The sequence below is a fragment of the Aythya fuligula genome, chromosome 12 (genome assembly GCF_009819795.1).
Source record: "Aythya fuligula isolate bAytFul2 chromosome 12, bAytFul2.pri, whole genome shotgun sequence".
Classification (NCBI taxonomy): Eukaryota; Metazoa; Chordata; class Aves; order Anseriformes; family Anatidae; genus Aythya; species Aythya fuligula.
The window spans coordinates 18,216,712-18,287,449 of record NC_045570.1 but is presented as its reverse complement, the minus strand read 5'-3'; the positions used below and the strand labels follow the sequence as shown (position 1 = coordinate 18,287,449).

The 70,738-nt window shown below is 42.1% G+C and overlaps 3 protein-coding genes across 4 annotated transcripts; 1 reads left to right on the top strand and 2 right to left on the bottom strand.

The window, feature by feature from the left end:
- Nucleotides 1-10,751: 10,751 nt before the first annotated feature.
- LOC116494092 lies at nucleotides 10,752-20,014 on the bottom strand. Its single transcript, XM_032195795.1, has 12 exons — nucleotides 19,484-20,014; nucleotides 18,008-18,142; nucleotides 17,316-17,440; nucleotides 16,943-17,011; nucleotides 15,941-16,054; nucleotides 15,545-15,660; nucleotides 14,949-15,004; nucleotides 13,453-13,505; nucleotides 12,701-12,828; nucleotides 12,351-12,507; nucleotides 11,197-11,275; nucleotides 10,752-10,965 (listed from the first exon to the last, which is right to left on the bottom strand). Exons 1-12 carry the CDS (start codon nucleotides 20,012-20,014, stop codon nucleotides 10,918-10,920), a joined length of 1,611 nt encoding a protein of 536 aa, XP_032051686.1. The 3' UTR covers nucleotides 10,752-10,917.
- Nucleotides 20,015-24,637: 4,623 nt separating this feature from the next.
- On the top strand, nucleotides 24,638-44,447 carry ZDHHC7 (zinc finger DHHC-type palmitoyltransferase 7). Of its 2 annotated transcripts, none has more exons than XM_032195465.1 (8): nucleotides 24,638-24,761; nucleotides 30,237-30,322; nucleotides 32,152-32,474; nucleotides 35,310-35,434; nucleotides 40,082-40,178; nucleotides 40,652-40,733; nucleotides 41,007-41,137; nucleotides 42,207-44,447. In XM_032195465.1, the coding sequence occupies exons 3-8, from the start codon at nucleotides 32,169-32,171 to the stop codon at nucleotides 42,381-42,383; spliced, it is 918 nt and encodes a 305-aa protein (XP_032051356.1). In that variant the 5' UTR covers nucleotides 24,638-24,761; nucleotides 30,237-30,322; nucleotides 32,152-32,168; the 3' UTR covers nucleotides 42,384-44,447. The 2 variants fall into 2 exon arrangements, with proteins under 2 accessions (XP_032051356.1, XP_032051355.1); XM_032195464.1 differs by having other exon boundaries at nucleotides 24,638-24,781.
- Nucleotides 44,448-47,184: 2,737 nt separating this feature from the next.
- Nucleotides 47,185-70,142, bottom strand: LOC116493955 (hepatocyte nuclear factor 4-beta-like). Its single transcript, XM_032195642.1, has 10 exons — nucleotides 70,028-70,142; nucleotides 63,712-63,916; nucleotides 61,717-61,811; nucleotides 54,293-54,399; nucleotides 53,044-53,199; nucleotides 52,394-52,481; nucleotides 51,593-51,745; nucleotides 49,197-49,433; nucleotides 48,453-48,566; nucleotides 47,185-47,321 (listed from the first exon to the last, which is right to left on the bottom strand). Exons 1-10 carry the CDS (start codon nucleotides 70,140-70,142, stop codon nucleotides 47,185-47,187), a joined length of 1,407 nt encoding a protein of 468 aa, XP_032051533.1.
- Between the last annotated feature and the right edge of the window lie 596 nt (nucleotides 70,143-70,738).

Below are 70,738 nucleotides of genomic sequence, written 5' to 3'. Positions count from 1 at the left end.
GCAAACAAGTAGTATGGAGGAAACAAATGTGTTTGTCCACGAGAGGTCCCCAGAGCCCTGTATAATCACAGGATATTCCACAAATTCCTCTTCTGTGTTGAAACGAGACGGGTGTTTGAGATGGGTTTAGCTTTGCTCACCCATGCACCTTTGGAGGGAGAACAGCAAGAGGCAGAGATCCTCACAACCACAGACTCGGTGATGGTTTAATTATCAGTCCTCCTCCATGTATGTACCTGTAGCATAGCATGGAGCCAGGCATGGTCTGAACACACCACGGTCAGCCCACCACAGCCTGAGACTGTCACTGGGATGCAGAGGGAGCAGCAAAATATGGGGCCTCTGTTCATTGCACCAGGATTTTTCCAGGGTGGGTTGGATGCTCACACTCCCTTATCAGCTCATGGTGACCCCCCTGTGGGCCCCCTATGGAGCAAGCTGGTTTTGGCCTTCCTCAGCTGGGAGGAAGAGGACGGACGAGACATATGAAGAAGGGACGGGGAAATAACTCCAAAGGGGAAAAACAAATGATTTGTGACAGCAAGCAGTTGCATCTATGCTATCCAAGGGCAGAAAAATACGCATTAGCCCATGGTTCAGGAAAGCAGCTAAGGAAGAGAGCAAACATCACTCAGTATTCCCAGTTTCTGGGATGCATCACTTGATTACACATTTTTACAAGTTTTGGGGCAGTTTCTTTAGAGGCAATATTAGCTTTAAGATTTGTTTTGATGCTCTCTAGGACCAGAACAAAGCAGCACATCATAAAGCCAACCCTGAAGGAGCAGGTCACTGAAAGCTGCCCGAGGCATTCACAGCCAGCCAGGGGAAAAGTTATTTTTCCTTGTGAAATCATCTTAACTAGTATCAAGTAACTAGTCAATCAATGGTGGCACTGCAAGTTGGGGGAGGTGTCAAGTCCTTTTTTTAATCGTTTTTAACTGGAGACTTCTAATAGGCTGCAGGACGTTTGCAAAAAAAAAAAAAAAAAAAAAAAATGCTGTCTTAGCAAATAAGCTATTACTTTAGCAATTTCTCTGCTGAAATAATGGGAATTCCCTAGAAGCTGTTGACCTTTCAAGACTGTCAACATTTTTAAGAGTTTGCAAAACTTTATTATTGAAACATTAATACTGAATTCCTTACAAACATTTGTTTTTTACACATGTTGCAGAATAGTCACATATGGTACATTTTGATTTGCAACATTCAGAAATCAAATGGCATTAAGTTTTGTTTCTATAATCGCCAAATATTTCTGCTTTAATTAGTTACTGAGCAGGAGGCAGAGTTCCTAAATGTTTACCACACAAAAGTTATTATATGTAAATCCCCATCCAAGAAGAGTTTGTAGAACAAACATGTTCTGAAAGTATTTATACATGATAATGGGCACATTTTGAGGATCTATTCTCAAAACATCACAAGAAATGATTGTGTTTCTTTCTGTCTACCTAAACTTCAAGTTCCATATTGTTTGCCAGTCCCATCATGTACCTCCTGAGGCATATTATTTCTTCAGCCTCAGTAATTGCTCTTCTGAGTAAAAGGAAGGACAAAATCCAGTCTATGTATATGATTCCCACAAAATATATCTCTGTCCTGAAAAGCCCCCATTCTCAGCACCTATAGGTTCCTTCTAGCATCCTGTGAACAAAGAGTAAAACAGAAGAAACAAATTAAATAACTTATTTTTAAAAACAGAGCAAAACTATTTTTGCAGCTCTTCACTTTCTCTGTTAGTCACAGTGACTGCAATTCGCAGAGAGTAAGAATCAAGGGCCTTAAGGGGTACAGGAGCTGCAATATGCTGAATTAGCACTGGTTTTACCAAGTGCAGGTGATCTCTAAAAAAGCCACGTAATCATAGATGGAATATGGATATTGGTGACTGTGTCAAACTGAGTTTAGGCTATGGTTTGAAACTTGAACTGCCTGCAAAAGACCCAGAGAAAAGGTGGGGAGGAGCTCAGCTTTTGCTCACCACAGACCTCAGACCAAGACAAAGGCCTTTTGAAAGGCCCAGCAACCATTTTTGCCTTTGGCCAGCCTTTTTAATCATTAAATTTCATCAGACAATGCCACGAGGACAGCAGAACTCCACCCCACGAATCTCAAAGAGGAATAAAATAAACCTTTACCTCCTGTAACGCTTATTTCACCAAATCCCCGTCGGCTGTCGTAAAGCAGGGCATAAATCTCCATAGCTAATACCTTTGAATATTCTTCCCTGGAAATCTTTTCCCTCGCTTCCTTTACCGAAAATGGAAACAGATCCCTGAAAGATAAACACGGTGTGTGAGAGCGTGGGCTTGGGGCACCCGCAGGCCCCGGGGAGCAGTGTCGCGGGGCTCAGTGCTCAGCACCAACTTCCTCAGATCACGGCCCCGTGGAGCCTTCATGAGGGCAGAGGCCCCCCAAAGATCTGGACTTCGAACAATGAATGCCTTAAGTGTGGTTTTCAACCTTTTTTTTTTTTTTTTTTTTCCTGATTTGTGGACCATTAAAAGAGTTCCAGCAGGGATACAGGATACCCTTTAAAATATGGAGATTTCTGTGTAGCATATGTGAACTCTTCTTTCTTTCTCCCCTTTCATGGAGCCCCAGGGAGCTGCTGAAAATGCTGGCCCTGGGAGATCAAACAAGCTTGGTCTCTGTGAATCAGACAGGGGAAACAAATTCAAGAGACAAGACCCTACCGGAAACACCCTCCGGAGTTGTTCGAAAAGACAAATTGGAAGTGCAGGTCCCAGCACGCCGAAGGGGGAGAGACAGCAAAACCATCCTGAACTCATAGAAGGAGAAGGTCGCAACCTGAAGAAATGATTTTCTGTGGGACTGCATTGCCAGAGGTGACAACTGCTGACATGGAAGGCAATGAACACATCTGGGTGCTTTCCTGCTCCTGTACAAGTTTGTCCATCCACTTGTACAAAATTGTCCCAGGTCCTTGCTCCTCAGTCGGTGTGAGCTAATGAAGTGCCACAGACACCATGAGAAACTGCTGAACAATCACAGCAAACAGTGCTTAAACAAATGTAACATATACATGTGAGCAAGAAATTATTTAAATTAAAAAATATAAAATAAAAAATCAGAAAGAGTCTCCAAATAATGCTTTGGTATTCTTTTCATTGAGAAAAACCCACTTCCAGAACTTCCTACTTCCAGTCCCCTTAGTCAGCAGAGACTGGGCAAAGTACAGCTCTGGGTTTTGGTAAGCTCCTATTGGTAACTCCTGAGTATTTTTACAGCAAAATGAGTGTCCTAAGAGTTCAGCCCAGACTGGTCCTGGTGAAGGAAACTCAAACTGGAACAATGGAAGAACCAGATGTTTCAGTCTGATGAAGTCCATGAACCCAATTAGCATCCACTTGCCCTGTCACAGCAGAAATATTTGCTGTTTACTTGGCTTGTCCATGGAAAACCACCAAGTTTTGAAGGAAGAGATGATAAATGTATATGCAGAGCTGAAGTATTCCTGTGAACATCATCTCATGCCTGCTTGTGTGCAGAGCTGGGCTTCTTTTGCATTTTGCATCCTTTGCCACTATGTCCTGCTAGTGATGATCAAGAAACATTTATATCATTACTATTGAGCTGTAATCCTTCCAAAAATACTGTATAATTATCGGTGCTGCATTGCACATCACCCTTGCAGAGCAGCACATGGATAGCACTTCAATTATCCTACAGGGCATGTGATGAATATTTTCTCTCTGAGGCAAGTGTAACAACACGGAAATAATGTTTAAGGAACATTTTATCCACAGTTCATTAAGATGAGGGATAATTGAGCTAATCATCACTCAGTGCTTCTCCATTCTTTCCAGAATACCAAATCATCCAGGAGCAAGTTGCTGTACTAAATACCCAGAAAATGCCAACTGCAGCTTGAACTGATCCAATCATCACTATGAAACCCAAAGACAGTAGAGATTTGAAGAAAAAAAAACTTGCTATTACCATCAGGGGGTATTCAAAGTGGACATTTGAAATGGGGGATTATTCATAACCACTGGGATCTCCACAGTCCAAGGCGATAATTTCCCATCCAGGACATGCAATACAACCTCTGCAAAAATAGCTTGATTGTGACACATGTCCCACCCCAGAACATGTAAAGGCTGCTGTAGGTCTGGGCACAGCTCACCAGAGGCCATGAGGGCCCACAGGGAAGCTGCGACGAAAGGAAAGCAAACTCTCGGGTTAACTTCTAAAGAATGCTGCTATAGAATTGGCTAGACAGTTTCTTCTCTAGAGTTTTCCCATGGGTAAAACACAGACCATAGCTCTTCCTTCCCATGAAAGGCACTTTGATCTCCTTTCATGAAATGCTTTATGTATTTTGGGAGTTAGTGTAATTGGCTCTGATGGCTCAAGGCTCTTCCTCATCCCCAAAACTCCTTTGTGTCGGTATTTGTTCTGAAAGCCTCACGCAGCACATGGCTGCTCAAGTGCACACCAGATCAAGAGCAGTGTATTTATGGCTTTGGGAAAATCTCATTATAGATCATTTAAAATATTATGAAAAGTGTTTTCTGTGGCTGTCTTGTCTTCATGCGAGTCAAACCCCATGTAGTCACAAGGCTGCCTGACATGTACAATTAGCCAACCTCCGCATGAACACCAGAGTAACTTGTCATGGAAGTGACAAATGGACTCTGTGTGTAGTTGTCAGGCATTTTTCACCTGAGGATTTTCTTAGGTCTGGGCCTCTGTACCAGGAACTCCTGTACTTCATAAAAGGGACTGGGCTGTCCCCCATATCCAGAGACAGAGGCTCACCAGCAAGTTGTGAGACCCTTCACAGTCCCAGCTTCAGAAAAATGCCTTTTTCAGTTTCTGCCTAAAATTCTTCCCAGCCGGGCTTGCTGCAATTCCACCATGAACACGTGGCAGCAAATCACGCTGTTGGTCCTATTGACCAGATCACCCACAAACAGCTGCAGAAGGACCCAGTCATGTCTGATGGGACTTATCCTTAGGTATTTGGACTAAGCAATGCGTCACCCCTTCTGTCAGCCCAGCAAAAAGCAGTGAGGCGATACTGGGGCTCCCACGAGGAGAACACCATCAGGAGAGCAGAACATTTCTCATCAGCACTGAGATGCACAGATAAGTCTTACAACTGTATCGATGCCAAGCGACTCCAATTTTCTCACCTCTCTGTGCGTTACGACATTTATTCACAACTGTTGTTTTGGTGTGGAGAGTGTGGTAAACAAGGCTGTATCTGAAAAGTCACTCATTTTGTTAATCTAATAGAGGAAGGAAAACATTCCTGGCATTATGGTTTTATCAGCTTATAAACATGTGGTAGAAGCCTACATGCCTTAGAATAACAGCAGAAACAAGACTGGGAAAGGAAACATTGAGCTCTGGATGCTTTGGTAAAGACAACCAGCAGCACAGCACATCGTGTAACCTCAGAGCGTTTCCCACTCCTCATCTCTGCAAAACACGATTAAATATTCCTAAAATTTAGGGTCGCAAATTTTTTTTTTTTTTTTTTTTTTTGAATTGCTTATCAACTGATTATCCAGCCTTTACTTGGAGGAATTTCCCATGCTTCATCCCAAAGGAAGGGTTAGAAAGTTAATCAAAATGTATTAAGTTTGCATAATTTGGCCCATTTTGCAGACGGAAAAAAGGATCTTTTCCAAGGAAAATGTTTCGCAGAACCAGTAGCAAATATCTAATGCCTAATTTTTTTGAATGCAACAGATGTTGACTGAAGAGAACTGTTCACACACTTAAACGCATCCATGTTTAAAACAAAGAAACAAAAAAACACCTAAATGTTTTAACTTTTATTGACTGCAGAAAATAAAAATACATCATCATATCCTTGCTTGGTACCATGCCTTCAGCTGTGACATTGTTCACAGGTGCTCCTGCCCCAGCTGCTCAGCCCTGTGCTTTTTGGGTAGCTGGATATTTCATCCTCCTTGAGCTGAGCTGTAGAGTCCTATCTAGATGTGTTGTTTCTGGACCTTCAAGGTGCAAGCAGGATAAGACCGAATGCTTTCATCCTTCTCCCATCCCCTTCATCCTTCCATGCCACCTGACACATTAAATTTTGCTGGGTTTGGTGAACCAGGGCTTGCTCAAGTGACAGTCGCGTGAGGGTTGAAACCAAAGCAGAGTCTGGGCTGAGGTTTATTTGCTTATAAAAGTGATGTTCCCTCCTGTTTGAGACTGAGAGGTTTTGGAAATTATAGTTCTCTTCTTTATAGCACTCACTTCATCCCAGGTCTGGGAGAAACTCATCTGTATGGTGTTCATTGGTATTCAGGTCACTCATGCAGTAGCAGGGATTTTTTTATTTTTATTTTTTACTGTATAATTTAACATTTATAATTTTGTTAATTTCTTAAAAATCCTTAAATTATGGTTTGGGTTGCTGAGTTTAAATTGGTCTTTTCTTAAAAGACAGGATCAAGGCTCCGAGAAACAAAAAAGAATTTGAAAATCTCAATTTTTGGTAGTGAATGGCACCACCTTAAAACTACTGTAATTATCTTCTGCTGTCTTCTCCTTGTGTGGGTGTTTTTTCACCAGTGCTGGAGTTCCTGCTTTGGCAAAGATTGGCCAAGATCCCCTTTCAGCCCTTTTTTGAAGAGTCAAACTTTACAGGGATATGGGCGGTTATTTATACTTGCAATTGAAAACTTCTAATTAACAATTTATAAAGCCAGTTTTATGGAGTGAGCTCTCTGTGTGCCACAGAAGGTTCCTCCATAGTCATGAGACCACAAAGGCTATAAATTTACAATGTATTTTAGAAAAAAAATAAAAGACAAACAGATGACAATAAAGGAATAAAAAATAAGAGAGAAACTAAAAAAAGCTTTCAGGACTAAAAGCTGGATGGGAAAACTAAGGTCAGCTCTCAAGCAGAAGGAAAAAAGGAGGGCAAAAAGTCAGTCATTGTGAGGGAGCCCGGATATGCCGGAGATGCCTATGAATGTGGAAACCAAAGTCACTTGGTCACATGCAAAAGAAATCTCCACCTTTTTGAGCCTCTCCAGATGGTGAGTCGTTCTGCAGAAGCAAAATTTCACTCCAGCCCCCAGGGCTGGCACAGCATGGGCTGCAACCAGCCCTTCTCTTCTGTCAACATTCTCTTGTTCAAATCACATCCGATGAACGCCCATCTGCAAACCCAGTTCTAACACTTCTCCCAACTGGGTGGCCTTGCTCCAGAAGTCCCTCACCAGGCTCAGATGTCACAGGGGATGTGACAAGAACCTCAGCCATGAACCAGCCCCAGGTTTATCCTGCACGGGACCATTTCTGAGTTGCTCTGACCAAAGCGTTTGGGGTCAGGACTCAAGACGTGCTGTCCCACATGCAGCTACCGAGCAATATATAAGAGGACACTCCAGAAGAGCATATAGCACTCCTACTTTCCACTCAATATCTTTCCTGGAAAACACGATAAATATGTGAGCGAAGCTGCTGGGACATGTCAGATAAGCATCTCCACCCCCTGCTGCGGATTAAGGAAAAAAAAAAAAGCCATTCACTGCTCAGCATATTTGGAAAGTCTCTTGTACACAGAGCAGACACCTCCAGACGTCTCCATCGGTGACGTTATTTATAAGTGGACCAAACAGCTTGTTAGGCTAATTGCTCCTGGAGGGATTTAACTCTATTGAGAAGGCCTGAACAGGGCTCAACTGTTCCAGAGCATTAGCTGACACTCCTCCCTTTGATTTACATCACTCGTAAAATTTTATGGCCAGATTAGAATGAACTTCACTTGCACTGTGTTTTTAGGAAGGTTTTTGTGCTGTATAAAAGCAAAAATCAATGCTGTAACTAATTACAACCTCAACCAGGAAAGGAAAATCCCTCCAATGGAGGGGGGGACGACCCAACTCCCCCCCAGAACAGATGCCTTTGGAGGCCCTGCTTCGGACACCTGAGCTCTTAGTCTAAGCATGTTAGGAAAACAGCAATAATAAAAAAAGCCACAATTTAGGGAAGAGCAATTTTGGATGGAGAAAGACTAATGTGGCTTTTTATGGTAAACAAGAGGGAGCACAAGGGTTCCAGTAAATAGGAGAAGGGAGTGGGTGGTTATCAGTCACTTAGTCTGGAATGTCTTTGAGTCATTTGGCTGCTGAGCTCATTTTTATGGAGGGAAAAGTCTACTTTTGAAATAATTGGTTGCTTTGCGGAGATAATTTGGCCATAGTATGCATTTTTTTTGATAAATTATGGAACTCCCTGGGCTTCAGTTAATCAGTCACCTTGCTTCACCAACTGTAAAGCTAGGACATAAATCCAAACAAAAAAAAAAAAAAAAAAAGACTTTTTTTCTTCTTTCTTTTTACCAGTGAAATACAGCATTGCTGCAAATGGCTTTTATATCTATGCATACATGAAAGGCTGCAAAAAAGGAAGAAGAATAAATAAGCCTAGTAAAATATTTACCGTTCTAGACATCAGTAGCCAGGGCCAGATTGATGGGAAATGCTTAGTTTGGGGCTGACAGCCTCTAAATGACCTTGTTACAAGTGCCTCAGTCTTGAAATTTAACATGCACATAAGCTCCAGTGGGACGTGCAAGCGTTTTGTGCAAGGATTTTGCCGTGTCAGGCACTGGCCCATTGACAGCAGCAGGAATTACAGGTGCTTGGTTCTTCCCAGATGTGCAAAATGCAGATGCTGGAGAGCAGCTCATCCCGACGAGGCTCCAGCTGCCCCCCTTTGTGCTGGACGAGAGCAGATCGTATGCTACATTTCACTTCTGGCCAGGATTTTCCTTCATTTACTGCTTTTTGCTCAAAATTAATGCTTTTGGGCTGCAGAAGCATTTCCCAAGATGGATTTTTCCACCAAGAAAGGAGCCACAAGAGAAGGACCACTTCATACGGTCAAAGCGTGGGGCTTGGTAGATTTATTTTAAATTAAATAAGTTCTTCCATGTGTCCTGGACACAAGCTCACTATAAACTAATTTGAAATCCATGGAGAAAACCCCCAACAGTCAATTTTTCAGTCCTTCAAGCTGAAATACCTTACCAGTAGTTCATCACCTGGCAAATAAACCTGCCAGCTCAAAACTTTATTAATCATTTTCTGTACCCTGCTTGAACTTTTCTAAACTGAACTCAGGAGTACTCTAATTCTCCATCCACTGGTACCAAAAGAAACAAGTAAAAAGCATGGAAGGAGAAGAGTGAAGGCATCTTCATCCTCCTCTACCTCCTCTACTGCTGGAACAGAAACTTCAGGGATGATGTTTTGGGGGAGATAACTGCTGTGTCCCCCACAGTATTCCTAGGTGTAGTCCAATTACTGCCAGCTAGAAACAGCCAATGTCTTGCATGATGAGATAGAGTTTAAGTTTTTGACTTGGACGGGGATTTTTTTTACATCAATTCCTCCAATTCTCACTCCAGCGTAACAATTCACAATTTTTCTCATTATCTACATTCTCTAAGAGAAGCACACCTCCAAAGATTTTTAGATTTATTCTAAAAAGAAAAAAAAAAAATGCAAAAAGGAGAGATCATAAAAGTTCCACAGAAAAAGTAGCAAGTGTTCCTGAGATCATAGCAAAACAAAGCCACATACTTAGTAGGAACAAATTGTGATGTATAACATTGTTATTTTTCTAACCTTTCTAAAATTACCTATTTGACTGATTTCTTATGTGTAAAAAGAGGCATAAGGCCTTTGCTTCTGTCAAAGTACCATTGTCTCGAATAATTTAGAACCTCTCTGTTTCAGTGCAATGAAGCTTCCAGCTCACAGACAGATTTAAGACACCTTTAAATTTGTGCAAGACTCCCAAGAATGTGTTTCTTAATACCACTGTAACCAGAGATGTATTTATCAGAGAAGTCCGGCTAAGATCCAAAGCTCTGAATCAATGCCTGTCCCAAAAGAGGCACAGGCTGCTTCATACACACAGCCAATGCCTCGGGGGGCCAAGGAGGGGCTTCATGGCCAAACCTGTGTGGGGTGCAGCTCACGGACACCAGTTGCACCAGTATGGCACCACAACCTTGAGAAACTGCTAACTTGGAGGGCTGAATAAATGACAAAAGCCATATTTGCCTCCAACCCTTTGTTCAATAACACATCCCAAATTTTAAGTCATTGCTGTGGTATACATAGGCTCAATGATTTTACATTCCAGCACTGGATGCCTCTTCTGCTATAGCATTGCTGTAGTAATAAGTGCAAAAACTCTTTTGAAAAGGAGAAAGTCTTCTTAAAATCTATTTAATTCTCCTTCAGTGTTAACTGAAGCAGATAATAAAATATGTATGTAATGTATATGTATATTATACATATATATAATCTTCCACGTAACTATTTGTTTTGATGTATTATAAGTAAACTTAATTTTTAGTAAATAATGGCAAGATGTAACTGGGTAGAGAATGGACTGTAGGTTACTTTGGCCAGTGACTAACGTGGATGTTGTGATGAATACGGCATCTAAGCTCAAGTGAATGATGAGAAATTCAGCTTGTTATTGTAATTGAACTACCAGACCCTGGCTTCCCTTCAGACAAGGGAAAATGTGTTTGTATCACTTATTTCATTAGCCTATACATAAATGCTCTTCCTAGAGGACACCTCATTTAGATGCGTTTTCTCCTAGTTCTTCAACTTCTCATGCAGTTACAGACAAGACTGTCAAATCAGTGTAGTTTCCTGTAACAACTTATGCCCATGTTTTAATGACTATAACAGCCAGAGAGTTCAGAAAGATAGAGCTTTATTTCAAAAACGAATCTGAAGGGACAGAGGAACTGCTATGTGGGGGAGAGTTCCATGTAGCCCCATGTCCTGGTCTTCACGGTGTGGAGCAGACGGCAGTTCAGGAAAAATACCAAAAGACAGAGCGTAGAGCAATCCTTCCTTGTGCAAACTTTCTGCAGTCAGCTGTTCAGAAATTTCCTCTAAATTGCCTCCAGACCACCACGGTTAGCAACCACTAAGAGTAAAAAGTAAAAAGAGATACAAGTAAAAATGTATCTCATTTTTCTCCAAATCCTCTCACAAATTCTTTTCCTCCAAATCCTTTCACACCCTTGACCTCCTGTGATTTTGAGTCCCATACTCAACACTGTGCATTTTGCAGGAAATAGCATTTCTTGAAAGCTGCTGCCTGTTAATACCACTGGGACAAGCCTGCAAAAGCTCACAGCGGAGAGCTGTTGCTCACAGGGTGCTGGGAGGAAAGGTTGGGTCCGTTGGCTTTGGAACCAAGCTGCAAATTCGGAACCAGCTGGGCGGCTTCATCCCTGTAAGAAGAACAGAGATGCTGAGCTGGCATCCTCCTGTGGCAAGGTGGAAGAACCAGACCCCCTCTTTTTATTTTCTGACATGGTTTTGATTGGGAAGTAAATATGAGATGGGAACCTAGGCAGATTTTGTCAGAATTGTCAAATTTAGCCTGCCTGGGGTAGGTCTAGAAATCTCCAGGACAGTCTGGAATTACAGAGCATGCCTTGTTTGAGTTGTACCTGAGGCTTTCCATGCAGGGTCATCTCCTCCACAATGCAGAGTTTAACAGCCCATGAAGGGAGTAAAACAGGTATCTGGCAGCAGCTACAGGCCAAGTTTTTCAAGTTCAGTGTGCATTTTGGGGCTTAGTGACCTATTTCATATGCTTTAGAAGTGTCTGCTCTTCAGAAGGAGCTGAGCTCTCAATTTTCTGAAAGTCATCCGTGGCATCTGCTCTGACAGCCAATTATCAGTGTTTATTTTAAAAGGCAATCTAAATGTAAACAAGCAAACTTGTCTTTTTTATGAGAGAAAAGACTCAACAGGGAAAAGGCTCCAGTAAAAAATGGAGGTAATTGTGGCAGGAGAAACAGCAACTGACTGAAAAGCATGTATTTTGTCGATATAACCCTTTCGCCTAGAAGAGGCATTCCTGTATTGATTTTCTGAACATTTATCTGTGTTTTTCTCTAGTCTGACACATAGTTGTGTGAGCAAATTTCATTCCGTAAATGGTTAGCCTGCTGTTTTGGGTAGAGAACTCATTCTATTTAAAATGTGAAAGAGTGCCTAAAAAAGGTGCTCTCCAGAGTAAAACCTCCACTGACATATAAACCTATATGGAGACCTATATAAATACCTACATAAATCTGTATAACTAACAACTGAACAAATGCCTAAGGTTTGTTTGTTCTTTTTCAAATGACATGTATTCAAAGTAATAAACTTATTAAGCATTAAATGAACAACATTTCTTTACACAAAATAAAAAATCTGTGCATTTACACTTCAGCTATGTGTGGAGCTGTAGCCACATGGGTCAACAGAAGAGAATGGGAATTCTCTACCTCTTCTTGCCCACCATTATTTTACCTGTAATAAAATTCAGCCAAGCCCCAGCCTTGTGTTAACCCATTCAGCTGGAAATCTGCAATGCACTCATGGAAAACGCCACTTCCAGTCAGGCCATTATACACCACAGGGCAAGCTTGCTTATCCAGCCTCGCAGAAACATCAAAGTATTTGCCACCTTTGGTAAAAGTAAAAAAGGAAGAATGCCTCCAGTCTTCAATCATATTTAATCTATAAAAATTACAAGCTCTACTATTTTTACTTATGGTTCTCTTCTTATGCTTTTGTAAAGAGCAATAAAAAGCTCTCTGCTTTGTAAATTGCCTAACATCGTTGGCCAACGCATATTTTCAGAACTGTGTTTAGCTTACCAGCAGTAAAACTGACTCCGTATTCATCCCTGATAATACCATCATCAGCCATCTCAGCCAGCGAGGCGTTGGACCACTCAATCCCAGCCTTCTTCCCATCAGGGAAAAAAACATAACCTACAGTGAGGCTGAAGGGGAAAGAAATGGAGCAGAGCTAAAGTGCAACCACAGCTCAGATGGACCAGCATGCTGGCCTTCCAGAGGAGCTCAACATCAAGCATGGCCTCCACCCTGGCCAGCAGCAGGAATACATAGAAATGGTTATATTTGGGGATCTTGTGAACGCTGAGCAGGGGGTGCCATGCATGCAGGAAAGGAGATGAGGAGTGCAGGGCTGATTGTGAAGTGAGGACAGACAGGCTGGTCACTTGGTCCCACTTGGTCACAGAGCTGAAGGGCCAGGAATGCAGGGATTTAAGCTCCCCACCCTCCCCAGAAGCACAACATTAGGCTGAAAAATAGCTGGAAGTGCTCTATTTGTATTTCTAAATCATCTAGACAGTAAGACAGACAGCTGCATCAGCCAAACAATAATTGAGTGGAAAGGAAGCAATCAGAGGTAAAAGCTGTCCTTCTAACTAATTGCAAATGGAAAACTCGGCAGAGGGAGTGGAAAGCATGAAAAAAAGGGTGTGGATGGAAATCTGGCTATGCGGATTTAAAGCAAGAATGCATAAAGTTATCTTGCAGAGCAACTTCTGTCACCTTTGAGATGCATGTTTTCATCTGTGTAAACTTCCTTGGTTACTTACTTAGTCGTGGTAGCTGGCATATTTATAACTGTTAAATGCGCTGCAGTCCCATCCTGAAAGACAGCAATAAAGAAAAAGCAGCCCGATTTGTGTGGATCATATGCTGGCTTGACCAAGAAGACACTGGATACAACTCAGATTACGCAGGGTGCTATTACTTGATACTTTTAAATCTTCTCAGTACATCTTCCATGAAAATCTGGCTGCAAATGAAAGTCCAGGAATATAAACCAGACACATTATGGACAAATTAAGGACAGTAATGCAATTAAAAGTCCACAGAAAGCAGACATAAAAGGAGGGAAACAATACGTGCAGAGATCTCAGCTAGCTGTGTTCAAAACCGCTGGGCAGCCTCTCAAAATTGGCCCTGCTTTGACCAGACATCTCTTCTAACCTTACTATTCTATGCCTGAGAGCAGTATGCAGGGAAAAAAGTTAAAGAAGAAGAAGCTGGAATCTCATGGTTTTATTCATTTCTATTCCGTCCTTGAGTCTGAATCCCTCCATGCTCTGTTTGAGCTGCTTAAAGGCAAGTCTAAGTCTATGCTGCCATGTTATAAATGTACACATACTCCAAACTTCAATCCGTGATTAATTCCTTTTTAACAAACAGTCAGCTAGCTTTTAATTAAGAGGGGAAGAGCAGCAGCCATCTTAAGTCCTGAATAACTATAAAGAAAAAGGAGAGATTAATGACTGATTAAGCACACCACAGCACAAATCCAGAGTCTTATTACAAGGTAGACAGGCATACGGTCAATCACATCAGTGACTGGATTATGGGATACTGTATGTGGGATTTTCCAAGGTGTGTTTTTCTCTTGGCCAACATATACCCAGGAAAGAATTTTTCTTCTGCCTTTGGTCTTAACTCCTGTAATGCTGCCTCTAACAGTGAGTTTAGACTTCTTTACGCCTGCACTGGTGAAGGAAATGCCTTTTCAGAAGCATCTGCTCGGGTTGCATGCCAGCTTATATTGACAGGGTTCAGAATTTCCCCAGGCTGTGCTCCCAGCAACAACGCTCCAGCACAGCCACAACAGCAAAGCAGGGAATTAGAGCTGAGCACAGGCAGAAATATTTGCTGACTGTTGTCATAAAGGCTTAAGATGCCTACAAATATGTCAGGCTCAGCAATGCATCACCTCCACTGAGCCCTGGGTATCTGCAGCAGGAGAGAATCTGTCCTGTAAAGCTGCCTATTTATTTTTATTTATTTATTTATTTTTAAAGCCAAAACAAAGAGTTTCAAATTGCCAAAATAATTGTTGGTTCAAACCATGTAGCAAAATCTCAGTTTTTACACACATGGCTCTGCTTTTGAGAGGTGCTTGAAGCATTGATACGTGCTAATGACAGCACCGGTTAGCACTACTGATCGCACACCGTGGTTGATCCCAAAGCATTATGTCCAGATACTCAAATATGACTGATACATTCAGAGACACCTCCAATGCCATGGTTAAATAGCATATTGGCATGTTAATACCTACCTCAAAACGTGCCAAAATCATAACATAACGGTAAATCTCAGACCAGTTCCGGACACCTGCAATGAACAAAGTCACCCACCCTAAAGTTTGCCATTGCTGGAAAACATGAAGCAATATAACTGAATTAACATTAACTTTGGATAAAGAAGTCCTCCACTAGCTGATAACATGTTTAAGCATACACACATCCCCAAAATGGCAATGGAATTGTTCCTCTTTTTCCCTTAATTCAAGGTCACTAGAATTGAAAGGGGAGCAGAGTAATATGCCAAGTCAGACTGACAACAGGTTTATATATTGGACAAAACTAGGAAAATGTCACCAAAAATATTTTAGTATCTCGAAGCATGTCAGTGCCTTTGCAGAAGCTCAGGAGGCTTGAATGGACCAAATTCCCTCCATCGCAAATCTCTACGTTCATCTGACCCAGCTGACAAATGACATTTAGCCAGAAAAATGGACTTTCCTGTGAAATGTCTTTACTTATGGCCCTTTGTGAAACCAGCTATTTCTAAAGACAATCTTTTAGCCTGACTGTCCTAGCAGTAACAGCAGTAAAGGCTGCTGAGCAAGGGAATTGTTTCTGCTGCTGTTACCATAAGAGTGGCTCCGAATGCCTTTGAGGGAAAGTTCAGTTTTCTCATGATTTTCTATTTCAATTTCTCCAACAGACTGGCCCCACTGCTCATGTCGGAAATGTTGTTCCCTTTGTCTAGAAGAAAGAAAAGAGTGAATCGACACAGGCAAAATTAATAAAGCTGCTGGTAAGGAGGCCACAGTGCTGATCTGATGGATTAACATCCCAAAACAAAGGAGAGATTTCAAGAGCATCTGGCTCACAGCTACACCAGATTCTACACATTAGCAAACACTTTCACATTTCCCAGTTATAGTACAAAATGCTTGTTACGTGTAACAACACAGGCCAGACCTTCAAGAGGTCTGTAGAATAATTACTATTAACCCCAGAAGACCTTACTCTTGCCTCTCACTTTTTGACCCTTTGGAAGAACTCGATGGTCCATGGTTCCTGGGCAAAAGCACGGGCAAATGTGCTGGGGTGACTGTCGACACTGAAGTTGAAGACTTCTGTGAAGTTCTCCCAGCTAGGAAGAGAAGGGAAAACCAAAAGGCATCATTAGCTTGCAGGTCGCACAAGGCCAAGTTGGGCACTTGCTACTCTGACCACGGTGACCACTGAATGTTATTGTGTTAGGAAATTTCTGATTTTTGTCATTTTTGTCATGTTATTACTTTTCAAAGGAAACAGAGAATGGAAATGACGGCCTGTAGAAAAGCACAGCAAGGGTCCACAGATTAACAAGGAAGGGAAGCTGAAGGGGCAGAGCTTCAAGCAAAAGGATAAGGATGCTGCTTTGTCTCATGTGGTCTGTTCAGAGGTACAAATGCAGCACTCTGCCAGAAATGCTGTGCTACTTCGACAGCAAATCATTTTTAATCAGGCAACTAGAGTCCATAAACCAGGTAGAATTTGCATTGCTGGGAAGTGATGGCAGAACAAGAAAGCAGAGGCAAGGGTTTACTTTGTGCACATGCCCCTTTGAAAACAGTAACTATGTGGAAAAGAAAAACAAAACCACAAATAAATATTTCTGAAAAAAGAACGTGGTTTGGAGCTCTTAGTCTGTTTCCTAGTTGTGTGAGCAGAGCTCCTATGGAAATATATGCTAGAATCATTCCACGACTGTTAATTGTTCAGGCTTTATTTCTACTATTAATAGGAAAAATGCAGGAAACAATGCCAGCAGCAATGTATTTTGAGATTATAGCACTCTGTAGAAGCTCCAAAATCCTTTTAAAGCAGTTTCTCCAAATAAAAATACACCAGACATTGAAGTCTTTGGTGTGATAACTTCCTAAATAACAAATAGTGAGGTTACCACTTTGCAGTCAGTTTGGTTTCATTTCCTGAAGAACCAAACCTCTAACCACAAACCTCCTATACATCCCAAATCAAAGTGAAATGCTCTTACTGAAGAGAGAATTTAACTGGTACAAGTTCTCCTTCTTCTTCACTCCACTGCTGTCGGAAGGGACCTTTTCTGTAAGACAAAGCACTTGTAACATCCCTAAACAAACAGCAAAATGTTCCTTACACATTTGATAATGGAACCAACAGGAGACACTGCAGAAGAATGGCGTTATTGTGTGCTAAGGTAGAAGAGTAATCCTCTATTACAACCCAGCACTGGTTGTAGATATTACCAGCTGTATTTTCATTACTTAGCAAGCATCGTGTGCTATTGTTACCAAGTAGCATTTGGTTCAAGTTGGTTAATTAAATTTTCAGGTAGTGATCCAAAAGCCTTGGTCTTCTGTGTATGAAACGATAAAGTGCTGTAGTACCTAAGTAATCCATCGAAGCTTATTTTCCAGCGTGCTTGGAGCTCTAAGTACTCAATAGTGAGCCCTCCTCCACTCCAAATCTCTTCAGATTCGTCACTCACCATCATGTTTGGATGTTGTGGGTGCTAAAAAGACATTTCAGGAAAACATTTGTGTAAGTCTTATCTGGGGATGCAACACTGGTCAGTTCCTCACTGATAGTCCTCTGCAGGAGGAACATATGATTGAATTGGCTTTTCAGTTCTGCCTGCTTTCTGGTAGCCACATATTGGAAAAGGAAAATTCCATCTAAAACACCAGAGTTATCAGATAGCGTGTTATTGCTTCAAATGATACAATTGAATTACTTGTGTGAAGGGAGGTGACTAGGTGACTGTAAAAGCCCAGCTCCTTATGCTAGTGACTCTGTCAAACTTACAGCCAAGCAGATTCAGAGCGCAGGGCCTGTTTTTCTGCCACTGAGTGCTGCTGTTATCACTGGAAGAGAACTCCAGAGACAGGCTTTAAGAAGGAAGACAAGACCAAGCATCACTTGTAACATCAGTGCCTTTAGTCACAGCACCAATGTTTTACTGCTAGGACATTAATGTAGCGAAGATGCAGAGCACATTAATTTTTGACTGGGCTCCTAACGCAGGTTCAAGATGCGAGTTAAGCACTGCTCTTGAATGTCAGCCCACTCCACCACTTACTTCAAACTCTCCTATCCCATCCACCCTCAGGAAGAGCCACATCTCACAGATCCCGTGAGGGCGTTTGGCAAGGCGAGCAATCACAAAGGTCTTGTTGGTCTCCACAAAGCCCGTGAAGTAAACTGAATCGAATGCCTAGGAAAAGGAAACAGATTTCAGCTCCAGCTGGAGGCAGGAAGGGAGGGGGAGAAGACGAGTAATTCTTTGTTTTCCATGTTTCTTTTGGGGAGCTCAGTTTTACTTTCACTTTCTGTATTTAATACCACACCGTTCGTTGACCCGAAAGCTTTATCCCGTTCTTCTTTACCCATTTCCTCATCAGGACCAACTCAGAAAGCAGAGAGAGAGCAGGTGAGAAGCAGTTTTAGAGAGGGACCATAATTATCGCATGATAGCCACAGACAAGGAGAACTATTTCCAAGAAGCAAGATGACTATTTTGCAATGGGATGTTCCTTTGACCAAAATCCTTACAAAATGTGTCTTAAAAAAGACTATCTGTGTAAAAGGAATTTAGCCCCAAATATGCTGCTCCCCCATCTAGCTCCAAATTGAATACAGGACAACTTATATTTACAAGAAACACAGAACTGACAATGAAAAGAAAGAAAAAGAGAGCAAGCCATAAAAAACCTAGCACTTCACTGCCATGATGAACAGTTGGGCTAGGGACAGAAGTCCACAACTTCAAATTCAGATGTGTACTTTCACGTGTATGTGCGGAACACAAAGTTAACTTTCCCAAGCTGGAACGTGGAAATTAAGATTTCTGTATGCATGTTTGGGCATGGATAAAGTTCTGGTTCCAAAACTTTATCCATCGTAAGATGGATACAGACTCACAGAGTGAGCCTACTGGATGCCACATGGATCATTTCTGGGAAGTTTTTCCAGATCATTTTTGACCTGTTTTGTAACTGCTGCTCCAGGTCAAAAAGTGATCTGGAAAAAACTTCCTTCTGGAAGGTTTCCTTTTGGAAAAAAACAGCAAAGGACAGTCAAGGTGCCCGCCCAGGGATGTGTTGAGCAGAGAAGAAGGATGTGGGTCAGGCGGTGAGGGATGCCCAGCATCAGGATGCAGGGGCTGGGGGCTCCTGGGGATGCAGGTCCTGGAGGTGCTGGGGTGCAGGGGATGCAGAGGGGTGTGGGTCCTGCACATGGAGGTCCTGGGGGTCTGTGTCCAGGGGGAATGGGAGTCCTGTGGGCATGTGCATCCCAGGGGATGGAGGGGATGGTGGTGCTGGGGATGGGGTCACAGCGGGACAGGGGTGCTGGGGAGATGGGGTGCGAAGAAAAGGGGGTGCCAAGGAAAGGAGTGCCAAGGAAAGGGGTGCCAAGGAAAGGGGTGCCAAGGAAAGGGGTGCCAGGGAAAAGGGTGCCAGGGAAAGGGGTGTCAGGGAAAGGGGTGCCAAGGAAAGGGGTGCCAGGGAAGGGGGTGCTGGTGAAAGGAGTGCCAGGGACGCTGCAGGACACTCACATGGGGGTCGGGCCAGATCAGGCGCGGCCTGCGGGGCTCCTCGGTCCCTCCGGCGACCACCCTGTGCCGCCAGGCTCCGTGGAAGAGCAGGAGCCCGGCCAGAGCCCAGCGCTTCAGCGGGACCCGAGCTCCGGGACCGGCCGCCCTCAGCGCCCCGAGAAGCGCCAGCAGCGCGGCCGCCAGCAGCGCCAGCAGCACCGGCATCGCGGGGCCGGCCTGGGGGGGATCCCGAGCCGGGCCAGGGAGTCCCGGAGCCGGGATAGGGGCCTCAGAGCCGGGATAAAGGTCTTGGAGCCGGCCCGGGGTGCTCGGAGCCGGGCTGGGAGCCGCAGCAGGGCCTCGCCCGCAGGGGCAGCGCCGGCTCCGGCCGCCGCCAAACCCCGCCTCGGAGCCGGCGCTGAGGGCGCTTTGGGCGGCTCGGCTCTGCGGGTGGAGGTTGAGGCCGTTCCCTGATGTCCCTCGGGATATCAGTGGCTGGTTTAGGGTTTTTGGCCCGGTTTCGCTCGGCTTTCGGCTTCTGTGGGTGTTCATTGCCAGCTCCAGGCGATGGGCATGGAAAGGGCTTGGCAGCGCTCTTTGGACAAGCCAGCAGCAAGACTGGCAGAGGGCAGCCTGGCAGCCTCCTTTGCAGGTGCCGTTTCTGGAAGCCGTGTTTTTGAGGGCTTTTAGCAGGCTGCACAATAGGTCCCTTTATTCCTCATCTCATTTCCCTGCTCTAGATTAAATCCAGTCTCTAAGGAAAGGTTGAAGTGCCGATGCTCTTGCTTTGGGGCTCTCTGCTTCCACACTTTCATTTTCTGAGTGCCTGGCCGCTGACAGTCCTACAATTTCTCATTGGGATTATAGCGTCTTTTAGGGGACATTTGCTCTGCCCTTATCTTCATGTTTCTATCTATCCTTCAAAAGTCTTTAGTGGCTTAATGTTTCATTTTTCTTAAAAAGCTTCCTAGCTTTTACGCAGTTTCCTTTTTCTGAGACTGGGCACAATAGCAAATTATTGTTTTATTGCTGTCATCGGGCATCAAGAGTAGAAGGGCAGGATCTAAAAAGCAGAAGGTACCACAGACAACAAGGTTCAGAAATTTATTTCAGTATATCGCCATTGCTTCAGTTAATATTCAAGGAGCAAGTATTAAAGTTAACCACATACAATAGGCAGAGAGCCAGAGAGAAATATATATATATATATTCTTGCTTCAGATTGTGCCACAGAGGGATGGAAAACCGTCACAAAATAGATGTGTCACAATGTTATCACTCTGCACCTGCAACAGAGCGCATTATGGTTCAGAACAGAGAAAGGCTGCAAGGGAACGGATTATGAAAAACAGCTTTTATTTTTAGTTAAAATGTAAATAAAACATTGACACAAAGCACTGTTTAATGGGGAAGCATCCACACAAATGACAAATGTTTGGCACCTTGCAAACATGCATAATTAAACCTTCAACAGCGCTAGTCGGCTTGAGCTGTAAGGGCCTATGGCAAACGACATATTCCTGTAAATGCTTTATTTTTTTCTAATGCAATCTGTGAGCAGCTTTACTGCTCTTTGCCAAACCGTTGGAGTCCTTATACAAATCATTTGAATTTCAGTATTTGCATTTCTAAGGGCAGGAACAACGGGGCATGCATATTTCATATGTTCCTCCGATATGTGAAGTATTCAAAAAGTCCCACAATTTAAACAACACGTTGGTTAAGGTATTGTGGCTGTCTCTGTGGAATCTGTAACAGAGATAAGCCCCGTTCCTTCCTACGAGGACAGGAAGCATGGAAACAATTTGCTTCGTACAGCGTTATGTTTCAACATTTCTTAGGTAATTTGTTTGAGGACTTGAAGTTATCTCTGGCAAACAATTTATCTTGGCAGCATTGTTTGCTGTGGAACTGGGTTCCAAAACAGCAGGACTTGCAGAAGAACCTTAGTCCTGACATGTCTGGTAATGCTTTTCGCATGGCAAAAACAACACAGTGCATATTAAAACGAGCCTGCCTAAGCTCTGCTCTGCACTTAGCAAAAATGCAGGGAGGAAAATATTTGACTGATTTGTTTGTTTTTGAGTTCAGGAGGAAATGAGAAACCTGCACAGTGCTAAAAATACAGAGAACAAAGCAAGATGAATTTAAGAATTTCTGGTTAGCATAAATTTGCTGACTTGCCCTTAAGCATCTGCCATATTGACCGTGAAAACTCCCATTGTGTAGTGAACATAGTGAACACTGCACCTTTTAAAACCATCTGACTGGCAAAAGAAATTGGTACAGCACAGTTATATTCTATCAAAATGCCTCAGCACCCTCAGAAATCGAGGTTAAAAATTTTGCAATATCAGACTGAGTCCCTCAAGGAAGCTCTGAGGTCCAAACTGGTTCTCAAGATCTTTGCCCTGTAGTGAGCACAGACTGTATTTGCTGTGTGAAGCTATCCAATCTCTCTAGCAGTGTTTGAGCAGAAATCAAAACTAACTTAAAAAAAAAAAATCCTTCCTGGTCTCTAATCCTTAGAGAGCTTCAAATGAAAGCTGGTTTTCAGAACTACATCCACAAATAATGGCTAGTGTAACGTGTATAGTACAAGATCCAGATGTGACTGAACTTTGAGAAGGCTCAGATCTGGGAGAGAATGCCCTAGTTTCAGTCTAACTTTATGTGACATGACATTGTATAATTTTATTATTTTTTTTAATTGTCAAACAACTACTTCGTCTTTACACCTTTTCTCCTTCAATTTGCATCTGGAGAAGTGTACACTGCCAATGCAGCACGGCCAGTATGACTAACACATTTTAAGATGCCCTACAGATGCAGAAGTGAGGCACCATCCAGTGGACAAAAGCAGTGAGTGACAAGATGGGACACTGCAGTGACAACTTATTAAACATCAGTTCCACTGAAATGGATTGCAACATTTGCACTGATGTAGAAGTTCTTCCTGGTAAAGCACATGCAGGAGCTGCTGGAGCAAGTATTCAACCTTTTGGGCACAACAACACGCAGAGTCCTGTCTCATCAAAACTGCTAAATCAAAAAAAAAAAACAAAAACAAAAACAAAAACAAAACAAAACAAAACAAAAAAACAACAACAACAACAGAGAACTCAATTTTTTTTTTGTATATTCTGGGTGACTGTTGTGTATCAGCCTGTGTATCAGCCACCCTAACATAGAAGCACAAGCAAGGCAGTATGCTTCAGTTTTCTTGAAGGGTAAGCTCATTAAGCACTGTATCATCATAAGTATATACCCAAGACAATGTGGTTTGCTTCATTTTTGTATGGGTAAATGACATGTTAGTTATATTAAGGGAGAATATGGAGAGAGAAGGAAGTTTTAGGAAAAGGTCAACTCCTATGATTTTATGTGCATACATGTTTGCATACTGTCATTTCAATAGCAGAGTTTGGCAATAGGGTAATTTCTTCCAGCTAAAGCCCAGCTGTTGGGAAATAGAAGACTACACACAAAAGCAAGTTCTCCTGAAATCCAATGGTCCAGGACAGAAACAGAAGAAAAAGAAAAGAAAAAAGAAAAAAGAAAGGAAAAAAAAAAAAAAAAAAAAAAAAAAAACCAAAAAAACAGACATGTAGGCAGCTGTATTTTATTGCACTTATCAGCATGCAGAACTCGTTATGCACTTGCTGCCGATGTCCCACTAGATGGTGTTCATGCTACGAGAAGAAAAAAATGAGTATGGAAAAGTGTACCCAAGCTGTGATAATGTCATCCTTCAGCATTTTTTTTACTGTGTTTTAAAATGCATCTTCAGCTCACACACTGCCAAGATTGCTATTTTGCATCTCATTTTCAAGGCTACTGGGTATCTACTTTTCCTAATACGCTGTGGAAAATACTGAATGATAGTCATGTGCTAGTATTTCCACATGAAACATTTCACCTAATTTAACTACAGATGTTGAGCCTAAACCAAATCAGTTCACAAAATTTAGTAAACGGGAACTGAAAAAGCTGCTAACTTAGGTGCCTGAAATCCTTCTCCTGAGACTCCCTGAACTAAAAAGCCATGAAGAAACAAGACTCCCTGAACTAAAGAGGAGCCACGAAGTAACACTGAGTGTGGGACATCACAAAAGAAAGCCCTTGGTGGCCATCCTGAGGTAAAACCCCTGGGATCTGCAGCCAGTTTTCAAAGGGGCAGGTAGATGTGGTGCTGCGGGACTATAACGCCACACGGAGGTATCACTTTAGAAGCTGTGAACACACTTTTAACCCAAAGCGATGATTTTATTGAACATTTGCAGGGTAAAACGCCAAGCTGCTAACTTAGGTGCCTCAAATCCTTCTCCTGAAATTCCTTGAACTGAAGAGCCACAAAGAAACAAGATTCCCTGAACTGGAGCCATGAAGCAATACCACTGCGACATCGAACGTGGGACATCACAAAAATAACCCTTGGTGGCCATCCTGAGGTAAAACCCCAGGGATCTGCAGCCAGTTATCACAGGGGCAGGTAGATGTGGTGCTGCGGGACTGTAACTCCACACAGAAGTATCACTTTAGAAGTTGTGAACACACTTTTAACCCAAAATGATGATTTTATTGAACATTTGCAGGGTAAAACACCAAGCTGCTACCATAGGTGCCTCATATCCTTCTCCTGAGACTCCTCGAGCTACAGAGCCACGAAGAAACAAGACTTCATGAACTAAATAAGAGTCACGAAGAAACACTCGACATCGAGCATGGGACATCACGAAAATAACCCTTGGTGGCCATCCTGAGGTAAAACCCCAGGGATCTGCAGCCAGTTATCACAGGGGCAGGTAGATGTGGTGCTGTGGGACAGGTAGATGTGATGCTGTGGGACTGTAATGCCACACAGAGATATCACTTTAGAAGCTGTAAACACACTTTTAACCCAATATGATGATTTTATTGAACATTTGCGGCGTAACACGCCAAGAGTCTGGACCCACGCAGAGCAAAGCGCCTAATAATGCCTCACTCTCAGAGCCCCTCCTCCCCACACACTGAGGCGAAGCCCCGCCCACACGGGCATCAAATCCGCCCCGCCGGCGTCGCGCGCATGCGCACGCACCCAATCGCTAACCAACGCATGCGCAGCTCAGGCCGGGAGGGGGGGCTCCGGGCTTCCGCCTCCCGCCGGCGCCGCCCCGGCCGCTTCCGGGAGTCGTCGGCTCCGCCGAGCGCCCGGCCCCGGCCCCGGGCACGGCGGCGGCCCCGGCCCTGCCCGGCCCGGCCCTGCAGCAGCGGCGGGGCTCCGCCCCAGGAGGCCGCTGGAGGAGGAGCCGGGAAGGTCAGTGAGGAGCCGGGAAGGTCAGTGCTGGAAAGGAGAAGGGTCGAGCCCTGTGGGGAGGAGGGGGTCGAGCCCCGCAGCGCTGCGAGGGGGGAACCGGGCCCTGAGGGGGGGCCTGGGAGGCACCGGGGGGGCCGTGCGGGGCTCGCACCGCTGGGTCGTGGGCACGGGGATGTGGCTGAGAGCCTCGCTGGGGGTGTGATGGGGTTGGGGGCACGGTGGCTGTGCACGATAACGGGGTTAGAGGTGGTCTTTGGGAGCGGACGCTCTCCTGCTTCGAAAATGTGCTGATAAAGCAGAGCTCTGATGATTATTTAGTAAATGAAATGAGAACTTGAGGGTTTTAGGGAAGATTTTAATGACTGAAAGCTCGTGGTGTCCAAAAAAAAAAAAGATAACGCTTCTTATCTGTCTTTAAACTTCTCTTGCTTTTGCCCTAACTTAATACATTTTGTACCGTACTTTTCTGATAAATTCCCTGTTTATGCCTTTTCTGAAAGCATGGGGAAGCAAATTGGTAGCATACTGCAGCAGTAGGAAAGCTGAAGACGAAGAATGGAAAGGAAATGTGAGAGTTTATTTTTAATTGCTGTGAGGAACCGTTGAAAACAAAGGCTTTAGCACTCTCTTAATCGATGTTGAAAATCACCAGCGCAAATATTTTAGCTTTGATCTGTGACGTTACTTTCTGTAACCTTGAAGGAGAAATTGTATGTGGATATGGATACGATAAGTGGCAGTGCCTGGTACTGCCACCCGGATACTGCAGTGCACTCACTGAATGAGATACTCAGGCTCATCCTCAAGTGAATGTGAGGATGTGGAATAAATTTATCAGTGTAAAAACCACAGTAAGAAAAAACAAAACAAAACAAAACAAACAACTCTACAGAACATGAGGTAGTTGCCATTGGCAAAGGAGTAAAACTTCCAGTTGCCACATAGAGATGTGATATTTGTTTAAGCTTTCTGGAGTCTAATCTGAACTTGAGCCTGTGGTCCTGTTCCAGAAGAGGTAAGATGTAAAGCCGAGCCGTAGCTCACACATATCGTGCTTGTGTCCTTTCTCAAGTAAAGGTTGTTCACTAATCCAGAAGTGAGCTCATCGTGTATCGGATCATGTGCATCTTTCGTGGGCTCTGAAGTCATGAAATAGGTTCCCCCTGATTTCCATATTTATGGAGGGAAAAAAAAAGATACCTAGCATCTTAGAAGCTTTTTGGTATTTTGCTGAATATGGGAAAGTGAATCGGTACTGCAGATTTATCAGGTTTGTTGCTGACAAGCAAAACGCTTTAATACATTTTATAGATGTGTGTTCTGAAGGCCTGCAGAGTTTTTTCTTTCATTTTGTATTTTTCATTTTTGTTTTACCCAGGGTGCCAGTTCCTGTTTTTTTGTGGATGCTTATAAAGATGCTAGCAGCATAAAGACATGAGCAATTAGATGAGCAGCTTGCCTGTAAGACATCCATACTTAATGCTGGGTTACTGTATTCCTTTTCTCTGAGGTCATGTAGTACATCCCCTTTTCAGAGCTGAAAAGAAACTGTTCCAGTGTTTTCTGTGGCTTTCGACTTGCTGTCGAGACTGGCATAAGGAGAACCATTACAATAGTTTTAAACTTGCCTGTTAAATATGTAATTTACTGAAGATCATCTCTTGAATTCATCCATGGATGTGTGCACGTAGACAGCATCATGTTGGTGATGTGTTTCCACTGCAAATTGTCAGTGTGCCTGCAGCAGAGCAGGTGGAGTTCAGTAAAAGGAAGGGCTAAAAGGTATAAACGAGGAATTCCCTAGATAAATACAGTACAAAATATGTTAGAGCAAAAGCAAGAAGGTTTTTAGAGAAGTGATGAGCCATGTCACCGAGGCCACGGGACAGTATCGGGGTTGTAGTTGATGGATTTATTTGGATTGTAGTTGCTGGACTGGTCCTGCTGAGTGCCAGCTGCTCAAAGCAGTTCTTGCACATTTCATGGTTGCTGAGAAAGCTTAACCTTGAAGTCGTAGTACCGAGCAGACAGAGTTCCCTGCTGCAGAGCTTCCTGCTGCAGAGCTAGGCTGTTGCTGGGGCTGACCTAAAGGCTTTTCAGTACAGTTAATGGTCAATGTAGTTATTGGAGTAGTTTTATTTGTTTGCCGGGAAGTTGTTTGCCAGATAAGTCACTGAGCAGGACTTGAAATGAGCCACAGTTTACTTATTAAGTGGCTTTGCAGTTGGGGTTGTATGTATCTGTAATGAAAAGTAAGTTACCCAAATCAGGCGTGATTATGTCTAGATGCTGGCTGATGGATATTTATTTATCTGTCAGCAGTGAGCGGTCCAAATTGCTGATGGTTTCAGATACAGTAATAGGTTTGCCCACATGGTTTACTTTTAAATTTTGCAGTTTTTATCAAAGTTAATGTTTAAGCTATTTTATTTTAATGAGACTACATTTCTGTAATCGTGATTTGCTACCAGTGCTGTGTTTGCTGTGTAGGATTTAAATCAGTCATATGTGAACGCTGCACGGTTATTGCCCTAGTGTGTGGTATCAGACAGCATCCCTACGACTTCTCACTTATCTGTACTTAGTCAGCAAAGTTGAAATAAAAGCATTCTCGTTGCTTTATTGAAACTGAAGTATGAGGAATTGTAAGAACTGCCTTGTGTAACTAGAAAGAAAAAGTGACCCAACAAGATTTGGGTTTTAATGACTAGATTTTAAACCTGTACGTCAATTATTATCTATATATCTGTTTAAAAAAAGTGTGTTTTTTCTGGAACTGCAAGCACGTTAGGCCCAGTCACTTTACAAGACCATCTTTCCAGTGATCTCGAGTTTGTAATGTAACATCAAATTTATTTATTTTTATATATTGCCACGTGCTTTCTAAGCAGTCCGCTTGTCACTTCTTACTGTTATTGCAATGATCTCTCTGCTGTTGGTCCTGTGTTTCATTAACAATGAGAGCAGGTCAGATAAGACATACTTAACCTGAGAATTTCAAATAACACTTAAGAGGGGAGCTGTATCAGATTAGATTTAATATAATCACCTGTGCAAATAGATGACATTTTGCATGAAACGTTGAATAATTCAGTGTTATCTTCCAGTGCCAGCTAACGACTTGTAAAAGGTCAAATTAAAAACTGCTGCTTGGAGTATTAGGGTTTAAAGTATCACGCTATGCCTGGAGATTTGGACTTCAAATGTGTAACAAAGATGCAATGTAAATTTTGGTTAGGACAGGCAGCAAATAAATTAGCAGTCTACGGGAAAGCTGTGAGCACCTCAGTGGGGGTACAAAGCTCTTTGTGAAGTGTATGTGCTTTTCAGACATTGATCCCCTTCCCCTTGAAGGGGGATGGAGGTGGGGGGTAATGGTGGAGGCAGCTAGAGAGGAGAACAACGTGCAGGAGCAGGGAAAGTGGATGTGGAGGGAGGGATCAAATGAGAATAAACCTGTTCTTGCACAAGCTGGACCTTGATGGCATTTCCATGTAAACCAGTCGTGGGGATGCTACAAGGATCCCTGACACTTTGCACAGATCTGGACAGATGATTAGGGAACTGACCAAACAAATCACGTCCCTGTCTTGTCAATGAGTTCACTGCTCGTAATTTCAAATGATTACTCTGACTTCAATATTTCACCTGCAGAGGCTTAGCGTGTCATCTTCTATTGCTTGTCATCCTCAGCTCGGAGAGCGGGTGGGTGATGCTGCAAATGAATGTGATATACACTCAGCGTGTCTTCTTTTTGTGAGTTTCTGCTCTGCTTCCACAAAATGCCACGTCAATGACAGTTTAATGACTGTGGGTTTCACAACATTGTGAAAACTTGTTTAACAAAAATATAAAAGGTTATTTATAAAGCAAAACAGAAAGCAGTCAGGAGCTTCGCTTAGTTATACGTGCATAAAAAGCACTTCCTTACCTTTTAGGCTTCTATAGATTTTACAAGTTTGTTTAAACAAGACATGAGTCTTCTAATTTCCAGGGGATTTCTGTCTTGGTGTAACTTCCATTGAAGTGGAAAAAAATGAACACGTACACTGAAAAATTCCATCAGTAGTGTTGCATTTGAAATAGCCAACTATTTTCAGAAGCTTTCCGTTTAAAGTGGCTTCATATTTGCTTTAGCTGTTAAATGCCAGAATCCTTACATTACTCTCAAAATGCCTTAATTTAAATGAACTTTCCATGTAAGAGTGAAGCTTCACAGAGCTTATTTTAATTACTTTAAAGTAAAACAACTGAGGAAACAAACCTAGGTACGTCCTCATCCATGGTTAGGCACAAATTTGAAATTCCTTCTACAAGCTGGTCATCTCACCCTTTTATTATATAAAACAAAGGAAGAAAGTCTTCCTTGATTGCATATGGGAGATTTAATTGCAAGACAGATGTTTGTTTGCAGGGATCCCAACTTAGTTTTTGGGAACAGCAACACTTGGTGAGCATTCATGTGCTTGCTAACTCTGCCAGTCAGAAACTCCGATCCCCGCTCTTCTCTTCCCCAACTATACAGCTAGCTTGGGGTTTTATTCTGCAGTCCTGCTTCAAATGCCACTGGTGATTTCCAAACTTTAACCGCTGAGTTTTTCAAGCTTTGAAGTACCTGGCTCTCTAAATAAAATGCTTCTCTTCTTCTTTCATGATGAAGAAAGTAAACCTTTAGACTGCTTAAAAAATGCTGCCACTTCACACGGGCTGTGTGTTGGGCTTGAGTATTGCATCCTTGTAAAAAGGAAGGAATGTGATTCAAGTTTGTGAAACGTTCGTATTGTGAAATCAGCATGGTTAGAACAGCTCCTGCCAGCATTTCAGTCCGTATACTGCCCTGTGTAGCATAGGTCTCATGGTAATTATTTGCCTCTTTGGTGGAATTCCAGCAAGGAGAACTTTCTAAGTGCATATTTCCATTGGCATAATTGTGGGCCATTTTCTTTTATATACAGGTTCTGGAAGGAGTAGCTTCTTTATTTTAAAATGGTCATAGCTAGGTCTAATAATTGTTTAAAACAAACTTTCATAGTTTATGTTGAAATTACAAAAATAGTGCTATTCATGCTTGTTACAAGAAAAAAAAAGCTTGCTGTAAGCAATGAAGTCACTCAAAGTTTGGGATTTTTCGGTATCCTTTAACTCTTAACCATAGGGGAACAGCAAACAGGAAAAACTTCTTGGGTACATTAATTTGTAATGTTAAAATCTGGATACCCAACTCATCTTAAACAAAGTATGAATGGGATAGATCTTGTTCAGTGTTACTTGAAACACTCTTTAGACTTTTTCAGAACGTTGTTTATGATAGCTTAAGCAGTGTAAAAGTTTCTTCCTGTGGTCAGAAGCTTGTTTGCTGTAATTATATGCAGCATATTTCAAAGTGCTCCTATCACCATGCGTTATTTGTGCTTGATATTTTCCTGATGAAGCAAGAGTCCTTTACTAATGAGTTTTTTGATGATGTCTTTTCAGATTACATCAAATACGACTATGTGAATAGCCTAGTATAGCCCGAAGGAAGGACATGATGTCAGAATAACATACAAAACATTTGTGAGGTATGCAGTTTTTTTTTCCTGTTGTGTTAAAAACTTCGTTTGCCTTTTATGCAGTTAAAATGAACACAGTAATTTAGTGTCATTCCATTTGCATGCTGCAGTAGTTGTTTGCAGAATTAATCAAAAATTCACATGTCATGACATACAGAACTATTGATTTATGTCTTTTCAGAATCTCGATGTCCCTATTTATGGTAACTTGTTGGTTTGAGCAACTGAAAACTTGCCTTGATTGAAAAATAATTGTATATTTCTTCTGCTGAGATACCTCACCCTAGGTGGATGGAATTCCAAATTTGTGTTGTGTATGAGGCTTCAGATTAGGAACTTTTTTTTTTTTTTTTTTTTTGGTTCATTGATTCCTCTAAAACGCTTCAAAGCATCTATACAGCAAGAGGTCTTGGAGGAATAACAATTTTAAATGTTGTGTTTGAATCTCTACGCTGCAATCTGCATATATTTGCTGTCATTTCTAGTCTTTAAGATTTTTCCAGCCTAATTCTAGCCATTAAACCTGAAGGATCAGAAAGATTTGCTAGGCAGAATATGTTTATCTGACTTGATTCCCATAGATGAGACAGAGTTTTTTTTAAAGGGTCTAAAACCACATAGCTTCATCTGCAATCTGTGTCAAATGTGAGTCCTGGGGATGGTCACTTTGACCAGTTTAGACTAACAAAGTGATCCTGTATTCAAGGTCTTGGGATATAACTTGAAGTCTCAATATAAGCTACTGTTATTATGGGGAAAGACCTGAGACTTTTGTGTGGCTGTCATCAATCAATATAACGCTTTCAAGTTTCCCTCTGATATGGCCTTTAATAGCATGAATCAATATAATTTTTAGAGCACAGCATACTTCTAAGATAGCAGTCTAATCTTGATGCATAACGTTTAAGCTTTGTCTCCAGTTTGTTGGTAGCACTTCAGTTCTACTATTCTGTGTCTTTGCTTGTTAGAGACGTCTGGAAAATAATTCTGTTTTCCTGAAGGCTTTTAAGGTTTCAAGTCATATTTTTGTTCCACACTGGAACAACAACAAAGCCCTAAAAGCGTTTTCATGAAATTAAATTAATTAATATGTTATTTGAAAATCTGATTCATATAATCTGCTGCCACGCTAATTTAGCCACTGCCATTTGTTTCCCTTAAGTCTGGTTTGATGTAAAATCCTTTTGTCAGTTATCCGATGTATTTTTGTAACTGTCTTGTTGTCTTTTTTTTTTTTTTCTTCTTTAAACACAATAGCACTTCTGTCAACAAACTTACTTGCTTTCTAACTTGCTCTGTTTTCCATTAACAGTGTACTGGAACAGCTTTGTTTCCATTCTGTTTTTTCCTTCTGCTTTTCCCTGGGTTGCAGAAGCAGTACAAAATCTCAACAGGCTGGTGCCATAGTTTGCTGTTTTCTGAGAGACATAAACTGTAATTTTGGGAAGAGTTTGCCATTTGGAGTAGTCCGAGATAAAAGAAAGAGGTTGTATTTTTACTATAAGGAGAATGGTTTACAGGCATAGCAAAGTGAAAATAAAATGATTCGGGCATTGAAGTAGCATAAGAAAAAATATAGTTATGGGATTATAACACTCAGCGAATAGCTTACAGAAACTTTGTTGAAACTTTGTAAATGAGTCTCTTCTGATAACATTTTTTTTTCTTCTGATGACGGAAATATTTTATTCTTATGTTGTCACAGAATTGTTCAGTTTTTGATCAAAAAAAAAAAAATCCCATTAATTATTTTGAAGCTGTCTTACAAAAATAGGAGAGGAGAGCGCCCCTAGTCCTGGTTTCCTCACACGTAATAATGGTATATTTGCTTCCCACAGGGCAAGTCTGGAAAACCATGCAGTCATCAGGGCACAGATTCCGTGATGTTGAGCACCACCCGCTTCTTGCCGAAAATGACAGCTACGATTCCTCTTCCTCAGAGGCCGACATGGCAGAGAGGGTTTGGTTCATCCGAGATGGCTGTGGTATGGTCTGTGCTATAATGACATGGCTTCTGGTTGTCTATGCAGACTTCGTAGTGACTTTTGTCATGCTGCTGCCTTCCAAAGACTTTTGGTACTCTGTGATCAACGGTGTTCTCTTTAACTGCTTGGCAGTGCTAGCTTTGTCATCGCATCTGAGAACTATGCTAACAGATCCAGTAAGTATGCGATCACTCCTTGGTGTTGGAGTACTCTTTCATATAGCTCATCGGCTGCAGACAGATTTGGAAATGTGCTATCTGTGCATTCCTGCCAGGGAAAGTAGTGTTAGATGCAAACTCCTCGAGTTGGAGGGACCATATCTGTGCTTTGCATATTGTTCTGTCAATGAAACTACAAATAAGCTTTGACTTGAGGAGCAGTCAGCGTAAAATGAATTATAAGGGAGAGGTAGGCTCACAAGAAATATATTTCATTTGTTAAATATTAACCCAGTTTTCTGAAGACACTGATAAAGGCGCTGATAAAGCTTTAGGCTTTTTTTTTTTTTTATCCTCACTTCTCCTTTTTTCCCCCAGATTTATTTTCAAAACTTCATAAAAAGCTGTAGTTACATCCTGTTGATCATTTGAAATGTCTTCCTTTTATGACAAGTGGAGGAACTTTTAGACATAAACATGCTGAAAATTCTCTGTCACATACCCACATAAAGTCACAAGTACTGTACTACGTCACTTGTGTTATCTCATTTAGATATGTGGAGTCATTGGGAAGCAAGATTTAAGTTTAACAAGCATGCGGTTGTAAGAATAGATCTGAGCGGTCTTAGAAGCATTCATTTCTTAGGACTTCTAAATTCAGGAATTCAAGAAGTTAAATTGTTTATGTTGTACAAAAATCTATCACTCTTTTAGGAAAGAAATCTGTGGAGAGAGGATTGAGGGAAAGAAAAAATTTTCTCCGTGATTTTGAGACAGTAAGAGTATATAAAAATTAGGGAGTGGTCCAAATAAACAGCAGGGTGTTACAGCTAATGATTTACTAGAGAGTTGATTTATTTCTGAGTCCACACCCAGTGATGAAAATGTTATGACTTCTGCGGACTGTGACAGCTAAGAAACTTAATAGTTTAAGGTTAGGTTACTTAAAAATATGTACTGTTATACTGTATGTCTTTCTAGACTCACGTTGTTCTTTATGGATAAAACATGATTGAAACTGAGATGATTCACCACCTTTTTTTTTTTCTTCACTCCTCTCCTTCTGTCTCCCAGAATGGAAGACATGACTACGTGATAGATACTAAGATTGAAGGAAAGAGGAATAAACCACCTGTAAAAACATGTGAATTATAACATACTCTCATAAATATATATTTGTAATTGAAAAGAATTAACAACAGTCAGAGCAGAAAAGATATTATGGAAATAGAGTGTATTTTATCATCAAAATGCTAAAGGTGTGACCTGAGGATGCAGTCCTTATTGACAAGTGAATAGGTGAATTTGAGAGATGTTTTATAAGGCTGAATTTATCCAGAAGAAGATAAGTTTATGCATTTAGAAATTTTCTCTGTCTTTGAGATAGGAAACTACTTTACTGTAGACATGGTGAACTAACTTAAATGTGAACGTTCATACTGAAAAACAAAACACAAAAGCAACACACCATGGTGTTTGGAAGCTCTCTCTTTTGTACCCCTTCAAAGACAGCTGGCTCAAGTTTGAAGCACCATTTAGCCAAAGAGTGCTGTTGTGGTGCAGAGTCCATCTGGGGCAGGTCTTGCACTGCCTCTCAAGCAGGATAAATGCGAGGTTGTTACTCCAGGCCATGGGCTACAAAAACAAGTGAAGAATCTGCCCAAGTCTAAAGTTATTTTACAGTTGAATGTGAAGTGCCTGCTGTTTTGTTAATCCTGTCCCAAAAACTTAAGGTTTGTACATAAGTGATGATGTTGCCAGTGGGCTTTTTTTTCTACCAAGAGACAATTATTTGCAGTTGATTTAAGCCAACCTGGAAGAAGTTATCCCTGTGTGAAGTAAGCGATGGCCTGGAGGAGTTGGTGCAGAGAAGCCGTAGCACTTTCATTTCACATTGTGCTTTATTTCAAAATCACTTCCTGTCACAGATAAGCGTTTAACTCCATAAATAAGCAAAGTGACAACGGTACTTTGCATTAGTAGGGAGAAAATAATGCAAAATTATATTCTGATATCTTGGGGCTATAGACTAATTTTGTTACTGGAAGAAGCAATTCCTGCCTCTCCCTGGCTGCTCATCATCATTCTCTGTGTCAGAGCAGCTGCTAATGCAGCTCTGTCATTAAAATTTGTAGAATTAGTAACCTAAAAAACAAATTCTTTTCCTGTTGGGTTATTTTTCTTCTGGATCAGTTCCTTCAGCGTGTTTGCCACGCATATACACAAACTTTCACAGTAGCAAAAGGCAGAAGGAAATGCTAGGGGCAGGCTGAAGAAGCTGATGGTGGTACAAGACAGTGTGCAGGTCAAAAGTTTGAGTGTAAAGGGGGAAAATAACGGTGATTTGTGATTCTAGAAAACTTGTGTACATGGGACAGGAGGAAAAATCATGGAATTGGAGAGTTTAAGTGAAATCTTTTAAGTAGTTCTGGCTGAGCTAACCTGTGGATGGCTTGGCCTAATAACGGAAAGTCACAATTAACATGAGAAATCATAGTGCTGAGTAGTGCTCGCTTGGAGTAACTTATAAGCAAATAGTGTACCTGTCATGCCTCTGTCTGCATGTAAAGATGTCTTCATCTTCATTCCATTTAAGTGACTACAGATTCCATCAGAATTATGCTAATACTTGGCCACAGGTGAGACTCACTGAAATGAAACTGAACTTGGGGTCAAGCAAGAGGTAGCTTAATCATTTGGAAGTGATTCTGGCTTATGGCAGACTAACTTAAAGTAAATTAACTTATTTCAGCAGTTATCTGGAGATTACTGGTCTGAAGTCTGTAAAATGTATTTTTAAACGCTCTCATACCATTTAAGCAGCTCTTTCTCTTTTAATTGAAATGATTTCAGGGGGCTGTACCCAAAGGAAATGCCACTAAAGAATACATGGATAATTTGCAACTAAAACCAGGGGAAGTGATCTACAAATGTCCAAAGTGCTGTAGTATCAAACCTGAACGTGCGCACCATTGCAGGTATGCCATAATTGTTTTTTAAGCAATTACTCATATTGAATCTAGGAATAATGTTCCTGTTTTGCATGATATTTTTTTCCCACAAATTTATTTCAATATCCAGTATTGATCTGTGCATATTTCTTGTACATCATTCTAATTATCATGGCACACTTGTGATAATATAGGGCAAAGGAAAGAATGTCAAGGAATTTTCAGATAGAAGCTGATTAAAGAAGACTCCTGCAATCCTAAATTAAAAAAGATACAGATGTGTTTTTAACTATCACTTTAGTTTGTATTCTTCTTGTCTTTTTACTGCTTCATTTGAAACTATCTGCAAATTGCTTGGTTATTTTCCAAAAGTTGCATGAAAAATCAGTTAAATGTGCATCTGCTTGTTGAAGATTTCATTTTCATTAGGACAGAAGTGATGATAATTTGAACTTAGTGTGCTATGCAAGAGATAGTAAATACATCCATTGTTAATTAATTCTCAATCTTTTGAGTTTTCAGGCGCTGTGGATATGCATTTGTAATATTTATTGTGTGAGAGTTGAAAATAGATATGCCTGCATAATTAAGGCTTACATAAATATGTAAATATTCTAGTGGCCCTTCCTAGTTGTGAAGGGTGATGTGTATTGAATTGTGTCGTGTATTCAATTTAAGTTTCTGAGTTAGTAGCCGTCAAAAGAACAGAAGTCTTGTCAGGGCTCTCAAATATTCTGGAAATGTGTGGTTTCTAAATTAAAAGTCTCAGTGTATGTCACTTATCTGTGTGAAAGTTACGGCTGAGCATCCATTTCCACTATAAATATTCTGCCTTGGCACTGAAATCTTGTCCTTATCTCAGATGTGAGTGGGTTTGTGTGTCTGGAGTGTGAAGGGAGAAGTTTCATATATAGCCAAGTAGAAAATGCTCTTCAGTTAATTTATCTGTGTTTCAGGTTAGCTGCGGCATGGATGCAGATACCAGGCCTGGCTTCGTGTGCAGTGAGCTGCTTTGATTAGCTCCAGCAGAGCATTGTGTGAGCACAGCTGTACTGCTCGCTGGGCAGGCTCGGGGGCAGGAGCAGGGCAGCTGCTTTCTTGTGGCAGAAAATAAGCCATCACCCTCTGGGGATGAAGAATAGCTTTGTGCAATCTGCTCAGATGTCTGAGCGTTGTGTTCACGGGATGCAGTAAAGAGATAGAGGCTCTGCTGCGTGTAGGTTGGATCTTGTTGATTTGCTCAGTGTAGATGTAGGCCGGCTTCCACAGGGACTTTGCAGGTATCTTTGTGAAGTGTTTCCCACATCTTTGTTCCCTATAGAATTGGCTAATTTGCAAATAACCCTAAATGAAGACATTTTGTGTTGAATGCTGCATAGGAATAAAGAAGCTGGAGGACTGGAGAGCCTAGAGCCTGTACAGCTGCAAGGCTCTGCTTGTGTGGTGGATGTGCAGCTAACAGCTACAGAGGCTTCAGGAGAGTGCTGCAGAATCCCTGGGCTACATCTGGGCTGTCATTCTCAGGTGCTATTTTGTTGGGTGTTGCAGTAGCCTGTGATCCCAGAGAAGGCAACGTTGATTTAAAAATTAGTATTTCTTCATGGAAAAAGAATAAAACGCTAAGGAAGGACTTCTTATACATCATTGATAGCAAGAATTCAAGCAACATTTCCTTGGGAAGGCTTGTGCCTGGAAGTGCACATGTGATCCTTTGTAAGCCTGTCGCGTTTTCCTCAGGAGCTGGATATCTGGGTTAACTCTACATATTTGTTACCCGTACCATGCTGCTAGTAATGTCAGTTAACTCCTCTAAAGTAAAACAAAGGATTTTTCATGTAGTTTCTTGAAGGTTGGATACGTGATGCAAAGACAGACAAACTAGCTGGAAATCACTTACCAGAATCTGCTTCTTTGCTGTATATTTAGCACTGCAGAAGTGTCCCAGATAGCAAAAAAGGTTTGCTTGATTACACTGCCAGCTTTTTATTGGCTTACAAACCCATTCCAAGGATATTAAAAAGACGGTCTAGTCCCAAATAGTCAAAGTGGCAATTTGCTGTTAGAAGAGAGTTGAAAATGGAAATTGAAGTTGGTTCCTGTTGGGAAATAGTTACACTTAAAGCCACAGTGCAGGTTTTGAGTAGTAAATTATTAACAGAAGAGGCTCTTATGCTGTTGTTATCAAAACTGTTGTGCAATGCTGCAGAAGTTCTTTTGAGGAAGAAAAATAGTTTCATGATGCACATTAGTGATGGGAAAACAGGAAAGAAACCTTTCTTTACAGCTAAGTAGCCTCCATAAAATACTTGAAACTAAGATTGCACTGAGTAGTTAATATTTTAAGCATAAGGAGGAGGCTTAGCCAATGTGAATGTTTTATCAGTTTCACCGAAGGAGCACAGCTGTCATTATCTCCAGCCTGTGTGTGTGTATGGGGAGCTGTTCAGAATCAGGTCACTGAGATGTTTGCATGAGTTTTTCTGTGAATTTCTGTCACCCAGACCAGGTCCTCTGCAGCCACTTGCTGTGTCTTTCTGAAAGGTATCTTCTGCATTCAAGTATAGTTGCACTTGCAGTTGCCTGAATGCGTTCAGCAGCAGCACCGAGCTGGTGGAGACCTTCCTTTTTCCACAGCTGCGTTTTCTCACTGCCATACTGCTCCTTCCTCCTGAATAGGCGTGAGTGTTCATGCAGCTGCTCAGTGAAATGACCCAGCTTGCAGCTAAGGGAGCGAATTCCCCAAACTCTCTGCTGCACGAACATCTGTGCTGGGAGAAGGGAAGGAGCAGGATACTGGGGTAGGAAACAAGCTGCCCAACGTCTGCAGCATCACTGCCAGTTTGTTTGTTGGCTGGAAGCGTTGGCTGAATCGTGGTGTTAAATGAGAAATGAAGGCAGGGTTCCAGACATCTGATGTCTTGGAAGAGCTGAGTAGGCTTGTGAGAAATACTGAATGAGCAAAAGTGAGTCCGGCCCACTTCGCATCCTTCATATTTGGCTTGATTTGAATCCGGGTATGATTTTATTCAGTATTTTACCTTAATAGTCTCTGTAGGGTGACAGTTTATCTTCTGTGTTACATCAGAAGGCTTGCATGGCTCTGCTGGCGTTAGCTCACCTTCCCCAGCCTCGCGGGTGGTAACGAGAGGCTGACTTACAGGCTCATACTGTGAAAGGAGAATCTTCTGGAGAGCCTTCTGAATGCCTCCTCTTGAATGATACCTGCTTCTTCCACACTAGAGAATGGTTGCGGTGTTTGCTTGTGGCATTGGTTTTCCATGTGTGACTGGCATCATTTGAAAAGCAAATTGCATCAGTGGAGTTACCGTCTTCAGTGCTGATAAACCAAGAGGCAGCAGGAACACAGGGACTGGGTCATGATAGCCCAGAGTGAAGGGAGCTTTGGAAGAGCAGTGTGAGATTTGGGTTTCCCTGCTATTACCTGCACAGGAGCACGTTCTCTTTCTTGCTGAATTACTTTGTAGTCATGCACATGCAATGACTTAAAAATGATTTTATGTGTGAGAACACTGATTTATTTTTTTCCACCTTTCCTCACTCTAGTGACGATCATCTAGCCTTGCTTTGTGGCTTGTTGGTGCAGCACTCATAGATATTATACATAAATAAACAATAAAAACAAAGGGTTTTGAATAACGGTGTCTGGATTTGTGAGGCTTATTTGGCTCTGTTTGCTGAAATGAAAATGCGTAACAGTTTTGGATGCCTTGCAGGGAAATATGAAATGCTTTGAGTCTGTGCCTATCTGAAGTACAAAGCTAGGCAAATGAAATATTAGCGTTATTTAAGCTATTGATGATACAAAGAAGAAGTTCAACACATTGCAGCTGTTCTGTTTTTCTTGCATAACTGTTCACATTTGGTCATAGACAGGCCTGAATATAAGAGAAATGAGCCCTCCAGTGCCTTATGGCCTAGCAGATGTAAAATGGAGTTATTGAAATATTTGACTTTTTCTGGAATTAGCCATGACTCAGAACTGAGCAGAAACTAAGCAATTAGTTACAGATCTAACAAAAGAACATTAGTGTTTAAGTATCCATTAATAAGTAGGCAAAGAATGTGTGCTGTGTATAGTTTCAATTCTTGTTTTATGTTGAAGAAGTGAAGGGTGACATGGTAAGCCGTTGTTTGTTTGTGATTTTGGTTGTATGTGTTTGGAGTTGTATGGCCAGTTGATACCTTGAGCAACAATTTTTGTGTAAAATCATTTTCCAGATTCAGAAACTACTCTTACAGCTTGTAACCCTATAGACTGGAAATAATGATTTCGTCTTAAAAATATATATATAATCTTGAATCTAGAATATACTGAGGGTTTGTTCATTCAGTGCCACAAGTGTCTAAAACAAAGTACTGGATTCACTCGGTTGTGTGTTTGTCTGCAATGATTCTCTAAAGTAAGAGCACATATACTATTTATCTCAAGTGAAGAGACAACCTATATGGTCAGTCTTAACCTATATGGTCAGTTTTAAAACAGGTAAAAGTGACCAAATATTTTATTTGCATTACTTTAAAGAAACTGGTAATGGAATCACTGTTTTCAGTTTGTCAGGAAAATATAATTCAGCTTGTTGTCTTTTGGCAACTGGATTTCTATTTCAAAATCTAAATCGTTTCTCAACAAATGTCTCTTTTCTTTTCCCTTAGTATTTGCAAACGATGTATTCGAAAGATGGATCACCACTGCCCATGGGTGAATAATTGTGTGGGGGAGAAAAATCAGAGATTTTTTGTTCTGTTTACGGTAAGTGAAAGTCAACAGCAGCATGATCTCGGTTTGAACCTGCCTTGTTTATAACTATTTTGACTATGCTTATTAGAGAGCAATGGCTTAAGGGCACAACTGCGTTATGTTGTTTGCTTTTCTCCTTCTACCCAAGATATCCTCCAGGTGGGAAGATATTTCTACCCATATTCATTTTAGTATGTTTTGTAAAGTACTGTTTTAAGTCGTCATGATTTTGCAGTTGTATAGTAAAAATCAGTGAATTTAGAGTGTGATTTAGGGAGCTGATTTTTATACACTTTGATCATTGCCTGTGTTTTTAGATTCAGACTTAATTAAAAATTACTTTTACATCATTGTAAAATGATTGGGTTAAAAAATTGAAGTGGGGAAGTATGTTCGTTGTGCAGTGGTGAAGGCTGGCTGAAAAGAATGTCCAGTTTGTTTCCTGGCAGCAGTAAAAAATTAATCTCTCTCTCTCTCATTTCCAGATGTATATAGCCCTAATTTCAGCTCATGCACTCATACTGTGTGGGTTTCAGTTTTTCTCCTGTGTCCGAGGGCAGTGGACTGGTAAGCAATTACTTAATTTTCACTATCTTAATCTAGCAGATACTAAGTAAAAGTCGTCATTTTCCACTTATTTCAGTCCCACATATGATGTATTATGGTACTTCAAGTGAGGTTCTAAAAACATTTTGATACCTTTTAAGTTTCTTAAAATTGTGACATGTTGCTTCAAGTGTCAAATAGCTAGCTTTTATTCCTGTTTGTTGAAGAGATGTCTTAGCATGAACGTAATCTATAGATCTATTTTTTTTATAAGTACATATGTTGTTTTCACAGAATGCAGTGACTTCTCCCCACCTGTAACTGTGATCCTGATGATCTTCTTGTGCCTTGAGGGTTTTCTGTTTCTCACTTTCACTGCAGTCATGTTTGGCACCCAAATCCACTCAATATGCAATGATGAAACGGTAAAGACCTCTACTTCTATAAACTATAAAAATTCTACTGGGAAAATGCAATTATATAGAGATTTATTTACATGAGGGAAAATTCTTATTTTGTAGGGAAAAAATAATTTGAAATATAGATTTTTATTTTCTACAGTTGTAAAATGGTGAGACGTCTTCGGTATTTGCTTTGTAACAGACATTCTCATATTGTTTGCTCTTCTGACAAATTCTGTACTTAGGTTTTCAGTTACACGTGTTGCACAACTTCAGTTTGGACTTCCACTTCTCAATAATCACAAACTCCTAAAATGTCATGAGAAATGACTGTTTTCTTCAGCTGTTTGCCTAAACTAGCTATCTTGTTTCAACTCTTCACCCTTTCCTACTTTGATATATTTTATTAGAATATAACCATAGTTAGGACATTTGGCTCCCTTGCCCTGAGATCTGCAGTGTTAAGCCTTGAGAGGATGTTTTGCGTGAGATAATTGACTGGAAACGTAAGAAATTTGAATATTGTGGCTGTTCAGAATTTTCTCATCTGGGGCTGTTTAAAAGTGTACTCTGTACAGAAGATCTTTGTGTGTTACAGAAGTGAAAAACAATTGGTAAATATCCAGCCTTCATTAGGGGAAAGATTAAAAAAATAATAATAATTAAAATAATGCATTTGGGAAAGTAAGCCTAGCTTCAGTAATTAGAGTACAAAGTTGTCTTGGAAGCCTTATTACATGGTTTCATTAAATGAGTAAACAACTTTTAGTGTACATGTCTTGTGTGCAGATGTTCTGGTTTCCATATCAGCTTTTCTGCTCATTTTGTCTTTCAGTTTGGGAGGCTGGGGGAACAGGTAGGGGTAGACCAAGCTGTCCTGTATACACTGTATGTTCTAAGTCGTCTGCCTCGTACCCTCAAGGTTAAATCAGCCCCATTCTTATTTCTTCCTTACTGAATAAATAACAGTAAGAAACTAGTCGGCTCATAGTCATAAATTAAAATGTGAAATTGTCATCAATTTTGATAATTCCTATTAGATGTCATTAAACTTTGGACTTCAGTGTTTCACTGCGTGTCTGTTTACATACAGGAGATTGAAAGACTGAAGAGTGAAAAGCCAACATGGGAGCGGAGACTACGCTGGGAAGGAATGAAATCTGTTTTTGGGGGTCAGCCTTCACTCCTGTGGATCAATCCTTTTGCAGGATTTCGAATCAGGCGAATTCTACTGAGAACAAAGAAAGGAGGACCTGAGTTTTCTGTTTGAGTCTAGTTATGCTGGAACTTGCAAGAATACTATATAATATTTATTTGGGGCCAGAAAAGGCTGTCTACATATAATCTGTGACCAGGTGAAACTGATATCAGACATTTGCTTGTAGCAAGCAGAGTTTTATACGTTTATTGTCACAGACATCTCATTAACTTTCAGAGACACAAACTGGATCTGTAATGGTCTTAACAGCAAGATAACAAAGGAAAAGCACGTGGTCACACTAAAGAAGCCAAATGTTGTCATGCTACTGTAATTTATTTTATGAGATTAATTATGCATTTTTGTTAAACCCTTCTTATTTGACAAATGTTTGGGTAATTACCGGTGTGTTTTTATAAAAAAATTATGTACTTAGGTGCAGTTGTCAATCAAGGAGGAGCATTATGGTGAAAGTTGATCTCAAATGAGACCTAGCCTTCTAAATCCAGTTTTCAGGGAATAGTGGTTTGTTCAGTTTTGATTTCTATTTCAGCTTGTCCTAATAAACAGAGCTGTACTTGTGTCCCACTTCAGACACACATTCCTCATATGCAAGTGATTCAAGGGACTTGTGCACACGACAGCATAACACGTCAGAGGCACTATTACACCCCTGCCAAATGTCTTCCCAGGCTCACAAAAGCATGTCCTGTGTTTGGCAGTTTTAATCTCATGTGGCGTTTAGGTAAGTTCTAAATCCTCAGTAAACAACACTTTTAACTAACAACTGCAGGCCAAGTTCTGCCTTCAGATATGCATCTCCAATTCTTAATGCATTGATTCTAGAGGAACTTAAGTGTACGTGTTTGAGGATTGTATCTTGTCCTCTGAGCAGGGCTAAGTGGGACCAGTGGCTATATCCCCCTATGTGGGATTAAAATGAAATTACTGGAGATTAGAGTTAATTGACTGAAAACACTTGTCTATAAGATCTTGTTCTGCCTTTTTTTTTTTTTTTTTCACTGCAGGGGCTTTTCATAGATGGAAAGCTATTGACTCAGTGATCCCATGAACAAAGAGATTGGAAGAACAAGGAAAGTTCCTCTAGTACTGACAGAACTTGCCTCTTTCTCAAGGATTTTAAACATAGAAGAATCTGCAATAAAATGAATTATTTTTAATTTCATCATTTTCCAACCAAAACTACTTTCAAGAAAAGATCTAGAACTGCTTTATGTGGGCCTGACAAACAACAGTAGTGCTAAGAAATGTTTAAATGTTTGTAAATCTGCAAGTAATTAAATGCAAACTGCAAGTAATGAAATTCAACTAACAGTGGATTCTTGAAAAATTATATTTAGACTATTTTTTTGTATTGTTAATTTGTTCTATAAATTACTGACAATATAAAGGATAAAACAGGAGCCTTGATGCATAGCTTGAAATCGTGCCTAGAAAGTAAATAGCTCCCTGTTCTGGGACTTGCCTTAAAATTGTCCTGTTCTTGCTTTTGCTTTGCGAGTTGCACTGATGATCTGTCCCACCTCAAGCAGTTCAATGTGCTGAAGAACCTTGCATTTAGTAAGTTTACTTACTACAGAAGTTATACCTTCTTTTTTTCACTTACCTGCTTCTCCATTTCTTTGTAACTGTTTGTGGCATCTTGGTCCCTGCTTCATCAGGTTTTACACCATTAGGTGGGTGAACTTACTAAGGGGTCCATTTATTATCTATGACCCTGCAAACAGAACCGTGCAATACTACATAGTAGGTTCACTTTGCCTGGGAGGGATGGTGTGTGTAAGGCTGGAGAATTTGGAGGTGGACACGTCCAATGGAATTGCAGCCGAATGAACAAAAGTATCTCTCATCTAAGTCAGGGGAATGTTGGAACTTCCACGAGAATCTTTGCATATTCAGTTGCACATCTTAAAGACTGGGAAAAAAAAATGTGTCTGGCTTTGTCATGAGGCTCTTAATGTGTATATTGTTTAATAAAATATCCTGATGAAAATCAGAAAATATCACTTCAAGTGAATGAACTCTGTGACTTAGCAAGTGTGTGCGTGTGTGAAATCAGGTTTACTTGGCTTTTCAAACACTTGTTACGTTGTAATTTTTTAATGTAAAAAAAAATAAAGTAATGAAGACTTAGTCGATTAACTTATGTTCTGTATATGTTGCGTTTTTGCACATATACATCCATATTCACGTATATTTACATGTCAGCACCTGCAGGTTATGGTCTCATGTTCTTTGGCTTGTAATCTACCAACTAACAGTAGATACTATTTACAAATTAAGGATGCTACTCTGCTTAGTAAGGATTTTAAGCTATGTTAACTACTTAGCTGCATCCTCTGGAGTAACTCCTTATCTTACTAGTACCTGCTTGTCTAAGGGAAGTGTGATAAACATGCAGTGAATGCTTTCTGTTTGAAGACACTTTACAGGACAAACGGCTTTCATACTTCAAGGTACTTATGTAAAACAGGTTTGGGCTCTAGTTTCTCTACCCAAATGCTGACTTTTTCCCCTAGTTCTATGGTTTGAGATACAAACAGAGCCCAATGTTACAGCTGGCAAGGAAGTGCATCACTTACAGAGCAATAGGTTAGACTTCATTACCTGAGATGCATGGTGCATGTTTTCTGACAAACAGTTGGCATCTTACCCCACTACTAAAATATTTTTAAATTATGGTTTTGAACTTTTCATTACGAAAAATTATTAGTCCAATAAAGCAGAAACTAATGAAGTACTGACTTCCAAGAACATTGATTTAATTTAGAGTGGGATTTGACAGGAAAGCCAGGAAGAGATTTTTGCTATGAATCAATTCTGGCCCTAAATGTAGGCCTGTTGTGAGTTAGTTATAAAATATCAAGTAAAATCAGGGCTTTGCAACCACATATTATTCTCTTTTTTTATTAAACAGGTGAAAATCCCTAGGATATTTGCGATGGAGAAATCAACAAAGGAACTTGAAAACTTTGTTTTGAATTAAAAAAAAAAAAAAATCAAGCTTTCTTTCTGAGAACTGTGGACCATATGGAATTTATTTCCACTAGATTTATTTTCTTACCATTGATGAGTATAAATGTACATTTAATTTCTAGAAAAGTAATCTACATGATGGAGGAACTGGAAGCAATGTTACACAAGTACAGATGCAGCAGGAATGCTTGCAGTAGGACTTGTTTTCCTGGTATAGCTGTTTCAAATCAAAGTTATCAGCATTTATATCAGATCAAATTCATCATAGACAGTAGAAAAATAAAACATTGTGATGTTAGGTGAAATTCAACCCAGTCCTCAATGGTTTTCAACTCTTACACTGTAGAATGGCAACTTTAAAATATCTTCCCGAGCCACTGAAATGACCTGAGTACAAAGTGTTCCCCTTTTGATGTGGGTTTGGATGCTCTTCCCAGCTCCTCTTTCACTCAGTCAGATTGCATTGTCATAGTGTCCTCTGTCTGAGGATCTCAAAGTGCTTCACAAGCGTCAGTGAAATAAGCTATGGCTGGGCACCGTCATTTCATCTTTGTGGTGAGCAGGGATGGTGCTTGTGGGGTGGCAGATACGTGCAACGTGACAGAACAAAGAATTCTCCGTTGTGTCCTAGATTCAGTGTGAGACCATCCTTAATGCCTTGAGAGCTGCCCAATGGAGGTCATTGGACTTTTGCACAAATGTAGAAATCCAGCAGTTGGCTTTCTAATGACGGTTAATTCATGTGAATAAATGCTGTACCATAGTGAGAGCGCCTGAGGAACTTTAGAGATTTTATAGAGATTATTTTCAGTAGCTGTAGCATCGTTAATAACTGGTCACTGCTGACTGAGATGTACACTAAATTCAGAAAGACCGTATGTTTTAAATACAAACATTTTTAAATACATGGATCACAAAAGACCTGCCTCCTCCTTATCTGACAAATTCAGAGCTATAACTTTTAGGTTACAGACATTACAAAGATTTAGAAAAACTGCAGCAAAATCACACCTATGTAGCGGGAAAAGCTTTTTCTTTTTTGCATTTTCGCCAGGACTGTTGCTTCTTCCAAATATGGTTGCAGTAAAAGTTTGCAGGAAAGGCAAAGAAATGATTTGGTAAGTCAACAGCTTCTTGAGCTTGCTGCCAGTTGTGGGTTTTTCCAGACCAGGCAGCCATAGACCAATGCAGAGGTCTTGCTGCCATCTTGCAGCAGCGTTAGATGCAACAAATGGACTCCATACACATTGGAAATCATGGAATACAACAACATAACAACCAGCATTAAAGTTGGCTGGTCTACATGGAAGAAGTATTACAGCTGTGTGACATAAGAAAGCCTGTAAGGATTATGAAGGTAGTCATCCTAAAGCTTAACTTGCAGCAAGAGAAATGGGAATGTAATTAATTTTTTAATGGGGATAGACCTTTCTATACTGCCAATTCAAGACAGAATGTATTCATTAACAATTAACAGGAGCTGTGTAAGGCGTTTGTTTCCATAAAATAGCAAAAGGCTTCAAAAAGGCGCAAAAGGCTTCAAAAGGGTGGTGATCACACTGAGTTAGATGACAATATGTGCAGTCAAAAGCCCTGCTCCGAAGAGCTTACAGTCTTGGTCCTACTGAAAAGAGCATTAACCGCAATCCCTTGTGAACTGGGGGTGACAAATGAGGGTGACGGCGGCGGGATGACCCATGGCGAGGCTCCTGCTGCAGTCTGGTGTCTGGTGCTTTACTCACGGACAGGAAAGTGTGTGACCGACAGGTCCGGTGACAGGCAGGGGATTGCCGTGCTTTGCCTCTGCAAAAAGAAAGGGCCCGATTCACTTTCAGCACGGTTTCCACATTGCTCCCAGCTTCTCCTTCCACTCTCCCTATAAAATCTCCTGCTTGGGTATAACTGTCTGAGGCAAGAGCTGCGCTACAGCGCTGGGGCCTGCGCTAGGGCCTAGTTTATAGTCTTCACTGCCTGTGCTTGTAGAAGGAGATGGAAGGGATGGTTCAGGAGATGCTGTGGGAGAGAAAAGAAACAGAATTAGAATGGCCTTTGCTGCTGGTCAATAGAGCAGTGTCCAAATAAAATCAGCAAACCATCCTACGAACCAAGGAGCAGGAGCTTTGGAGTGGTGGTGGGGGGAATCCAGCCCCAGTTCAGGCATGTTCTTCCTTCCTGGGTTGTAATGAGGCCTAGGAGGGGCTGATAGGTACACACCAGCTCTTCCCAGTATTTTGCCCTTGGGAAATGCTTGTGCCCAGTTGCTTTTTATTCCTTACTCTCTTAATCAGAAGAAAGCTCAACCTGCTGGCAACTAGACTTCATTTACAGAACTCAGTGTCTACATCAGCATCTCTCTTAATTTCCCTTGCTGCAAGGTGGCTTTAAAAGAAAAAAGAGACAGAAACCTAAAACAAGATACCTACATTAATATGGTCAAGAAACAGGAAAACACACTATTAGAGGTGTATGAGCAAAACTTGCAAGAGGAAGCTGTGTAAGGCATTGTGATTACGAGGCGGCAGTAATTGTGAAATTGCAAATCATGCTCTGCTTTTTTTTTTTTTTCTTTTCTTTTTTTTTTTTTTTCTAAATAGCATAATCTGTTTGCTACTACAGTGGATAAATGCCTTAACAAATAGCAATTGCCTGGCAGCAGTGTCTGGAGTGGTTGAAGATGGTCAGTTGTTCAGATTGGATGGTGTTCTGGCTGACAGCAACCAGAATGCTTTACTTAAGGAAACTCTTGCCACTAACTGTCTGTGCACCATTGTGGTATTCCCCAGTGCTGTCTACATTAATAGACACTCACCGTCACCACTCTTGATTTTATTTATTTATTTATTCATTCATTTATTTATTTATTTATTTATTCTTGGGATGTTTAGTAGCATCTCAAAATCCCTTTGGCTCATGCTATTAACTGAAAATCTCAGCTTCTCTGTGGAACGTGTTTCCAGACTTCATGCTAAAGGAAGTCAGCAAGGGGGGAGATGTGAACTCAGATCTAAGTGTAATGCTTAAATATATAAATAAAAAAAAATAATAAAAAATTAAAAAATAAACTTAAACTTGATTTTCTTAACCAATTCTCCTATCCAGTCCCTTCAATAACCTGACACTAGTAGCACAAAAATGGACACATACGGTCTGGGACAGTGTGAATCACAGAGCTCATGTTGCTTGGGAGGACGTGTCCTGGCAGCTGTTCCAGGTTGAGGTTGGGAGGTCCGGACTGGTATTGGAGGTCGATGGTGGATCCTGCAGAGGAATTGGATAAGGACGTTGTTCTTTGCATAGTCACCGAGAAGCCAGATGCTCTGGCACAAGCATCTTTTTTCAGGGAATGTGGGAGACCTCTGTGGGTGGGGGTTAATATCTTGGCTCCTCTTTGCTTCCTTCCTGCTCTCAGCCCTTTCAATGTCCAGAGACAGCCCTCCCAGATGGCTGGGGTTTCAGCTAATAACCAACCGTGCTGTTCATCTCTGTGTGTACTTTGCAATTACCGCTCATATCAGGGTTTCCCATAAAGTTATGACTTTCGCATAGTGCTAGCAAAGATGTGTTATCTCCCTGCAAACTGCATCAGTTTCGTAGGTTGACAAAAAGTCAAGCTCCCAGTGGCGTGAAGCACACAGGATGTACCCGCTTCTAAATTGTCCAAAGATCAGATTTTCAGAGATAGACTGGAAAAAAACAGCTCAGGGATTGGACTCGAGTGAGAAGACCCCATGTTTGAGCTAAAATTCAAACTGAGCCTTCACTTCCCCTCCTCCCAGGACCAGGTTCTCCCTACCATACATCTGCCAGAGGACAAAAACCCTGGCAAGAAGCCCCATAATGGCTTTGAAATAGAACAGCTCTGCCATCCTTCCTCAGCAGGGTTCGTACCTCCCAGCAGCATCTCCTGCAGCAAGCTGTCAATCCTCGCCACGCCAAAAAGCTTCACGAACTGGACCTGCTCTATCATCTGCCAGGTGATGCTCTGCAGCGGGGGCAGCAGGAGGAGGATGTCACTGAACCGGCCCCGGGAGTCATACTGGCGGTCGTTGATGTAGTCTTCCAGGTTGACTTGGACCTGGAATCGCATGTTCTTCACCTTCCCGGGCTCACTCAGGCCTTTGCAGTCTGGGGAGGGGAGGAAGAAATAAAATTAATTGATGGCCTTTGCAGCCAAAAAGTGTTACTCTGGCAGTCAGGCTCTGTGGAGGAAAAAGGCTGAGACCCAAGTGACTCCACTGGCTCTCTCTGAGTGTACAAGTTTATCTGATAGATTTACATCAGGTTGTCACTACTTCATATCTTAGATGGAGTAAGATATTTGAGGGGAAATAGTAAGAGCTTGATTCAGATGGATATATCTGGCTACAGCCGTAAGCGAAGAGGAAGGATTTAAAAGCGGAACTGTATTTGTCCAAGTAAACAGCCTGGGATTTTCGCCTGAAAGTTTTGAGTCCCAACTACTGCCTCTAAATCCACACAGGTTTAGAGTTTATCTGTTGTAAACACATGAGCTCTAGCATCAGATTCTTGTCTGGATTTCCTGTCTTTGACCTGCAGTCGATCCATTTTCCATGCACTACCAGTCCAGTTTTGCTTAATCAAGTAAATTTTCAAGGGTAGGCTGAAGTGTCAGGATTTACAGCTCTCCACTCCTGCTTTTCCTGCTATCTAAAATTGAGATTTCTGGCTCGCTGGACTGTTTCCTTCAGTCTACAAAGAACTGCCAAGCAATACATTTTAGGGATCATCATGCCAAGAGATTAAATAGAGTAGTTAGCACGTTATTGTATGTCAATGTGTAACTCCATGGACAAGCCTACTTGTTAGCATGAATGAATTTCACTTCTGTGGAACTTTGCACTTTTTCCTTTCAGATGAAATCACAACTCATTGTTGCAACAATCTAAAGCTTCATTGAGATACCAATCAGCTGAGAAGGTAATTTGCAGACTGCTTTTGATTACACCATCCTTACACAGGTTTGTGGCAGGCTCTTTGGCAAGCCAAAGTTCATGATGTTTGTAAAACTCCTGTATCTCGATTTTAAATCAGAGAACACAGCAAAAAAATGATTAATGGGAGATGATATGCTAATTTTCCATGCTAATAGATGCCAACGACAAAAGGGCGTTGTTCTCAACTTGGTATTGTTTCCCATCTCTTCTCCAAGCTACAAGGCAATACACAATAAAGTGGTTCAAATGCAGTACCAAGGGCATCGTACCTGAGCTGGAATGAAAACCCCCATGTTTGAGGAACAAGAATGTAGCAAAGGTTCAAAGCAAACTTTTATTTTCCTCTGTGTGTTTCCCTGCTCTCCTCTCCACCCTGAGCTGCCCTCAGCCAGGACTGGCTGCCAGCAAGCTCCATTAACAAACATCCTTGATATTTCTGGGTACTCAATACCCCGAACAGTCCAGCTGCCTGTGGTTTTTAAAACTCCTTTCTGAACTCATGGATGCTTCAAGCTGCTGCTCAATTGATTCGCTTAGCTTATGCATAATTCAGTATAAGCACATATATCCTCAGTAGGCATCTCTTTCATTTCAGACTGATGGGCTTTCCTGAAGCCACCCTGCAGTAGCAGAAAAACTCCTCTAAGGTCTGCTGAGACTTGCACATCGGTCTGGCTGGTGTTACTACGTCCTAAATAGCAAAGTGTTCGGGAAGAGGCCATTTCCAACATGTCCTCGCTGCACTGCTAAATATTGCTCATCACAGCAGAGACAGAGTGAAATACAGAGAGCTGCTGCCAAGGGGTTTTCCTGGTTAGGGTGTCCTCAGCCTCGCTGGGCTTCACAGCCTGCATCTCTGGCTGCTTTCCCCACTACTTCTGTTGCCTCCTAATATCACTTTCTTTGCAAGTGTGCTTTTCAGGACACTCTGAGGGAGAAAGGAAAGTAGCTCAGAATCAACATCAGCGTTTTCCAGAGATGTCCTGAAAGATGTTTCCCTGCCCATATATGCTCCACACTGACGGGTGCAACAGTAACTCCCTGCACTGTGTCTGTGGCACCCATCACGCTCATACCCATGGGGTGAAGCTCTGTAGAGCTCCTGCTTCACCCGTGAGGCAAGAAAGCAGTCCAGAGATTTTTCTTTACTCTGCTGAACAGCTCACCAACCTTGATGTGACTCTGAAGTTAGACATTACATTTAGAATTGCAAAAGCAGGAGGAAGAGCTGCATTTCCCCACCTGTTGCCCCATTTCCCATAGCCTTTTGTAACACACCAACCCTTTCTCGAGCCCCAAGCTTGCCCCAGCAAGCAGGATGAAGCTCACCTGGGTCAAAGAAGATTATGGCTTTAAGGCAAGCGTACTCATTGTCATCAATCTGGATGTCCCGCAAGGGCTTCACCAGCTCGTCCAAGATCCTGGTGGCCACACGAGCAATTTCCAGCTCCGGGCAGTGCATGGGGATGATGAAGTCATTCCCTGGGGAGATGAGAAATCCAGATTTGGACACTTGCTCCAGCTTTGCAGACACGGCCTCACCCAGAAGCCATCCAGACCCCTATTGCCAGGTAGTCCCACTGCCCACGCACAGCAGATTTCCAGTATGCAGCTTCATGCTCAGACTGATGGAGAAGCAAGCCATGGATGTGCTTCTTTGGTCCTTAATTATCTATTTTGCACATGTTGGTGCAGTCACACCATACACAAAGCCTGCTCCATCTTCTGCTCTGATTTACCCTCTGTTATACCTAGCATCTGTTTGGAAGTGGTGTTGTATCTTTATTTTTGGTGCATTTTTTTAAACAATATTCTCCCTCCCACTCTTGCGTTAACACATTGCTGTCAAGGGCAGTATTCTCCTTTTCCCAAGAATAATCCCATCTGTATTTTTGGTGGCAGAGAGTTACATGAAAAGGCTACTTATTCACACTATCATTTTTAATAGGCCTGTGTGCTAAATTTTTCAGCACCAATACCCAAATAGCTCACTGCCTGGATCTGGCAATTAGTTAAAAAAAAAAAAAAAAAAAGGCAAAACAGTTTGAGATCCCACTTAATATTGGGGTTCTCTCTGCCACAATTTCATGTGTACAAATTATAAAAGCAGGAATGCTTTCACTACTTTACCTAGTAATAGAAAATCAGTGTACGGTATGGATCGCTTGGCTACCCCCAGGAGCAGGTGTTCCCCTGCGTGGGCTCTGAGCAAGGCGACCTGGAGGTGGCACAGAAGACAGAAATGGCATTAAGTTTTCAAAGCAGAGCAGAATGGTGAGCTGTTGCTGGTTAGATTCAGCCAAATTCAGTGTTTGTTTAGATCTGTCAGATCTACAGATTAAGTACTATTAAGAGCTAGAAATTATTAGGAAATCTTCACTGTCCAGAAGTGCTATAATTTACTAGGATATTTTCACTTTTCAGAAGTGCTATGTTCACAACAAATAAAAGTTTTCATCTGAAAGGGCAAATAAGGCTTTGGTTTATTGGAGTTATTCTGAAATAAATGTTTTTTTATATCCATCCACCAGGTTTCAATAAAAGGAACACCTTTTTGCTTGGGTCCTTGTGCATCCTGGAGTGATCAGCTCCATATTCTGGGGCATTTTGGCTACTGGATTCATTGTTAATCACTCCCTTGTGCATTATTATTATTATTGTCCTGCAATTTTATTGCTCTCTGCAGGGTGATCTCTATATTAATGTCCCCGTTGGAAGGTAGGGCTGGGAATGTGTGTGGGAGGCAGTAGATGTGCGGGGGCAAGGCATTTGCACGTCACCTGGTCATCCAGCGGCAGCTCACAAAACGCCGGGATGTATTTTGCCCACTCCACTAGCACCAGGAGCTGCTGTTTCATGGACTCGCACACGTCGTTGATTGTCGCAACCTTCTTCATGGCAATGTCCGCACTGTGCACCGGGCTCAGCGACGCGTACTGAAAGAGAAGCGACCCCGCTTAGCACTGGGACCACGATCAGTGCGATTTTCCCAACCGAGCATCCATTCCCATGCTCTTAACCACATCGTTCCTCAACAGCAGCCATCCACGGGTAACGTGCTGAACATTCCTGGACAAAAATCTCATCAGGCCTTTGACCAAAGGCTTGCAGCTGGGGCTAATCACTTATTCCCCAGCCCAGGGCGAAGCCTCCACGAGGTGGTGCTCGGTCCCAGCAGACACCCGCCCTCCTCCGCCTCCTTCCCCCTGGCAGCCTCAGGACAAAATTTGCTTCATGTTCCCACAGCAGCCAGCAAAAATGGGGCTGAGCTTCACTGCAAGCCAGCAAAATGCATGAAATGCATCCAGCTTTCCCCCCCAGGTGGCTGTCTGGGACACAAAATGCCCATTTTGCTCTCTAAAGAGCTGCAAGGAGGGGACAGGGTTAAAATATAATTTTTGCAAAGGAAGCGGACGTATTGTTGCATGTAATATGCAACATCTGGACCATATGTCTCTGTGGAGAAAGGCTATTTGCATAGGAATTTAAAGGACACGCAGGGTGAGATTCATTGTGGAACGTGAAATAAGAAAGCTATCAGTGTTAGTTTAAGCCCAGCGGTTTTATTAGCTTTGTTTTCCTCCCCTAAAATTGTTGTCCTGGAAAAAAAAAATAAAAAAAATAAAAAAATGAAAGATATAACAGACCATGATGGGAATGTTGTGTTCAGACCAGGGCACGTGAGGCGGGTTAAACTTCTGCACAGGATATGGGGAGTTTTAAGGGGGGTGGTAATAATTTAGGTGGGGGGCAGGGGGGACCTGGGCTCTGCAGCACCCCTCAGCCCTTGGAATTTCAGTTCTGCATCTCACACCCCAAAGGCTCCACCTGCTTCTTGCAGGATATGCTGTCTGGAGAAAGCACTGAGGATTTTTACTGCTTGCTTTTGGGTATCTTTAAAGCATTTTCTTCCGTCTGGCTCTGAGAGAGCCAAAGGAGGAAAACCTGGTGGGTTCAGCGAGTCCCTAACCCGGGAGGAGTAGCTGAAGGCCATATACTTATCTAAGGGGCTGCACCCACGTTTCATACCTGCTGTGCCATGGCCTCGGCCTGGGTGAGCACGTTGATGGACAGTGAGCCGTTGTCCTCGTAGCTGCTCCGGCGGATGCTGATCCTGTCCCGCTCGTTCTGCACAGCTGAAACGAGAGCGCACAGCACCGCTGTTAGCTGGGAGACCCCACACGACTGACTGCAGGGTTCATGGGGCTCAGGGCAAGCTGGGGCTTTGGGATATCTGCTCCCAAGCTTCATCTCGTCTCACGGCATTGGAAAAGCTGTTCTCTGATCCCACCTCACAGCCTGCATGTCCCCCATCCCTGAGGCTTCACAGGTGGGGGTCCTTAGGGGACGTTGCCGCTGCTCACATGGAGTCACGTCATTAAAGCAGCTTAAAAGAAAGGAAGTTTCAGTCCACTGATCCCCCCTTGCACCATCCCTTGTTCCTGAGCTCCCCAAGCAGCCTGTGCCTTACTGACAGTGATGCAGCGAGGTTTTGGACACTTTACAGTGACCCTGCAGAGCAAAGATCAGCCCCAGGGTTTTGCAAACAGAAAGGTAGGGCTGTGCCATGCTGAATTAGAAAATAGGCTGATTTGGGGTTTAGGATTGTTCTACCCTTTAAACCACCCTTTCCCATAAACACAAGCTACATCCAGAGTCTTGCTCTCAGCCCTACATGGGGGATATCAGGGATGCACTGCACGTCAGCAGCTTCTTTTTGCACCATGCAACTGCTTCACCTCGGCTGCAGCCACCGAGTAAAGCAGCAGCAAGGGAAAATGCAGGGTTTAGACTTAAAGCAGCCATGGCTTCAGTGTTAGTTTCTCTCCTGAGCCCTATTGCCTCCGTCCAGCAGCAAACAAGCCCCCAGGGGCTGGAGAATGGAGCCAGGACCTGGGCTTGGTGTTTTCCTGACAGCTCCTCCATCTCAGCCACGTACAGCTCCAAAAGGCAACTGCCATCAGGGCAGAGGGAGCAGGAAGATTGAGCATGTGGTGCTAATAGAGCACAGCCCTCCTTCTTCCTCCAGCAGTTCCAGGCTGCTTTTTTTTTTTTTTTTTTTTTTTTTTCTGGGGGAATGACTCAGGCTGAGCTGTCACAGCACTCCTTACAGGGCTTTAACTCCTCGGAAACTAACCAGTGCAGCATTTGTCTCAACATGGCTGCAGATTTTTCCAGCAAAGATTTTGTTTTGTTTATTTGTTTTCAGATTCAGCAAAATCTGTCCCGTTTGCCCACTCTTTTTTCAAGAATTTGTCTCGATGCTGGGCCTTGCTGCAGAGCGAGAACCCTTCATTTCTCAGAGTTCTCAAAGGAGATGTGGGCACCATTTCTCACACAGGGTGGGAAAGTGGCTGGTTTTATGGGCTTCTTTTGCCAGCTCAGGTCAAACCTCTTATCTCTTTTCCCAACTGGCCTCTGATGAGAGGCCAACAAAGTGAAAGGGCAGAAAACAGGCAACAGCGATGAGATCAATATTTCCCATTATTGGCAGAAGTGTGGTGTTTGTTTTCCAGGATTTGGGACACAGCCTTGCTGGCAGCCAGGGCCTTCTGGCAGCTGAACAGAGCATGCTGGGCACGGGGCTGCCGGGATCAAAAACCAAAGCCACTTTTGGGTTTTTCACCCCCTCCATGAAAGCCTGAATGATCGGTACATCGATTTGGAAGAGATGCGATGCACAATTGTGTAGCAATGGAGCCTTTTCAGTCTAAAGATACTTTCTGGAGGCAATGAAATATTGATTTAAACAAACAAAAAAAAACGTAGGTTAAGGTAGGAGACTCCACTAACTGACCTGAGATATCGGCATGTGTTACCCTGTGCATGGGGGTGGTGGAAGAAGGCACTCGGGCAGGGCTCCCCCCAAGTCTGAGGGTGGTTATAGGAAATACACACATTACCTATGATTAATATTCAGCACAGATTAATCCTTCACTGCTTTTCTCTGTCCACCAGAAAGCATCCAGCCTTGACCAGAAGCCGGCCCGCCCGCACATATGGCATTGCTGCCATCCTTGGAAAGTCCCTGCCCAGCCTTTCACGGCTGGCTTAGTAGCAGATGCTCTCTGGGGCAAATGGGCTCTTTTATGTAATTCCAAGAAAAGTTACCAATTCTGCCTTTCTAATCAAGCAACGCACATTACATGGGTCCCCCAGACCAGCCCTGGGCCCTGATGGCAGACTCCTTTAAGAGCCTGCAGCCTGTTTTTCTCCTGGGTGCTTTTATGGCACATATTTGAATGCTTCCCTCATGCCCTGATAAGCCCAATCTTCAAGTGTAAGTGGATGGCACCGGCCGACTTTCTCAAGGTGATTTGGGTGTTATCACTGAAAGTACCCAAGGTGCTGTGGAATTAGATACAAGAGGGAGTTAATATTTTACCTGCCACAAAAATTAATCTGTTGCTGTGGGGTAATTATATTGCTATATTTATTGTGCTTGTAAAAAGGAAGGAGTAGGTCATCCGTGGTGAGGCATCACTGGTGCTGAGGGCGCTCAGGCTCAGACGTGATCGTGGCTGTTCAGTGAATAACTTTAAGCAAACATGCAGGAAGGACTAAAATCCCAGTACTGTCTCCCACTGTTTCCAGAAGAAGCTTTGCTCCCTCATCTTTTTTCTCTCTTCCCATCCTTTGCCCAGTGCCCTGGTTTCCAAAGCCAGCACATCCGAGGGTCACGGTCAGGCTCCCAGCGGAGGGGCAGTGATGTCTGCGGTGTGTGTGGCTCTGGGCCCCAACCCAAAATAGCTCGGAGGCCCTGCAAGGAGCCCAGAGCCATGCAGATGGGTGCCAGGGATGGGAAGGGCCACTGCAGCCCCATGCAAGGGGACGTCAGCAGAAAAATGTCTTTGTGATACTGCTGGCCAGAGACAGCATGTCCCCAGCCCAGACTTTTCCCCCAGGGAATTTGTAGGGAAGGCAGGACGATGCCCACATCTCCCTCCAGGGAATTTGACACGTCTCGGCTGTGGGAAGCAAACGGGAAAACAAACATCTCCTCCATCTGACATTTTAATATTCAGATCAAGTCCAGGCCCTTTTGCCATGAGCGCATCAAGGGTGACAGCGGGTGGGCTGTGGAGCTCGCTGCAGCTCTTGAGTAAACAGCGGTATGTTTGTGGGATTGCAACAAGCCCGCGTTTCCCAAACATTTTGTCCTTGTTACCTTGGCACATCGGTGCAGAGCATGTGACAAGGAACCTCCGGGGAATCCAATAAATACGAACAGAGGCATTGATTTGATGGGAACAACACCAAACCAGTAACTTTCCATGGTAACTGCTGAGGTTAAAACCCTCCTTTGCCACCTGCCTACATGGGAGGTACTATTTCTATTATAAATCCACTAAAAAAAATCCTCATTCAATGTTGATGGGATTGGAAGTGTATTAAATGAGATGTGGATGTGTGTGTGCACAAATGGAGAGCAGGAGGAGGAAGGTGCAGTGCCCCAGTGTGGTGCTGGCACTCACAGTGCTTCCATCTCCACTGACAGATTTACTCCTTCTTGCTGCTGAGTTAATTTATATGCACAAGTATATTTTCTTTCCCTAGGCTATCTTTGATTTTGTAGGTGTGGTACATTTTATTTGCACGTAAAACCCAATGGTACATGCACATTTAATCCTTTCACGTGCAGTGGGCTGATTTATGACTATCGCAAACTGGGGAAGATCCTTCAACTCGTCCATCTCCCTTTGCAATAAACTGTGGTCCCACACTGCTGCAAGCTGACAGAAGAGATTCGCAAACAAAAGGGATGAAACAAGATAGAGGCCCTGTGAAACACTAATAAAACCATCCTATAAACCTATCCAATTTAACAAGAATAAATGAATAATAGCCTCGAGTCCTCCTACTGTGATGTGGCAGTGATACAATAATTCTTTTGACTTCTGCATAGATCTAAAGGATTTCACGTACATTCATAAATTACTTTAAAGGGCTGAGAGCTTAAATATTAACCTGTCTTTCTTCACCAGTAAACTGAGTCCTGACAGTACAGTGTTGGACATTTCAAAAGGCTTCAAGGTTATTAGGTGTCCAGCTCCATGTGAGCTGGTAGCCTGGATCATTGGAAAACTCACACCCTGCTAATTTATTCAAGGTTAAACATGATCTCAATAAGATGTTAAAAATAGTCTCTTACTGTATTTTTTTTTTTTTTGAGGAGTGGTTAGATATCAGATGCACTCCTCATTCACTGACACTGTAGTGACCAGAAACCTGTCCAGTATCGTTGTGCAAATCAACAGAAATCAAACTCTCTCCTGTGCAAAGAGAGAAAAGTAGAGAGAACAGGCAGAAAAGGAAAAAAGAAAAAAAAGAAGAAAAAAAAAAAAGAAAAACAAACAAACAAACAAACAAACAAAAACAGCGATGCCATTGTTACACATGGACCATCCTGTGGAACTGTCCCAGCCCTAATCACAAAATGAGACGAAGGGAATGAATCTCCTGCAGAAACCCTTAACCGTAGTCATAGTCATAAGTCTTTTCCTCCTCATTTGTTTCAATTTTAATGATTGGTTATTTATTAAACTGAATTATTGATATCAAAAATGTAATTGCGATAGGAGTGTTTCTGAATAACATAATTTCTAGGAAATCTGGAGACGGGATTTTCCACAAGTCTCAAATTTTGGCCCTTTTTGTTCCTGCTGGCTCCGATGGGACCTGGGTCCCTTCTGGCCCAAGCAGTAGCTGGATGCTTTGGACATTCCTTCTCCAAGATTTCTCTCTGGAGGCATAGGGTTCATGTGGGACATTCCTGGTCCTTTCCAAAAGCAGAATCAAATCCAGAGCATACAACCAAGACAATCTAAAGAACTCTACTGATGCTTTTCTCAGTGAACTCTGCCCAGCTGCCCCAAACTTATGCTGAACATACAGCCTGGAAATACCATGCTGCCAGTACCAGCCCACAGTGATACCCTTAGCCGTGCACCTACACAATTGCCCCTACAGACAGCCAGTCTAAAGCTAGTTCATGTTTTTGCATCACACAGCTTTTTCTTTAGGCAGAAATTTCCATTCTGCCAGGCTGGTTAATATAGTCCCTCTCCTTCTCATATCCAGAAGAGAAGTTTCCAGCAGGGGAACAAAGAGAAAGAAAGATCCAAATGTGTCACATCATGTCTTACAACACAGGAAAATTGGGAAAAAATAAAAAATAAAAATCTCTGAATCCAGATCTCCATCTTATCAGTTATTTTTTCCAGGATGAGAACATCTGAGGAGCAGCAAGTTTTCCAACATTGCACATAAAACCATTGAACAGTGGGTCAGCAGGGTGCTGGTGGTGGGAAGGGGTGAGGGTGACACAACCCCACTGGCCCCACCCCAGGTGTATTGTCACGCATAGGCCAGGAAAATGATCATTTCCAGCTTCTTCCCCTCTACGGTGAATAAACACTGTTGTTACCACACCCTGGAAAGTCTGATTGCTATTATATGGGCTGGTTGAAAAACGATGCGACAGAGAAAAAGTTTCAAGGTGCTGTGTGCCAGTGCTGGGACAACCTGACATAACAACCTGAGTGTGGATGTCACAACTCTGACATAAATCGGTGAACAGCACTGAAAAAAGATTATGTACAAACATTTGTATCATCCTTATTCTGCTCTATCCTAAGACGTGGCTTCTCTTTTTTCCCCCAGTGCTTTGCAATACTGTTTAATATTAATCTAGAACCACCCTAAAGCAAATAACTGTGTTCTTTTTGTGCACACAATTGTGCAAGAAATATTTTTTTTTCACAGTTCTGCACATATGTTTTGGATACAGCTTCGGTCAGCTAAGCTAATTTCTGCAAAGCAGTTGCTCAAGGTGCCTTAAAATCTTCTGTACCAAACACATGAGCAGTTTGGGAGCACACAACCTGACCATGCACTCATAAAAACGTTGCAAAGAATGTGGCTATGTGGAACTTGAAATGAGTCATCTTCCATCAAGCTGCAATCAATAATGAAGGAACAAGCCAAGGTTTTATAACTTTTACCATAAAACCAATAAAAATCATGCTTCAGCTGAAAGAAAGGAGCTGATAACCAGATTTCAGCTTTTCCAAGCTTACCGCATTGGCAATTGGTTTTGTCTCCACCTGGAACTGAACAGATCGGCTTTGGTTTGTTAATTTTACTGTGACGGTTACGTTTTTTCCCTGATATTGAATTTACTCCATTTCTCCTAAATTAAACCAACAGACATTTTTGCTACATTCGTGACCTATGCCAAACTGAAAGACACCCTGTTCTCCAGAAAAACATATGTTCAGAGGTTTGGAAAGAGATTCTTTTCATCATTCATGAAATCTTATGAATTACCAGAAATAAGTGACAAATTTCTCCCTGATTTCAGTGGAATTGTGATTTCACCCCTTAGGCGAGGGTTATTTAACTAGGTGATATGGATTTTTACTGTCTAGTTTCTTCCTAGCTCCCTAATTCTTACACTGTTGATGGGCTGGAAAACTGCTCAAGTGAAGTGTGAATTGTAATCATCACTCAACTACCTGCATGTTGGTGGGGGGATATCCCATCTGCAATAGTACGTGAGTCTCTGCCTAGGAAGCTTGGAGTAAATAAAATAGTATCACCCATTCTCTCCCTCTGTGCAAACACCATATGACCAGAAATCAGAAGTGCTATGACATGTCCCAAACTTTTCCAGGAAAGTTGGCTGCAGAGAGCTAAGGAATAGGTTAACTGAAAGGTTTTTCCCCTCACTTAAGCATTAGGCACTATAACATCTAGTATTTCCTTTAGTGCATTGGAAAGACGTTTCCTGATGGTCACTGGTATATCCAGATGTTCAACAACACTCCACCTAACTCTTACTACAGCCAGTGTGAATTTCACCAAAAGGCACCAGACAATACTGGGCTGGACCATCTGTACCGGCACTACTTGGCCCTGTAGTCATGCCATAGACACCATGAGGACAGAGCTACCGAAGGGGTTGACTCTGGCTCAGGTCCCATCTCGGGTGGACACAGGAGTCAGCTGCCTCCAGGAGTGCTGCCTGCGTGCCCTGTGCCATGGAGGAGCAGCTCTGGAGCTGCAAAGCATCATGTTTGGGCTAAACCTCATTCTAGTGGTTGCACCGAGCTAGATCTCTAGATTCATCTAGTTGAGAAATGCCTCCTACAGGGAGTTCAGAGCCAGAATCTGTTTTTAGGTGCCCTGAAGTATTCCCTGAAGAAGACAATCCCTTTCCCAGAATTAAAATATCCTGAAGCCTCCCAGGATGTGTGAATATTGGCACAGAGCCGTAGCTGAAATTCCAATCTGAAGAGATGGGAAATGGGGTTTTCAGCTGCAACACGAAGATATCTCTCACTAAGACACACAAGCACCACTGTGGGCCAGGGCTGCTGCTGCTATCCTCCGCAGTGGGCGTAGGGCCAGAAACAGCAGCAGGCAGTTTTGAATGGCCTCTTTGCACCTACCTTCCTTCTTCATCCCAGCTCTGAAGCACTTCTTCAGCCTGCAGTACCTGCACTGGTTCCTCTTGTCTTTGTCTATCACACACTGTCGGCTGAACCTGGGGAGAGATGAGAAAAGATGGAGCAACCAGGCTGGCTGGAACCCTGCTCCCCCCGAGCAGCCCCAAATACCTTCCCAGTCCTCACTAGGCTATACAATGCTCAATCCCAGGGCAGAGCCAAAGGGTTTGCAAAGAATGAATTGAATCAGCGTTGGCTTGGCCCACTTCCTCATCCTCCCCACCTCCATCTGGGAGAGCAGCAATCTCAGACCACCCACCCCGTGAGGACTGTGAGGATCTTGGCTGTGAAAGCGTGACTGTGACTCAAGTTGTGCTGGAGCCTGGTGGTGCAAGGATGACATCTCCTACTTTCAGATTATTTTGGGGTGTTTTCTGTTGAGGCTGGTCAGTCCCTCTTGTTAACAGTCTTACTTTGTGTAGAATAACTGCACTATGGCCCACAAGCCCTTTTGTGTCTATAGCCTAATTTTGAAGCAAGTGGCTTCCCAATTCCTATTAATTTCAACAGGAAATTTAGGAACCTACTTGCTGTTCAAGGGCTGGCCCATGTAGATTGGGCAGCTCTCATGACAGCGGGTGAAAGGATAAAAGAGGAATCTCCTAGGCAGAGAGGAGACAATGCAGGTTGCTCTGGGACCATTGGTAGGCTGTAAAAGCTGAGGCACTTCCCCAGGCTGGTAAAAAGCCAAAGGTAGAAAGGCCCGAAGACTTTCCAAGGAATTCATGTCTGCGATAAACAACAGAGCTCTGAGCTGCGCTAAATAGAGCGCAGCTCACCAAATAAGGATTTACAGACAGGCAAGCATTTACCGTTCGCTTGGCTTCGACCCTGCATATCCTCCCAAAACTGCCAAATATCACAGTGATTCATCAATTCCTGGGGAGGGACAACAACTCTGCTCCCAGGAGAATAAGAGCCAAAATTTCAAAGAAATCGGTAGTAGCTGTTGCCTCCTCCTGCTGGGATCCCACAGAGCCTGGGATGGGCACTGTGCAGGTGGACACTGATATCAGACTGGGTGTCTTTTGTGGCTGGTGTGTCCAAGAGTGATAAGTACCCCAGGAGCATTTAGAACAAGGAGGGTGACTCGCATTGCAAAAATTTGGAATGCCTGGGAGGAAGAACTCTGGAACAGAAAGAAAACTTCCAGGTTTTAATTAGAAATGAAAAGGTTGAGGGTGGATTTTTTTTTTTTCCCTTATCCTCTGTTAAAATAAACATCATTTTTCTAAGGTCAACCAAGATAAAATTTTAGATTTAAAAAATTATAATTTATCATGTCCTCCGTATAAAAAAAGAAGTCACTCAAATGTATACCTGTGTGCCAAAGTGGCTGTGTATCATCTCTGGTCCCTGCTACATTCTCAGAATGATTGTAAATTAATCAGTGATATGTCGGTGTACATAGTTTAATGTGTTTGAAATAAAAAATGGAGAAGCTGTGGGGGAGGTAGCGGCTCTGGGAGTGACACGTTCTAAGATATTTCTTGCTTTCATTTTGAGCATCACTAGGAAAATCAAGACCATTTTGAGAAGAAATCTCCCAAGTTTTGGTCCTTTGCCAGGATGTCTTTCCCTTGCTGGGCTGTGACGAGGTTGCGGTGTCACTCCACACCTGGAAGCTGTATCTGGGTTTTACACACACCAGTTAAACCTCAGGACTATGTTTCCGCTGATTCATAGCACGAGAAAAGCAGTGAATGTGAGCTCACAAAATGTATAGTACAGAGTCACAAAAGGTGTCAGCATTCACATTGTGACCGGGCTTAGCTCCCTGTCTTCTGGCCAAAGGCTAAGCTGCAGTATTATTGTTTGCATTCTTGCCATGGTGATTCAGCTTCTGAGACAGGAGCCCCATTGTACAACCTGATCTTCACCCCAATTTCTTTACGGTGTCAATAAATTGCTGTTATTTATCACAGAAGGGGCAGGTACCTGCAGGAATAGACGTGGTTCTTGCGGACGCTCCTCCTGAAGAAGCCTTTGCAGCCATCGCAGCTGGACGCCCCGTAGTGTTTGCCGGTCGCCCGGTCCCCGCAGATGGAGCAGAGGGAGCCAATGCCATTGGCGAGCACGTTGGTGTTTGCTGATTCGGCCGGGATGGTCTCTGCGGGCAGAGAACAGGGCCCGTTAGACGTCTCTGTGGTGGAGACCAGAAGGAGGTGATAGCAGGTTGTTTTTTTCAAGCAGATCATGCACTGAGCCTGCCCTCCCCACATATGTGCACATGTTGTGCTGCTGGTAAAGCCTCCAGATCACAGCCCTGCTGTTCTCTGCCTCAACTGAGCACAGCTCCCTTGGCTTTGCTTCTTACACTAGTGTTTTCCTTCACCTCTGTGAACAGAGAGATTTTAATGCACCTAACCCAGCTCACTCACAAGAACTGAACGATTACTACTACGTTTTTCTTGACAAGTGCAGAGTATCATAAAATATAGTGAAAAAAAAAAATCATTAACTTGAATAAATAGAAAGCAGAGAAGAGACGGAAAGGATGAACAACTTCATACACACAAGTGACAGAGATGAAAAACACCTTGAAACCTCCTCTTGAGACCACCTCAAGAGAGACAGCAGCTCCTACAAGGGGCACTTGGGTTCTCCTGAGTTTGGTTCCTTCTCTGATTTGCCCTCTGAAGGGTGCCATTGCTTTTCTCTGGTTACAGAGGGGTGCAGGAAGATCTGCCTTCTAAATTAGGCACCTAAAATTAGGTCGCATGAATGCCCACTGTCATGTCCCCTGTTTGCAGCAACTCATTTGGGGCAGGAATAGCTCTGCCTGGGCCACGTGTATACACCGCTGAAAACTCCCCTTTAAACTTCTCCCTTGGCCTTAACCACCAGCCTTGCTGCTCTCTTAATCCTCCTAATTTGAGGCACAGCTTGGGGAAAAAAAAAAAAAAAAAGGACACATGAGAAGGCGCAGATGACAGTGTTTACATCTTGCTGAGAGAAGGAATGTTTGTGGAGTCTGTCCTGACCTGGGCATTCGCTGCAGGATGATTTATGAATTTATCGCTCCTCTGGGAGCATGTTCTTCACTCCGGAGGGGCCAATCTCGTGCTACAGTGACCTAGGCAAAGGATGAGACATGTCCCGTCTCACAGGAGAGCTGGGTAGAAATGGGAACAGCTCAGCTGGTGTTGTATTGAGCAATGAGAAAATGAGAAAATTGCTCAAACGGGAGGAACTGGCACCTAATCTGGGTAGTCTCAAGAAGGTTTTCTACTGCATAATGCATAAAAATAGCTTTGGGTCATCCTCACACAACACTTCTATATACACACAGAGAGAACGTTATTTTTGTATGTGAACACACATCAAACAATTTATAGGGAAAATATTTGCTATGCAATGAAAATTGTAATCAAAAGCCAAAAAAAAAAAAAAAAAAAAAAAAAAGCCAATAAAGCTTTAGCTTTTTAAAAACTGCAAAGTTTGTTAGCTATGGCTAAGATGGAGATATTTTTAGCTAAGACTTGACAAATGTGAAGGTCAAGTCTCCTTTTGCTCCCTCAAAAAGACACTTCTCATCTATATTTCACCTTCTAACATAGGGATGAGTAAGTAAGTAGGTTGTAGTGCGATGGGAGCATCATGAGAATAAAAAATGACAGTACCGAAATAATTCTTAGGTTGTAATGACAGAAGTTGTGATTCACCTGCTCCCAAAATCCTTGTAAGATGCTCCAGCTCTGACTTTTGTCAGTAGGTAAGTGGCACTTGGGTCCTTTGCAAAAATAGTCTGTGTCAGAGATGCTTATTGGCAATTCAAATTGATTTTTTTTATTGATTTTATTTTTTATGTCGATTTGATAACTTTTTATTAAATAGACTGTACTAGGATACTCCTTCAAGGGTAACTGTGCTGCTAAACATTTTTGCATCTGTTGCTCCATCTATTTTTTTGAAGGAACATACGAACACAAACAAATGCACTGAATGTGCTGGATTCCGTTAAAAAATTGCACAACAAAAATGATGATAAGAAAGCCAATTGTATCCTTGCTCCACCCATGCTTTCTCTTCTGACTTCAGAATCAAGCCAAGGTCACACAATTTGGGTCTCCAATGGACTCTTCATTCTTCAGCTGGGTCCAGATTGCAAAATGTTCCCTGATGCTGGAAAGCATTTACTCAGCAGAGAAGAGTTTTTTTGTTTTGTTTTGTTTTTTTCCCCCTTACGTAAGACATGAGAGGAACTATTTGTTAATGCAAGTAAGACATTCATACTCTAGCTTTAAACCAAGTATTACAGGAGGCAAGACCATCGGATCTGAGCACGTGAGGGCCCAAGGAAGTTATCAAACCAGATTTTGCCCTCATTTTTACCCATGAAATAACAAACAGGCCCATAATAATAGTTCAGTCTGTGTTAGGTAGCCACATGTGCTGTTCAGCTGAATTGGACAAGAATAAAAATTTTTAAAGATAAAGGAAAGCCTTAAGCCAGCATGCACATGTTATTTATGATGATTAATGTTAATTACAAAATCCTGTCACCAGCTAATGATGAGTTCCAAATGAGAATTAGCTCTGAAGAAAAGGCACAAACAAGATTGTATGCATCAGTTGATTTTTGGTGGGGCTTTCAAACCTACCCAGTATTTGGGGAATGTCTGGCTTTTTCCTGGACTGATCACTACTAAGAAAGGCAGAGGAAAGCCAAGACCCCTGCTGGCACTGTTGTGTGCCTGTGAAATCAGCTGAAAACTGCAGACCATTTATTTCAGCCCTGCCTGACACAAGCCAATAACCTGCTCAATGTTATTTAACACATTGTGCCTCTCTAGAGGGGTTGCTGCCTGGAGCTCAGCATCACACTGAGATATTCAGATGAATCTGGTCAGAGTACAGCTGGCTCACAAATGAAACAAGCTCATGACTGTCCTTGCCACCCAGGAGAGAGATGCTCAGAGACATATCAGTTACAGCTGTTCATCACCGTGGCATTACAGAACAACAACTAATCCATGCCAACACAGTATCTCTGAAATTTCTGCTGGAGAGGCGCAACTGATGATGTTCCCCCAGCAGATGCTCATCTCAACATGGTTTGAATCCTGAGCTGAGATAAAGACCTGTGGTTGTGGCCAGACTCCTCACTTGGAATTTCCCTGATGTTTGCTGGCATTAAAACTTGGGGTTTCAAGTACATGTCTTTTGTGAGCTACATATAAACAATGTGCAGTGCAGGAACCACAGCCTGCCTGGATGGTTAGACTTGATGATCTTAAGGGTCCTTTCCAACCTAAACCATTCTGTGATTCTACCTATCATTCTAGACATGATGAGAGTATCCCAGTGGCTTCATCACCTTCGGGGGCAACCAAGCTTGCAAACAGAATATATAAAATTTTTTGTTACATACTGCCTCAGTATGTAGGTCATTACCAAACCAGGGTTGAAATGATGATGCCAAGGTTCAGAACGATAAGAAATAACAGTGAGGATGGTCTCATGCTGCTGGGGAATGATATCTGGCTTTAATTCAGAGTTGGAGCTCTGCATGATACCTGACTCCTCAGAGCTGTTTGCTGCTTTTCCTTTCAGTTATGTTACTGGCTATTAAGCTCTTCAAGGAAATGCCTATCTCTTCTGAATGCACACTGTGAAGGAGAATTACCTTGCTGTACTTTCCAGATTTTGCTTATATGCACACAGAAATCCAAGCGAGTCTTGGCTCATGTCTTGGATGCACATAATTTGCACACTCCAATGGGCAAAATACCTTTGACTTTTTTTTTTTCACAGTTTGAGCTGAGCCAGGTTGCAGTGGAGTTGGGAATGTTTTTTTTTGCCAACTTTGTGCCAAATTCTCAGGGATTAGCATGGTGCTTGAGTGCTGAGAAAGGAAAACGTGCACAACCATGGGAGAAAGTGTTCGCTGACACTTGACTAAAGAATTAATGCAATATTTTAATATTGCTTCATATTTTAAGCAAGATGACAACTCTGACAAGAGCGCAAGGAAATGGGTATTAACAGCACATAAAAACAAAGTGAGAATACAGCTTGTAATGCCAGCCAAGGTAAAGGAAATAACTTTGTACAAAATGGGAAAATTTCTGCAGTTACAACACATGTTTTATAAAAGAAAAAAAAAAAAAAAAAAAAAAAAAAAAGGATTAGCATTGATTTTCATTCATTTCCTTTTGCCTTCTTTCTATATAAAACAGCTTTTTAAACTCCCCCTCTGCTCTCACAAAAGACTCTATTCTTCATTTTGAATTAGTTAGGCTCAAAATGTTTGGCAAATTATGAGTACATTAGAGGTGGAAAATACAAAATATATACCTAGGCAAATCTCAAAACTATAGCAGCTTCCTGAAGCAGAAAATTTAGCACCAGAATTGTTCCACATCATTAATCAACCTCAAAATTTTGATGAAATAATGTTCCAAAGAAGGAAAGAGTTGTTTTTAATGAAGTATTTCCTTATTTGAAAATATGTTCACTTTAACATTGCTTAGCATGTAAGAAACAGTTTCAATACTATTAAAATACATCCTGTTCATTTTTACGTACACAGCAAAACTACCACTAGATTTAAACAGGGAAATATAGAATAATCTCTCACAAATAAAGATATCTTTCAGAGGAAAGATATGGTTTAAAACAAACCAATATATTTTTTAAAAATATGACTAAAATTGTTTTCAAACAATTTAAAAATATTTCTGAAACTACAGAGTTTCTGTGAACTGCTATTTAAGGTTACCTACAGGAGATGACTTGGCTGGTTAGAAATGTATTTCAATGCATGGACATTTGAGGTCTTTTTTAAAGTTATTTTTACAAACTGTAGGACACTTACCCAAGACAAACAAGCTAATTTCAAAACAGCTAGTTCCTGAGAGAACCAGTTACTCATTAACAGTTAGACAAATAACCCAAGACTGATCTAGATAAACTTCAGAAAAACTCAACCTGTCAGTTCCACTGAATGAAAAAAAAAAATACGTAAAGAGCTCCAAACAGGTTTTGGTACTGAATTTGAAAAATTGTATTGAATTTGGAGAAAATCTGTACCACTCCAAAAAGTAAAAAGTATCTAGTTTTTCAGCAGTGAGTGAAATATTTGTGTTAAATAACATTTCTGGAGTAGAGTGGTGGATGGAAAACTTTCTTCAAAAATAAGAAATAAGATCAAGTCTATCTGGATCTGGAGAAAAAAAAAAAAATCCTTTATTTAAGGGCAGAGAGAGCTTTTCCTGAAGTCAACTTTAAATTTTAATTTCCTCAGGCCTTTTATAACTTTACTTGTCTCCTGACATAGTCCATATCCAACAATAATAAGTCTAAACATTTTATGTTACAGGCTATAGCCCTTCTGAAACTCCGATTTGTTTTGATGAGACATCTAATCAGAAAATGTGAAACTGAAAATCCCATCTCAATTTCACTAAGCTTCTTAACAAATTAAATGAAATATTGCCAAAACTCTTCAGAGGCATTGCTAACATTGGGATTTCGTTCAGTTATATGATTGGTTCTATGTTATATGGCTAAAGTGTCCTTTATATTTCAGGCAGTGAACAGTTAATGTCCCATAAAAGTGTTTGCTTTAAGTTAGAATACCTTTGACTATTCAAATTCCGAATATCACACAACACGCTTTATTTCTGTGAACAAGCGGAAGTCTTTCTATATAAAACTTCATGACTCCTAGCCAAGTTCTTTATATGGCCTAAGGGCTGATGAACAATCTTGGTAGCAAGGAATAATAATAATAATAATAATAATAAAAAGGCAAGTGATCACTTGTATATCACTTCTCTATCTATGTACCTAGGAAGAACTTACATTAGACACATGGTGCATTGTGTGAGTAACAATGCAGGAGGCGTTTTTTTCCAAGGATTAAATATGAACCTAAGTTATATAGGGGAAAAAAATATAAATTTTAAGACAGAAATATTAATAATAGCTCCTCACATAACTCATACAGGGAGACAAATGCGTGGTGTGCCATCGAGAGCTCCGCCAACATTTGCAATACCTTGTTGGCTCTTCAGGACATGATGCTCCGCACACCAAGGAAAGGAATAACCTAAAAAGGACCAGGAAGTGAAGGGGACCCATTTCAGCCCAAATCTAACTGCAGATGCAACAGAGGTTGGCAGATCAGCTGCTTAAATATTACCCCTTCCACCCTTTGCCCCACACTTCCTACCTGTCTTTCCTAGGTGTACAGCTTTTTAACAAAGGTAATAGAGGTTATTCAAGAGGAAGCAAACAGAAATCTCACCAGTGTTGTTCGGAAGCACCCGAAGGTTTTCAAATTCTAGCATGGTATAAGAGGAGTCCAAGGAGTCGACGTAATCTGGCATATCCATGTCCATGATGGACTGACAAAGCTTCATTATTACTTGTCAACTGCAAGGGAAGCGGCAAAAACAGCCCTGCTGTCAATCACGGCCAAGTTTTTCCTCCGCAAAGAGACACCCCAGCCTTTGCACTGACAAATCATTACCCAGCTCTGCCCGCAGTCCCCTCCCCGTGCCAGGAGAGAAGGGACGAAGCCTTTCCTTCTCTCGCGCTCAGTCCCCTCCCTTCCCGGGGTGCATCTGTGCTCTCGGTCCTGATAATATGATGTAGATAAGGCCTAGACTCAAACAACTTGGATTGCATCTTTGGGTCAATACAGCCTGGTTTATGGCTGTTCCTGCACAAATATTTTGAAAAGGGCTGCAGAAAGGCGTTCACACATGCACTGCTTCACTCTTCCAGGGTGAAGCAGTGGTCACGTCAAATCATGCCCGTGCCACAAAGGTGTCACCTTGCTTGGCTACCAGCCCTTGGGAAGAAGATCAAGTGATGTCACTTGAAGCTGGTGAAGACAATGAGTCAGTGTCACCGCTGGCTAAAGACCATGAAGACAGGTCAGTGTTTAGAGCCTGAGGCACTGCCAAGAGGCACTAGTTTTGCCTCTTGGAACAAATGGAAGGGAAAAATGAGG

Coding starts and splice junctions, on each gene's coding strand:
- ZDHHC7 (XM_032195465.1), top strand. CDS start 32,169: ATGCAGTCATCAGGGCACAGATTCCGTGATGTTGAGCACCACCCGCTT. Junction 32,475..35,309: donor GAACTATGCTAACAGATCCA/GTAAGTATGCGA, acceptor AAATGATTTCAG/GGGGCTGTACCCAAAGGAAA. Junction 41,138..42,206: donor CAATATGCAATGATGAAACG/GTAAAGACCTCT, acceptor GTTTACATACAG/GAGATTGAAAGACTGAAGAG.
- LOC116493955 (XM_032195642.1), bottom strand. CDS start 70,142: ATGAAGCTTTGTCAGTCCATCATGGACATGGATATGCCAGATTACGTC. Junction 63,917..70,027: donor GGTGCTTCCGAACAACACTG/GTGAGATTTCTG, acceptor TCTCCACCACAG/AGACGTCTAACGGGCCCTGT. Junction 51,746..52,393: donor CACTGATTTTCTATTACTAG/GTAAAGTAGTGA, acceptor TCATCTCCCCAG/GGAATGACTTCATCATCCCC.
- LOC116494092 (XM_032195795.1), bottom strand. CDS start 20,014: ATGAACACCCACAGAAGCCGAAAGCCGAGCGAAACCGGGCCAAAAACC. Junction 18,143..19,483: donor TGATCTGGCCCGACCCCCAT/GTGAGTGTCCTG, acceptor TCCTTTTCCTAG/GCATTCGATTCAGTTTACTT. Junction 12,829..13,452: donor ATGCCAGCTACCACGACTAA/GTAAGTAACCAA, acceptor TTTCCCCTTCAG/CCTCACTGTAGGTTATGTTT.